Source organism: Pagrus major, chromosome 15 (genome assembly GCF_040436345.1).
Source record: "Pagrus major chromosome 15, Pma_NU_1.0".
Lineage (NCBI taxonomy): Eukaryota > Metazoa > Chordata > Actinopteri > Spariformes > Sparidae > Pagrus > Pagrus major.
The window spans coordinates 17,683,005-17,736,609 of NC_133229.1; the positions used below are offsets into that span (position 1 = coordinate 17,683,005).

The 53,605-nt window shown below is 41.1% G+C and overlaps 1 protein-coding gene across 5 annotated transcripts; it reads right to left on the bottom strand.

Moving 5' to 3' along the window:
• Positions 1-3,941: 3,941 nt before the first annotated feature.
• Positions 3,942-46,399, bottom strand: xpo1b (exportin 1 (CRM1 homolog, yeast) b). Of its 5 annotated transcripts, none has more exons than XM_073481799.1 (25): positions 45,071-45,161; positions 43,950-44,081; positions 42,476-42,577; positions 38,070-38,142; positions 23,742-23,803; positions 21,225-21,269; positions 18,046-18,227; positions 16,353-16,401; positions 16,119-16,238; positions 15,800-15,928; positions 15,564-15,722; positions 15,219-15,416; positions 14,069-14,207; positions 13,083-13,264; positions 12,750-12,906; positions 12,460-12,623; positions 12,216-12,350; positions 11,916-12,099; positions 10,325-10,431; positions 9,609-9,803; positions 7,537-7,705; positions 7,087-7,221; positions 6,779-6,938; positions 6,592-6,688; positions 3,942-5,403 (listed from the first exon to the last, which is right to left on the bottom strand). In XM_073481799.1, exons 1-25 carry the CDS (start codon positions 45,074-45,076, stop codon positions 5,257-5,259), a joined length of 3,228 nt encoding a protein of 1,075 aa, XP_073337900.1. In that variant the 5' UTR covers positions 45,077-45,161; the 3' UTR covers positions 3,942-5,256. The 5 variants fall into 5 exon arrangements, with proteins under 5 accessions (XP_073337900.1, XP_073337899.1, XP_073337901.1 ...); XM_073481798.1 differs by lacking the exon at positions 45,071-45,161 and adding an exon at positions 46,349-46,399 and having other exon boundaries at positions 5,163-5,403; positions 11,907-12,099; XM_073481800.1 differs by lacking the exon at positions 45,071-45,161 and adding an exon at positions 45,668-45,758 and having other exon boundaries at positions 5,163-5,403; positions 11,907-12,099.
• Positions 46,400-53,605: the final 7,206 nt, after the last annotated feature.

The window sequence follows — 53,605 nt, forward strand, 5'->3', positions numbered from 1 at the left end:
AATCCAGTTTACTTCAGTTAATCTGCTGGTCACATCAAAGGGACAGTTCACCCCAAAATGAATACATATTTCTCCTCTACTACTGTTTATCCATCTAGATTGATTGGTGTGAGCTGCTGAGTTTTGGAGATATCAGCTGTTGAGATGTCTGCCCTCATTCAAATATAATGGAACCAGATGGCACTCGGCTTTTTGTGGTCAAAGCGCCAAAAGAATACATTTGGAAACCTCAACAGCTATGTCTGTTTCGTGAAATCATGACCCAGTTACTCTTGTTTTGAGCACTATATCTTTTCTGTATCACTGAGCAGGAGGAAGTATCAATCTACTCATGGGCAAGAGGTTAACTAACTAAGATAATTAAGCTAGCTAACGTCACAGCTCAGCTGAGGACATTAATATTCACATTATTGCTTTCATGAGCACGAACGTCTCGTCCATGAGTAGATGCACACTTCCTTTTGCACTGCAGTTCAGTTTGCAGATGTAGTTTGGTGGAAGGAAAATAGTTCTAGTTCATGAAACCTCTCACAACGAGGTCTGTGGATTGTCTTTAGTAACGGGTCACAGTTTCTGGAAGGACACATTGCTGTCAAGTTTTTCAAATTGAGAAGTCAGACATCTCTACGACTGTTAAACCCCAAAACTCTGCAACTCGCACCTAAACAATCTAGATGGATAAATAGGTACTACAGGTAAGAGGAAAAATATGTACTTTAGATTTTGGGGTGAACTGTCCCTGTCCCTTAGTGGTGAAGTCCAGCCAACTGGGCGAGACAGATGCTGCACTTATTTACAAATGTTTCCCCCAGTTCTAGTAGAGATATAGTTCTAGTCATTCCTATCTGTATTGGAACTGACTCTGTATAACACTGGGACCAATAAAACATGAATGACACTGAACTCCAGTCAGTTGGACCCTTATTTGACAAGATTGTTTCCAGTTACTGTCCACTTGGTGGCAGTACATAACCTCAGGGGAGTTAATGGGGTCTCAGCAATCAACTTTGCCCCAGTTTGAACACAACCTGTCACCTCTGCTCCGACTTACTACCAGGTGATATGGAAGGAAGACTTTAAGTTAAAACATTGATTCTGCTCCTCTCCACTGTTAAATGTTTTTTTTCTCACCTGCCAGACTAGAAGAAACTGGTTCATTTTGTCGAAACAGTGTGACAGTCCTGGGCAGAGGTCTGGTATGTGCCGCTGGGCAGAGGGGTCAGCTGCCCTCTCTGTCAGAGAGGCACCGACCAGTGGGTGTGCTAACCTGGCTCTTCCTGTCCAACTTACTCACAGGGGTATTAATAACCCTTCCTGCCCACAGCGGAGACACAGAGCAGGGCATGAGGGGGCCGCAGAGTAGAGTGGGCATTTTTTTCTTTCTGGGTAGGCTGGTGAGTGGGCGGGGGCTACCCCAGCTGTTCCCTCTTCTCCTCGACAGCGGATGCCGAGAGTGGCTGAGGATCTCTGGATCTGGGTCAGTGAGGGAGGGAGGGGGGTCCAGTTACAGCCGGACTGAATTATAGTCCCAGAGAGATGGTCAGATATGAAAGCATCATAGCAGACATATGAAGTAGTATTACACCAGAGGGAAGAGGTGCTGACTTTCATAAGGCTGCAACCCATGCAAAGTTTTATCGCTACTATCAGCAAAAGCCTTCCTTCATAGGGGTGTCAGGATGTTACAAATAAGGATCCGCAGCCATAGAAAGAAGGCCACTGTCCAGGTTTTGACGTAAAACACTAAGAGCCTCAGCTGAAAAACTGGACCCCCAACAAATGGATTAAAGTGCGGTGAAGTCAAGCATTCAGTGCAGAATTGTAAGTCTCATAATGAGTATCTGCCAGCAGCTTCCTCTCTGGTTGCATCAGAGCTGACAGGTTGTTGGGATTGCGTCAGATGAGTGTTTCAACTTTCAGTGGCGGGGCGTCATCATAACCTTTAATGTAATACCAGTATGTTAACAGGGATTAGTGGCCAGCTCACCTTACACAGCACCAACCTTGGCCAAAGATGTTTGAGCGGAAATGGCCGGATGCCACAGTGTGTATGACAGATGACATCCATCATCATCATCACCATCCACCTTTCCTTTTAGGATTTATGTGCAAGGGATTAAGGAGAACTGAGCCCAGGAGATAAATTTAACACGGTTTGATGAAGTTATATTTTACACTCGGGAGCAGACGCTGCTAAAGCAGCAGCCTATTGTTTTAAAGGAGACATATTATGCTCATTTTTAGGTTCATAATCTTATTTTGGGTTACTACTAGAATAGGTTTACATGCTCTAATGCTTAAATAACACAGAAAATGGGAAAATATAATCTTTAAATGAACGTTTCTCATTAGTAAGAAGTTGTATTCAATGCATTTAATACATTCAAAATCTCCAATGAAATGTACCTGACAACTAGTAATTTTACTGATGTCTGACGGAGGAGGCTGCAAACCAAACTACAGATATACACTGACTTCACCTATTCACTCTCAGTTAAAGTGGAACAGCCAAAATATATTCTGCTTTAAAGTTTGGGGTCACTTAAAAATGTCCTAATTTTTAGAGGTAAAGCACTTTTTTCACTTAACATAAAATCATATTGAGCAGAAATACAGTCTAGACATTAAAATGACCATTTAAGCTGGAAAAAGCTGGCTGCAAAGATGTACAGTGGACCCATTTCAGCGTTCATCGCTTCCTGTGGTCCAATGGCACGATGTGTTAGCTAATCCAAGTTTGTCGTATTAAAAGGCTAATTGATCATTAGAAAGCCCTTGTGCAATGATGTCACCACAGCTGAAAACTGATTAAAGAGGCCAATAAAATTGGCCTTCCTTAGGATGGTTTAGTATCTGGAGCATCAGCATTTGTCGGTTTGATTATAATCTCAAAATAGGCAGAAAGAAATAACTTTCTTCTGTAACTTGTCCGTCTATTCTTGTTCTCAGAATTGAAGGCTATTCTATGTGAGAGATTGCCAAGAAACTAAAGATCTCATACAGCGGTGTGTACTACTCCTCTCAAGGAACAGCATACACTTGCTCTTACCAGAATAGAAAGAGAAGTGGGAGGCCTCGGTGCAAAACTGAGCACAAGACGACAAGTACATCCGAGTCTCTTCTCTGAGAAACAGACGCATCACAACTCCTCAACTGGCTTCATTACATGTCTTAACATCACTGCAATCAGTTTGTAGGATCTGGAAAATTATTAGCATTGAGTAGTTGTAAAGCGGACTAAAAAGGCTTTTGAAGCAGGTACTTAAAAAAACAACAACATTCTTTTTTATGTAAATATCATCTTAAAGGTCGTTTCATAAATTTGCATGACTGAATTTGTGCTGTTTCAAAGATAAAGTAATGAAGGGCTGGATGACTATAAAAGTTTAGTTTTTTTTATAATGAACAATAAAACAACATCAGTACTGGCCAAATTGTTGTTTTTTTTAACCTTGGCATCAGCCCAGAACTTCACACAGTTTGTAATTTGTCGGATAGGTTTTCCACAAAAAAGTTCAATTATGTGGTTTAAAATCCCTCAAATTCCATCTCCTTGTTCTTCCATCTTAAAAAATCCCAAATATGTAAATGTGCTAATATTTTGTGTTTTAAGATGTAGAACTAGTCGTGTTTTACTTGCTGCCAAAAGTCCTTTGTGTCCTTTGAAGTTTCCACATCAAACTTGTGTGAGCTGCATATTGAACCAGGACCGACTTCCAAACTAGTTGTGATGTCTGAAGATCATGTTTGGACAAACGTGTGTTTAATTCAGGTTTCAGAGAAACTTTTGCCCTTCAGCAGATGGATGTGAAAACAAACTGTACGTACATCATTCTGCACAGTGAAGTAACAATAGGTCAACGTTTAAAGGGCAAAGGGACTCAAAAATTCTGTAAAATGTCTCTCTGCTGTGAAATTAAGACATCTGAGCAAAGGCAGGGTTATAAAATTCTCAACTTTAATCAGTTCAAAAAGTTCACAACAAATGTAACACCTTGAGAAGGGAAATTTGCCATTAGAGATTGGGTACTTATTTGGATTTATACATTCTTTTCCTAATTAAACTCGTTGGCATTTCATTTGCTCTCAGGACAAAAAGCCTTTTGTTTATTTGGACAGAACTCAAACAGGTACAAATGAAAAATGCAAAAATACAAAATTAAATGTAAACCCAGTTTTATTTTTCATTTTGCTCTAAAGGTAGTGTCTTGAAGCACTACTGCATGGTAAACAATCTAAATTAGTACAATTCAAAATCTTCAAAGCCTTCTGAGTTAAACAGGAGTTGTTATAAAGATGCAACCAACTAAGAACCCATAAATACCTCCGCCACTTCCTTAAAACATCCCATAATGAAGGCTCACAAATGAGCAACAATCCTCTTAGAGGAAAACAAAACGCTGATGTCGACTAGGCGACAGCACACACGCGCACACACCCACAACAAAAAGAAACAATAGAATAAAAGGAAAAAAATGTTCCCATGGTATTAAAGATGCTATACAATTGGGATGATATGCACATATTCAGTTCTGCTCTCCATGTAAAACCTCCTGCCGGCAGCAGCCAAACACTTGGTTTTTCAGGTGAAGCATAACTCATGAGCAACAGATGCTGATACATGAAGCAGCATCACTCGACCTTCATTCATTATCCGTTAGATTCACATTCTCCCACAATGCCGTGGGGCACCAAACAAGCGGTGCGTGCGCCTCTAAAAGACCACTTCCTGTCTGTCACACCACAGGTCTAGAAGCCTCTATGCCGACTTGACAGATATGCTGTTTTTCACAAAAACCCTGCTTGGACTGTATATATAATATATTTATATATAAACAAATATATGGGAGAAGGGAAGAACTGGGAAAAAGAACATGGGAGGCGGAGGGAACCGAACAAAAACAAGATGGTTAAGTTGTCCTAATCGTTACAACCTCATCATGCAGGTGTTGAGATGGGCCAACAAAACAGAAGCTCAGATTAACAGTTCTGGAAAGATATTACACAAAAAATCTCCATAAAAAACGCAGATTATGTAAAAAGGGCCACAGGGTGACGCGGTAATCATTTACACATTGTTGGCATTGTTTTGGTCAACAAACATCCAATGGGATGGGCCGCTCTGCAGAGGGTGAGCGGCCTCCCATCTCACTCAAGTGCCTCTCTCTTGGGTTTTGTTGTGGTTGCTGTGGTTAGGGTTTATTTGTTTGTTTGTTTGTTTGTTTGGAGTACTGTACAGTTTGGTTGAGCTGCTGCTCAGTCACACATCTCCTCAGGGATCTCGTGAGGGTTGAGGATGCCCGGGACTGACATCTGGATCTTGTGTTTCTCCTCCTGGGCCTGACGAAGCGATGCCTCCCTCTCCTCCAGGAACAGGTCTGAGGTGTCCTCGCCTGCAAACTCCTGGAACAGCAGCAGAGAACGAGGAAACACTGTGGTCAGCTGCAGTCAGGCTACATCTCCATCCATCCAGTATCTACTTATATTCCTGCAGGATCCTGACTAATGATTAATTTCATTATCAATTCATATTACATTTATTTGATTAGGCTCTTTTAGTCGAAACAATGTGAGAACTGTAAATGTCCCAAAGCTCCGGGTGACATCAAACTGTCTTTAACAGCCTGATAGCTGAAAACTGAACCTATCAGACCAGAAAACACCGAACACATCCTGTGTCTATCACCCACAGTTTGACAATAACAATAAGCTGGCACAGCGGCCACAAACCTCTCCTGTACTTAGAAAGACCTGGTCATGCAGGAAAATGTTATTTCTGGAAACAGCAGCTAAGCGGCTAACTATGTAGTCCCTGATAACCTCACACAGACAACAAACAAGTCGGAGCTATGCAGGACATTGCTGATAAGCTAAAGTTAACTGAGCAAACAAATACACACGGATAGACAACTTTAATGCATTTCATTAAATGAAACATTGGGGATGAAGCAAGACATACGCAATACTCAGAGAGGAGCTCCTAGGCTGTATGAATGCCTCAGAATAGAGCTGGGCAATATTTGGATACTATATCGTCATTGTGATACAAGACTATACTGTCTTTTACAGGATATCGTTATATGGTGATATGACTCTTGGTTTTAAAGGCTGCATTACAGTGAAGTAATGCAATTTTCTGAACTGACCAGACTGATCTGCTTGTTTTAATACTTGCTTTTACCCACTTAGTCCTTATATCCACATTACTGATGATTATGGCTGCAAAGTAACTAGTAACCGATGTAATCAAATAAATGTAGTGGAGTGGAAGTATAAAGTATCAGAAAATGTAAGTAGTCAAGTTAAGTTCCTCAAAATGATACTGAGCTTGCAAATGTTTATCGGTTCCAAATAACGGTTATCAGTCTCCTTAAGTACAAATTATCAGCATCTGTGCTTAAAAAACAAACAAACACTATATTGGTCGATCCCTAATCACGTTATAGAATAAATAAAACCTCACATAGGTTAGGAGATAAAAAAAATAAATAATCTGGTTCCTCTATTCCAGTTCATTATCCTACAGTGGCTGATTGTATTAAAGGGACATATGAATGAGAAAACATGACTTGACCACTCTGACAGCCTCACCTTTATCTGGACGAGGAAGTCCCTTAGGTGCTCCTTGAAGGCAGGAATGTCCTGGTTTAAGCTGAACAGCCCGGTCACAAACACCTTCACCTGAGCACTGATACAAACAACAACAAAGCCATGATAAACAAATGTGGATTTTACTACGACGCAGATTGTGTTTGTGTTGATGTGTGTTGATACTCACTCTTGTAGGTGAGGGAAGGCAGTCTTGAGCAGGTTGGCCACGTATTCCTGGATGAACACCTGGTTGTTGGTGGGGCTGGCAGGGTTTAGCACTGTAGTGATCTTCCCCTCCTCCACCAGGTTGAACATGTAGGCCAGGATGGACGCGTGCATCGTCAGACCTGCAGGATACACAGCAACGTACACACCCTTTTACTACAGCACCTTTACTTATCTTAAATCACGTCATCTTTCCAAGACGTTCTTATCTGCGTGTTCAGTAGATCTGGACGGCTCGGTGTCCCCGCAGCTCACAGTGTGTGGACTCACCAGCAGTATGTGATGTGTCGGTGACCACGGAGAAGATGTGTTGTAGGATATCACAGAAGTACGTCTGGTAGAAACTCTGAGCGGCTGCTTCCTCCTGGGCGACATTCTGCAGCAACGTGTACAGAATCTGCAGACCTGGATGAGCAGAAGCAGAAACATTTTGCCTCTACGTGACTGGAGGGCAAGAAGCAGGATCTGACATGTAAAATTTCAGCGAGAGCTTCTCAGTATTGTTGAGGTTAAGTATCACAGTACACCTTGTAAACAAACGTGTTTTTTCTGTTTGAAGTTGATCCCCACCTGTGACTCACTCTGTCCTCATGACAAGATAAAACACAACACCCAGACTGTTTTACACCATTTAGTATTTATGCTCGAGGCGTTGTTGCTCAAAGTGAACATTAATAGATGTAGCAAAATGTGTGTGTGCGTGTTTATCAGCAGCCTTACCAGTGTCAGCCACATTCCTCATGGTGTGTTTGAAGGCCCAGATGATAGAATCCAGCACCAGTTTGAACTGGGCAGGGGGGATGGCGAGGAACGCGGGGAAGCAGTGAGAGTTTACAGCTTGCAGCAAGTAGAAGAAGTGTGTCCTGTGCTCTGGATACTCCTCAAAGTTCTAGTAGAACAAACATAATAGACAGTGTGTTTACTACTACTTCATACTGTAATTCAAGAGTTTGTCCAGGTCTGGTTGATACTCTCATCTCACTTATTACGATGCGCTCAAAGCAATTAAACAAACAACTTTAACAAGCAGAAGTGAGTTGTGTGGCAAGTGCTTGGCAGACTTTTTAAGCCCTGGGTTTTGTCTCTCCAGCTGAAACAACCTGCCAGTTAATCTGGTCCTAAAAAGACACTACAATTGCACAACAGTCTAAAATAAGATAGTGAGGCACAGTTAATGCTCATAGTGAAGATGATTTCTATCAGAAAGTATCAGGTATCTATGAAAGAAACCAAGGCTCAATCCCAATGCACCCTTTGAGTCTACCTCTGAGCCTTACTCCTCCGTTTTGTGCATTAATGTCCCATTCTTTTTGGGATAGAGAGGTAGTGTGAAGTGAAGTCCAAACTGAAGTTTATCAGAGGCACACTTCCAACTTGGTACCGCTCCTTTAATGTCAGTGCAGACTGGCAGGGTAGGAGCACTGGTTGTTAATGTTAGCCTCCATTATAAAGCACCCCTAGTGGACAGGTAATGAAGCAGTGTTCTTTTTTATTTAATGACTTGAATGATAGCATGAAGTTGTGAATGAACTGCGAGCGTCCGGTGATAATACCAGGAAATCCACAGTAACATAAGAGAAATCGCCACAGCTGAAGACGGCATATTGGAAATGTCCTGTCTTGTCTGTACATAACCGCCATCAACTGATGACGTATGATGGTCGTGAGGGGTTGTCCCATTTAGTAGGGGGAGATTTCAACTCTACCCCACTACCCCTTGTTACTCTGTTCTCAGGGGCAAGGATGCACTCAAAAACAAATGGTAGGGCCAAAAATTGGAAACGGCATTGAGCCTAAAAATCATTTTAGGTTGGGGTACAATACAAAGGCTCTGCACCACTAGTCTAAGTCAGATATGGCCATCAAGTCTGACTGAACTGAGCATCATTCGATAAGTCGATGGGCAAAGCAGGTAACCTACCCCGGGGTCCGCAGCACATTATTTTACCCAGAGTCCCTTTATGGGTTAATCAGGCCCTGAATGGGTCATGTTTTTATTTTTAGTGTTGCTGTTCATTTCTTCAAACATGAAAAATGGAGCATGGGAAACTTTCTCTAAAGGCTTTCTGCAGGCTCAAACTAGTTTGCCTCCTGTTTTCCTGAACAAGCTGTTGAGAAACTTGACAGACTGCCATGTTTCAGCTGTAACCCATTTTTTCTGCAGTAGTTTTCCTTTGACCATTCATACAAATACAACAGATCCAATGAAATAAACTGTAAGGAGAAAATGACCTATCCTTGGAGACTACAATATAAATATACATGAACCACAGCATATGAAAATACTGGGAAAATACATTTACAGGATACATCTTCCTCTAAGATGTAACTTGTTACATGTCATTAAAGATTCTGTATGGTGTTGCACATGCTAATATATATTTTAAATACATTTTATCTTGGCTTTCTACCAACAATTGCCCATCAGGTCAAAGTGCACAATCCAGCGCTGAGTGCAGTGAAAGCCACATGATATAGATTGCTTATCTACGTGCAAATGAAACCTGCTAACTCAAATGTTTGTGTTGTTGATTCAGCACCTGAGTCATCAACTTCTGTACTCAAAGTGTTTAGATTGTCACTGCAGCAGTCAAAGATCTGCCTTATGTCCATTATATTAGACAAATGCTAATGAATTTATTGCGATCGCTATCTGTATCACATGTTTAGAAAAAATGATCAAATAGCAATCCCCACAGATAAAACAGTCAACCAAACTGTGTGCAGCTGTTATTTATTGGATAATCAGTCCACTTAGAATGTAAGTGTGGTTGATCATAACTGTGCCTCACCTTGTTGATCATGTTCAGGGTGCACTCGAAGACGGCGTCAAAGATTTGGGGTATCTCACTGGTGATGTGTCCCCCCAGCTTGTTGACAATGGTTGCCATGGTGCTGAGGACCTCGGGCTCACGGGCAGCGGGGACATTGCGCTGGTAGTCGATGAGGACGGCGTCCAGCAGTGGTGGAACAAAGTTCTCCCCTACCTGGAAAAGCAATGGGAGGGATCAGCAGGGATCAACACCCAACAACAGAGGGGGCAAAAAAAACACAGCCAGCTGCTACAGAGACGGCACTTCTTGGAGGCGAAGTCTGACAGGTATATTACAAAAAGGTGTGCACATCTACGAGAAAAATGACTGGTACTTGCTGGCAGACACACTATGAATAATAATTGTTATGCAGATAAAAACACAGCTGAGGGCACAAACAGTAAAGTCTGCTACGATGAAATTAAATCTTTGTGTTTGATCTAAAAATACCAACTGGATGAGTTCTACTTTTCTACAGTCTACCATTGATTGCTACAGAGTGTGAGTATCTCCTGAGGACAGAAAAGAGTAAAAATATATCAAGTTTTTTTGTTCAAGACCACGTTAACCTTTTCTTTAGTAAAGGTAAGTATAAAATGTAATTTTCTTTGCACTACAGTGGAATGTTCATCATCCCAAACAAGGGCCATTGTTCCTTCCGACAACTTCCAGAGGACTTCAGAGCGATTTCTCACCATCTGTGGGTCGTTTGATCGGCTGACCCAGCCGGAGATCAGTTTCAATGTCTCTCGTTTCACCGTTCTCATACTTCGGATCAAGGGCTGTTTTGTCACCATCTCACCTGCAACAGAAAGAGGAGACACACATTGAAGTTACAACGTGAAGAAAACGTTCTCACAGTCCGTCTAATAATGTATCGTCTTCTTGTGAAGAGCTAAACTCAAAGGCCTGAACGTTTGCAGACATGTTTGTGCGTCACGATTCCTCTCGTTTGCTGCACATCTGAGCTAAATTGCTGACCATAACACTTTAAGATGATGTTCGAATAGTGAGAGGAGATACTAAGCTACTGTTACTCTCCCTTTAAGACCATATCTCAGGTTGTACTAAGCCACTACAACATTTAGGCCATTGTGGGCAATGCTACACGTCACTGAGAAGGACTGCTTTATGCATTATCAGATTTACAGACTTTTTCTATCAAGGAAATTAATTTTCTTGATTTCTTATCAGATATTTAATTCACTGGGTTATCCCTAAATACCCATCCCTTCATGATCCACCACAGAAACACCATCATAACTGATATCGCATAGAACTTAATAGAACTGCCCATTCTTACAGATAAGTATGCATTATCAGGCATGGTGAGTCTGGCTTCAATCACAATCAAATGTCTTGTTTCTGTTCTTTTGAAAAACCATCTGCTTTGCCCTGTACTCTGTATTATCCATTTTATTCTATAAAAAGAAAGATCATAGTCAGGCTGAACAACACATCATCCTCAAAAAGGTTGGTTTAGCTGAACAGGACTGCTCCCTGCATGGATCACCATGTCTTTCTCGACCAATGAATGTACAAAAATATCTGATACTTGATGATTACTGACAGACTTCATGGAGTACCTCTCGTACTGTTTAAGCACAGAAAGACTCAGAGATGAGTCACCAAAACAGGCGCGTGCAAGAAAAAAATTGAAAGAAAAAAAAAAAGACCTGGCTTACAAACAAAATGCCCTTACTGAATGACAAAATACTAAAAAAGCACAACATGATAGTTTTTGTTTGTAGCTTCATCTTTCCTTTTTCAAACACTTTCAACATGAAGTATTAACACATGATACTGAAAGCAGTGGGGTATTTTTCAAACCTGGCAACACACTGAGGCCATGCTGGATTTACACAAAGGACTGCATGCCTAAACAACAATGAAGCGACACGTCTCTGCAGTGTACAGATCTGTACACAGGTTTTAACAACACAAACAGGTCCGCCACAAAAGAGCCTCAGCAGTGTTCAACTACAGTATAAACACGTTCATGTCCTACAGACACAGCGGATCATTTGTATGAGATGCTAAAGACATCAGACTCTCCTCATCTTTTAAGTGATGCTCCTCCAGAGTCTTCACCTGCCTGCTGCCTGTTCTTTGACATCAACTTCATTTCATTAATGTCACAGGTTATCGGCTAGCTCGCTATTATCACCATCATCAAGTGTGTGTAACAAGTGTCATGTATGTGACATCAGGTGTAAAAAACAATGAGATAGCTCAACAGACATGTTATTGAGTCAGCTGTATGATTTAAACACACACCTCCCTTACCATTTGTCTGAATGGCAGCAGAGATGTTCTCGCTGAGGCACTTGTAGACGTTGAGCATGTCAAGGTAGATCCGTCCCAGCTGGATGACAAACGGGTGTCCCACAGCCTTACAGGCTCTGACGTTGGTCTTCAGGATGCTGCCCAGTTGTTTCACAGTCTCTGGGTCCTTCAAGATGTCCACGTTCTGAGGGAGCAGCAGAATAGAGATTAACTCACTAATCTTGTTTATCTGTCACAGACATGTAGAATCTTATATTGGTTGACATTTTTCAGTATTTGGTCATATATTTAATCTCTTACCTTGGTGGCCTGCTGGATGATGCTGTCCCACACTTGATTGGGCAGCAGCATGTATTTTTCTATCAGGTGCTCTTGTACAGCCTGATCTGTCTGGGCCCCGATCATATAACCTACTGCCTCATAGAACGTGTGCACCTGGACACAACAAGAGAAACCGATTTCAAGAAGAGTTCTGATAATACTGTGACTGTGATAAATCTCGAAAAGAATCGATGGCAATGCCCATTAGAGTTCATGTACTGACCTGTTGAGGTTGAAGGTCACAGATGATGGTGTTGATGTTGTTGAGAATCTCGTCGATGAAGGGCATCACCTCTCCCACCTGCACCTGGATAAAATGGCGCCGGCACTTCTGGGCAATCTTGATGAAGGTGTCACAGGCCATGTCCTGAACACCATCGTGGGTCTCTGATGAAGAAGAGACATAGAGGGGATAAGTTCCATCAAAATTTACAAAATATTTTCAAACCACTGAATAACACTTTCCAAAACACAACCAATGCATCAAGTTAAAAAACGACCCTCAGCTCTCACCATGCATGAACTCAAAGAGTTTGTTGACCACAGTTTTGAGGAACTTCCAGTGAGCTCTGAGAAAGCGTGGATACTGGCCAACAATATACATAATGTTGGAGGCTATGATGGCCTTGTTGTCCTTCCCTCTCTTCTGCTCGCACAGACCCAGCAGATCCTGAGACAAAAAAGACACATAACCTGGAGTCAGTGTTTTGTCGTCTATACAGTGGCTTGTAAATTCTTAAGCATCACAGTGGTATCAAAAACCGTTTGAATCAATAATTTTACTTTTTACAGAAGTACGGTATATTCTGTATAACTTCAGACTTATGAAATTCTGAAAAGACATACCTTGATGACAGTGACCAGGAACCTCTTCTCGTCCTCCTCGTGCATAGCCCCGCTGATGGATCCGATGGCCCAGCACAGTGTGTTGAGGTTCTTCCAGGACCACTCGGTACCGTTCACCTGGTTGTGAAGCTTTTCTGTCATTATGCGCTCTGTGTCTGCATAGTCCAGATGAGTGAGGTACACTGCAGGATGACAGAGCAAAAAGTACATTAGTATTATCAGCATGTGTACAATATTTTTTAAACTTAAAGCCATAAGCAAAATAGTGGCAACATCTGAGGACCACAGCCATCCTTTGTAACACCAATTGAATCTGCAGCTATCAGGGCAAAGGGTTCAGATTTCCCTGTGCTAAAAAGAACATCTATAGAAAGGACTTGTCCCTGTTGCCATACAATACCTTAATCAGTAAGGGAAGCGAGCCTGCTACTTCAGCACACAACACTTATTATCTTCTGACTCAGTCCTAAACACAGTCCAAGTCGCTCTTTTTAATGTAGCCCCATTGTGTTTCTATGTTAATGTCTTTTATTGTGTCTTGTTTATGACTGTGCTATATTGTGATTTTAATGCATCTTTTTTTTGCAAGTGCAAGCAAAGATACATCTCTGTTTTTTGTATGCAAAAGATAGACAATAAAGTGTCTTCTTTTCTGTCTCTCTGCAGTTGTAAACAAGGACACGGTATTTTACCACTAGCTGGTGATTTACAGCTATTATAAGAGTCAGTATAATCTATAGCTGGAATAAACAATTACTTCTATTTTTGATTGATCTATAAAATCAAAGCTTTCCCTACATCCATCCATAACACTGCTTATCTTGTTTAGAGAGTATGAAGGAAACTGAAAAAAATGTTATGAATGAAAAAGATATTGGACAGTATAAATTAGAAGCTGTATAAAAACCATATCACTCCCATTTTTAAGACAATTCACAGAGTCGCTAGTAGATGTGGACATTGATGCTCTTATTACTAAATCATACCCAGGGTTTCCCTCATGTTCTTGTAGAGGTTGATAGAATCGGTGTCCTTCATGAACTCTCTGACCACCTCTCCCTGGTCATTCTCCACCACCAACACCTCCTCTGGCTTCGCCATCCGACTTACCATCAGCAGACGCACCTGTCACGAGAGATAAACACCTGTCAACATGTACACACACATCCCAGAGCAGCAAGACTGCGCTGACACTTGCGCGCGCACACACACACACACACACACACTGCTGTGCATCCTGTATGGGCATAAATGTTAGAGGATAATATACCAGGCTATACACACGCACACACAGACTCCACACACTGTGATATAGAACTAAAAATATCACCACTGAGAAAAAAATTCAGATGTTACTTTGCTTTACTAGCTGCTGCTTTCCAGTAACGTTGTACCTAGTAACTAATTTGTCAGCAGTTTAGCAGCCACCTGTTGCTCCACCAGTGCCAGCTGATTCTAGTATGACTGTAAGATAAGACCATATAGGTTCCATAAACTGAAACACATCTGCATCCTTTAACATTTCGCTGCTGTGCCATCTTTAATTTGTCAATAAGAAATGCTTCAATCGGTTTACTACAGGCAAAAAGAGCTGTTTCAGAAAGTGTGGGGACGCTACATACAGTACATGAAGAAAAATAATTTATCTCATTTATTGAATGAGCCTTGAGAAGGGCAGCAACACCCCACGCATGACTATGGGCGTATAACATACAACTTGGGGGATTAGCTTACAGTATTTGGATGGGCTCTCATGATCTCATGTGTCTTTACTAAAAAGTAACCCTCTAACCATCATGTTTTGTTTTGTTTTATTTTATTTTTCGGTATCTGAGCTATTTAAGTGTGTATATAGTGGAGCAAATATGTACAGGGGTTTATAAATGTAATGTAATGTAAATATAATCCTCTCACAGACAAGGTTTGATTAAATATGTATGTATGCATGTGTAAAGTTGTACTTGGACTTTTATATTTTTTGTTCCAAAATCCAAAACAATGCAATAATTAATCATATTGCATCATATTGAAACCAATCTGTGTGCAAATGCCAGGAAAAAAGAGGCTAGGGGTGCTTTAATTCTTATCAATTCTTCAATAAAGCAGTTGAGTTCAGAGTGATTGGCGTGTGTGTACCTTGGAGAGAACAGGAAGATAGAGCTGTCTGCGTGGTGGTACGTCAAAGTGCTGGTTGCCAGAGAGCAGTGGGGACGTGGACGTAGAGAAGGGACTCTCTCTGTAGAGCTCAGCAGCCAAATGGTTCCAATACTCCAGACAAATTTTAAAGATCTCTGTCTCTTCAACCTCTGACACCAGCAGCATGTAGTGGAGAGCCTGAAACAGGACCAACGGACCAGTTAGACCATGGCCGATCAACACAAGACACCTTTTAGAACCATTTATTTATTTATTCTGCAATATTTTCTCATGTGCCTCAAACAACTGTATTGTGTCCCTGGAACTGACTTCACTCTCACTTACCTCCATTAACGTTTCTCTGAGGTTGAGCCGCTTCTCAATGAGCTGCCCGTGCTCTTTAAGGAACGTACAGAGGAACAGACTGAGGTTCTGAATGAAGTTCTGCTCGTCATCTTTCCCGTTGGCGTAGGCCAGCCGAATGTTGGTATTCAGAGGCAGCATCTAAACAGATATGGATCATTAGTATCTCTACAATAAGAAATGTGAATCGTATCATCAGAGCCTAGTGTTTAACCAACCTGTTTGAGTTGACACATGGTCAGGGTGAAGAGTGTGACAAACTGCTCCTCATACTGGCTAACACTCACACCGGCAATCTCTGTGAGGCACTTCAGTGTCACGTTGCGAAACATGGGTACGTTCAAGAACTGAAAACAATTGAAACAGATGTTTAGTTCAGTGTGTGTAACGGAGCAATTACATTTGGTATTTTTAAGCTTGCTTGCCACTGCTTACAAATCCATGTTGGAGGATTTCTTTAGCAAACAATTCAGTCTGGCTCAGTCGTACAACTCAACTTAACTTGTTAGGTAACATCATATGCATATGTGTACATACCTTATACACCAATGTGCTGATCAGTTTGGTTTCAAAGATATATCCCAAAGGAATCCAGTTGAGAAAACGTAGGAGCGTCTCCAGAGTTGCGTGGACCAGGGGTGCATTCTGGGAATTTTCCTAAGGCGCAACGAATGAGACGACAATCAGATGAAGGTCAAACTAAAGTGTCAAACAGATGATGAAAATTGTACAAAATGACGTCAAAAAGGAAGAGATGAGGATTATGCATACCATAACAAACTGGCAGAGCTGGAATATCTGGGAGAATTCATTGCACATGCTGAAAGAAAAGAAGAAACATTATGGAACAAACTGTAAGCATCAAATACATTTAGACTCATCCTGCATTTGAGAGAGATTCAGATAATAATTTATCTTTCAAGAAATCATGCTGAAATTAACCTGTAAAGGTCCAAATTTACTTCATCTCAATGCTTTATGTAAAAAAACGTCTCAACACAATGTGATAGATTGATCACGGTCATCTGCTGAGCTAAACCTGACACATCCTGAGGCGGTTCCTGTGATCAAGTTGTTTTATAGTTGACGGTTGAAAGAAATCAGATTAATTATGACATTTCCTGTCTAGGCTTCTCATATTTTGCCCTGAAGGTCAGTTTTTCTCCTCTGAAGTGTATTAATGTTTTTCATTGTTAGTGGAGGTTGTCATTATTTCAGTGAAGGTAGTTGCCTCTAAAATAAAACACAGCAGGAAAAATCCTAAACTTATGTATCAAAGCATGGAAGATTGTCTTTTTGACTGATGAATCTAATATTCAAAGTGAAACAGTTGCCTTTACGAAGCCTCTGTGACTCAACAAAGGTTGACACAACAGTGTGTAAAACGGCTGTGTTAGCCTAGTCAAATTTAGTGGTGTGGTGGATGCATGAGTTATGAGAATGTTTCTGCTATACAGATCTGCTACTGCACACAATCCACAGACGAATTATGGAGACATTTGCAATTGCAAGTAGATTCAGACTGTACAGAAGAGGATATCTGATGTGCAGTTGTGTTTTTACATGTGCTAGCTCGGCCTGACTTGGCACATCAGCCCAGACCTTCTCAGGTATCCTGCACAGACTTGAGTAGAGTATCTCAACAAAAACTTGTTTTAAGGGGGAGAAGGGGGGCCGTCATGGGTTGGACATCACCGCAGCCCACTTGGAGGCTGGGCGCGTGCACCATGGCCCCACTCTGCATCAAAGCCGGTAATTGTAAAGCAAATCAGTGCAGCATGGTTTGACTCGGAATGGCCGAAAGAAGAACACATACAAAATATTAACTTTTACAGCTTTACCCTTAGTCGAAAGACTACAAACCCACAAAGCATCTGAATAAGGAGAGGGCAAAAGGAAGTTTTGCTTAACCTGAAAAATACAAATACAGTCAACCGTGGCTGACAAGCGACAATAGACAAAGTTTTCAGACTGACTGGACAGCTTATTTATATTGTTTGTGCAAGCTGTGCACAATGGACTGCACAACTGCCTGTAATTAAGGCAGCATTTAAATGTTGTTTTGTGGTAATGAAAGTGTTAACAACAAAAGGTAAACATCCAGTGCACAGAAAAAGAAGTTTGTAAATCTGTTCACATCACTTGATCAATGCAGCAATTTTGAAAATGCCACCACACTGACATCATATTTTATGATGCTCTTAAAAGTTATGGGATAATGTGGACTCTTACATGTTTACAAAGTTACATGTTTGAAAGTACTGACTGTAATGTGAAATTCTACACAAAGTCTGTCTTTTTGAAACACTCACTCTGCAAGCTTGTAGGTCAATTCTACTATATAATTTACATACACCAAAATGTCAGGTTTTTTTAGCAAAACCTTAAAAACAAGTTCCTGGAGCCTTGTTACAGTTAACATGATAGTGCTTCCAGAGGTTTATGAACATGCAGCATTGCTGACCTGTCTTTTAAGTGCTTGGCCTTGACCTGGGTCATCTGACCACTGGAGAAGTCGAAGACCTCCTCGCTGAGCAGCTTGAGAATGACCATGTTGTTCTGACAAAGGCTCTCGCTGGTACGACTCGCCCCCACGATGTCGCTGATGAAGGTGGGCCAGTGTTTGGGCCACTCCTGCTTCAGAATCTACACACACATACAGACACATTTTGGTGTTAGATGGTTCAGAATTGACATTTCCACTGAGGAAGACATGTGATCTGAAAATGAAAAATTGAGAGGATGAATCTGTGACTCTTGCTAAAAATAACAACTCCTCCTTTAAATCTCAATTCAAGCCTGTGCTCCTGTTTCTGCTTTCTAGCAGAATAGGTTACTGTGATCGTATTGTAGTAAAACAGCTGAAATGTAAAATCTGTTAATGGAGGCACATGATACAAGCAAAAGCCCACACTACCACAAATACAACATATATGTGGACAAACATTTGAAACACAGCCTCGTAAGGACGAGTGGGGAATCTGGAGCTCTATAGTCCCCGAAGGCCAAAACGATGTTAGCTCAGCTGACGCAGGCAGTGACTCATTCTCACTGGCATTAATGCAAAGTCACTCATGTAGCCAGTGAGCCTGTCCCTGATGCTCTCACACACATATATATCAAATGCACACACATCAAGAAGGTGACAGAAATTCTTTTACATTCAGGAGCAAGATTCAGAATATGGACACCAATAAGTCACTATATTCTAATTTGTCAGGTTCAAGGTCCTTCTGATATCCATCTCAATGACTCAACAGTGTCCTGAAGTGGTCGGCTCTAGTTTGTTGATTAGACAGCACAGGGCAGTGAACAGCTCATTTCTACAGCCCAGTGTTTACAGGATTCATCGCTCTCCTGTAGTAAGGGTACAATTATCAGTGACACCATTTGTTATATAATATGTTGTTCTGTGCTTGCATTGTGTCTAGGGATGTTACATCCTAATGTTTCCATACAAACAAATACACACCGCTTCTCCTCCTCTTTCTTTCAGACGATCCTCTTTCCAATCATGAGGGCACAGTGACATTTTATAAACACTGGCTGCCTTGCCAGAGACATTCAAGGAGAATTCATATGCAATTTTAAAATGCGAGTCCTGAACGTAACTGACACAGACAGTTTTAGAGTCAGATAGACCATTTAAGAGTGACATCTTCAGGTTAGAAAGTATCACTACAAAAGCTGAGGGAAGCTTTGAACGCTCAAACTGACCCTGATGATCCTGAAATTCTATTTAAAAAGAAGACTGTCAGCATATCCATCTCTTTTTTTATATGCATGTGCTGTCTTTCACATTCAGGTGTGCTAAACTACCTAACATAGAGAAAATGTCAACATTAGAGTCATGAATGTAGTGAAAAGACTATTATTTTTCACCTGTTAATCACTACATTGCTCTGTACAGACCCCTTCACTGTAGCTACAGAGAGGCTATTAATCCTTAATCCATAATCCACAGCATTAACATTAAATCATTTTTTGAGGGAAGGACAGGATTCCCACAACTTCTTAAAAATCAAATTGAAGGACTTTTAAAGTACTTTACAGGCCCAATACAGCAAGGTTTGAGACATGGGTCAAACCTTGCCAAGGTTTTTCAGCCGATTCCAATAAAAAAACTGATACTTTCACATCTTATCTTAAGAAGTAGTTAATAACCTGTAGTTTATGCACACCTGGATCTAAGAAAGGCTAAGATGTAGTGAGCCAAGATGGACGATTTAATATTCCGCAGCTCTAATAAGATTTGTTGTGTCCTCTCTGAACCCTTGTGGAACATGCGTTGCAAATTGCAATCGTGATTCTGTGTCTTCCACTGAGACTGTAAAAACATCTCTCTGTTTGTTTATTACTGGTGGATTGCAAACCAACTTTTAAGGTGTAAATGGCCATCTGCTGTATCGGAGTTTGTAAATGCTGCACTTGTTGAGTCAATGAAAGCAATTAGGCTTCATATTATTGACTCTTTATCTGCTAGAATTTCACCAATACTGATAAAGAGCCAATAATATAAAGAAAAATCAAGTCCTGGTTTATTTTAAGTATCTCAAGACAGAAGCCTTCATCCATTTACTATAATTCACTATTGATAGGCGTCTAACTCGTCTCCATTTTAATCATCTGCGTAAACCCTCAGTAACCACACACAACTAACCAACCACCATGACAGCCATATTGTTGCGTTTTGTTTAATACACTTTGTAATACAAGCTAAGACCATTTCAATCTTCAGAGGGACCAGATATTGTACTATATAGTGCACTCTGTTTCAGTAAGTGCCTTAGTACTCGTTGGTGGCTTTCAATTGTCCTCAGCAATGAGTCAGATATGAGTAGCTGGCTAGAACTGAGTTTCTGCTCCGGTGTGCTCTCTTGCTGTCAATGTGGATAACTTCAATGAAACTGTTTGCTGCCACTTCTTTGTGCCTCTCCACAATTCACTCACATGCAACACTGTGGAGTTGTGGAAAACGTCCCAGTATTTCAACAGAAGACAATGACAGCAGGGGTACCAACAATGATTGGTTACAATAACGATTAGGCTTCAAATAGATCAATTTAAAACACTTGCAGACTGGCTTGAGGAGACGCCAACAGAAATACAAAAACATTTATAATTCTAAACTTCACATTGAAACTGACAGTGTAATCACAATCAACTTGGCCAAGTATGTGTACACACACAAGGATTTCAATATACTTACACAGGAATAGACATTACAGCTAAAATGGGGTTCATAATGTGGGTAGGAACATCTAAAACCTAGGTCTTAGGCTTTATTAAGGCAGAAAGCCTCTGCTTAATGCCGTATTGACAAAGATCAAGTGCTTTTACTTTGTATCCTGTTTGCATTTAAAGTTTCTCATGCTTCAGTTGTCAGTGTGTCTGAAGATAGTAAAAAGAAACGCACCACATCCAACACTTTCAGGCTTTTAAGCACACTCAATGCAACAATGTAAAAGCACATTGTTAAAAACGATGTTTGAAGTTTGAAGAAGAGAGAAACGTTTTGACTCTTCGGTAGTCTTAAGGTTTTGCAGCAACATTGGATTTGAGCTTTGAAAACAGCGGAGATAAGGTTCCAAAAGGAGGTAAAATAGTTAATTCATTGACTTGTCGTTAGCACTGTCGGCTTACCTGAACAAGGATCATGTTCAGCTTTCCAATGTAGACCTTTTCTTTCTATTAAGAAAACAAAAGAGAACAAAAACAGACAGAGAAATGAGTGCCAGTCACACAGTCTCTGTTTCATCACATCATTAAACTTGGAAGATGGAAAAACATTTTGAAATCTAATACAATAAAACTATCAAAATGAAAGGTTAGTGGTCACAAATCAAACGGCGAGACAATTAAGGATGGTATGACAAAAAAACAATGACAACAATATAATTAAGAGTTAAACAATCACTTCTGAAGAATCAGAGGATGTCAATGATGTTACGTTTTGTTATAAAGATGTGTGCGTTTCTGAAAGGAGGCTTTAGGACTGGTTAATTAAATAAATAAAATGTGTCATAAATCTAATGTTTCATTAAATCAAAGCCTATTAAGCTACACAAGTATGATAGTTTATATCACACTGCAACAAATTATGGTTTTCATTTATAGAATCCTTGCACCTGAACGTGAAACCTCACTTTAAATCCAATTACTGTTCAGACAAGACAGTATGGTCAACTTGTTTCAATTAATCCAAATAACTTCAGAAAAGTCTGTCCAATTGGGTTTAATGTGCAGACTTGTAAACACCTGAAACATGTCTGGAGCGCTGCTTTCTCAGCATGAAGTTGGTTATCAGTTACTAATGTTCAAGTGGTAGTGTATCAGTTAGAGACAGACAGAGGTTTGATTTTAACCAAAACCCTTTTTAAGGTTACCTTTGCCGGCTAAACTTTAGTCAAAAGCAAACATGTTTGCCTAATAATATTTAACTGGTAATGAGCAGTGTCCACTGTTTAGTTTTTAAAAAGGTACATTTTAAGTTTAATTCTCTTTCAGTTTCACTTTTGTATTTATCAGCAGAGACAGTGGGGCTGGTATCGTTTTTACCATGGGTGTGTATGTGTGTGAGTAATAATGGAAAAATGTGGTTCTTGCATCACCTATACTACTTTAACACCAAAAATGGCATGTGTGTGCAGATTTTTTTAAAGCATGAGTAAACACGCTAAAAATAAGCAATTGACAAATGTTGTCTGTTGTTTTTTTTGTGCGTTTCACATTTGTCATCATGAATAACGGGGACAAGTAGACAGCAGCATATTATATACCGCAGATCATACTACATCCAGACGATAATAAACTTAGACGCATAATTTTTTCTAGAGCTGGTAACAGAAGTTGCGAAAAAGTGAGACATCTTGCTTCTTTCTCATCTCTGTTAACAGTTGCACATGTGCAGTATCGATCAGGCAGCTGGTAGCAAGGCTCAGTTATTATTGACATGAAAGCCCCATAACAGTTGTCACTTTTTAAGTATCTTTCAAACTCAGCACAGACTGAACGAGCGCTGCCTGAACGGAGACATATGTGAAAGTATTAACAAGCCAAGGCCCTTAAGAAAATTAGCTTGTCCACCCCGGTGCTGTGTTTTCATTACAGCCAATTGAAGCTTGTGCCATCTGACACCTGTGACTACTTGGAGTTACTACTCAATTAACTTGGGAGTTAATGCCGATTGTACCCATTCACATTGAAGACATAAGCCAGATGTTAGCAGGTGTAAGGGGTACTATTGTAGCGAGTACTACCAAAGAAGAAGGCTTGCATAATTTGACATGTGTCGATGGGTGTCACAGCTGGCGTGATGCCATTGCATGACGGTCTCTAGTTTTACACTAGTGTGAGTACTTTAGCTAATATTTTAAGCCTTCTGTGCTGTTATTCGTTACCTGTAAAAGTACTGCTATTTAATAGGTAATAAGATTCAATTGTAACTTGTCACTTGAGTTAGGCTGCGCAGCTCCATACACACATAAACAACAAGGCTTACTCCTTCCCAAACTTGGGTTATACAGCAGAGAGACAGCCTACCAAAGTGACTTTCTGAAAGCTACTGTAACCAGTAATGGATTTGAATTTCAATATATTTCAATTTATTTTGAAGCTATATCACGTTAGACAGAAAATCAGAGACATCAATCAGAAAGAAGCGAAAGATTTAAAAACCCAGTCCCAGTTTGAGTTGAATCCCTACAGTTTAGCATGTTAGTTTAGTACAGGAGAATCAAATGCTGTGCTCTCTGGAGAAAAGGCACAAAAAGATGCCGCAAGTGTAGCTTAAACACAATCTTAACAACTCAACCCTCTGGTTGTTGGTGTGATCAAGTTCGTTAAAAACACTTACAGCTGAAGTCACCATCTTTGGTCTGGACAACACAGCACTATGGTTACCAGCATTACTCATGGCTGTCCTACGATTGGCTAGGAAAACTGACTGCTAACATGCTGCTCTGATGCACCATACACATAAAAACACAAAGGAGATTCACTTCCATTTTTAAAAATAGCCGTCAGTGTCAAAAGCCAGCAGAAAGTAAAATTTTAGACCACATCAGTGCACAAGTTAGAATTGTTTTGCCAACTTTCTCTGTTAAAGTTGAAGTCCTTATCTAATGCCCCCCATGTAAATTACAGTCAAATTTTACTCACCTCCACATTTGATGCATCTGATGAAGTCTTGATAATGAGACCAACAACATATTTTTTAATACCTGGCAAACACACAAATATCAGAAGAACACTGTTAGCATGCACCAATACAATATGTTAATGTAAATACATCCTAAAATTAAAGCTGCAAGCAGCGATGAACGGGCCCTCGCAGGCCACGCGGGTCGGGGCGTGCTGCTGGCGGGGCGTGCTCCTTACCCGGACCCATTGCCCCGTTATTGTGCGCGCATGTCTTAACTGATAGCCAAAAAGCGGTTATGTGTTGATAATAGCGCCACCTGCTGGTGATTTTTGGTGTGTGAGTTACAGATGGCAGTCTATACCACCCCAATCAGTTTCATATCCATAAGTGTTATGGTGTGGGCACAGTGCCAATTATAAAATGAAACTGCCACCAGAGCGCCACCTAGTGTCAGATCGGTAACACCTTCGTCAGCTGTCCTCAGGAGGCCATTGGCAATGAGTGTACCAAGTTTCGTGTTAAGTCGACCAACTGACGTCGAGATATAAAATACTTCAATTTAAATAGCGCCACCTAGTGATCATGGGCCAAGATTTTACACAGAGCCTTAGGGGCTCATGGGGAAGTAGTGTCCTCAGTTTCATGTCATTTGGACACACCAATGTGGAGATATGCAACACTTCCTGTTTTGACCCGAATCCACAGGAAGTTGTTATTTAATAACTAGAGTATTCTTTGGCGTATCAAAATTCTTTTAATAACTTTTTGTCAGAAGGGTCCACTGATGCTGTGTGCAAAGTTTGGTGAAAATCGGTGAAATTGCCTGGGAGGAGTTCGAAAAAGTAGGTTTGTGACATTTCGCGAGCTAGCGAAAAAAAACGCTAGGCGCAAATGGGCGTGGCCTATATCAGGAGATTCAGCAAGATTCACTGAACGTGTGGATATAAGGTTTTTGAATGTGCGACAAAGTATGTGGGAGTTATTAGGCAAAAATGGTTTGTGTTGATGATAGCGCCACCTGCTGGTCATTTTTGGTGTGTGAGTTACAGGGGCCAGTCTATACCACCCCTATGAATTTCATATCCATAAGTGTTATGGTGTGGGCACAGTGCCAAATATAAAATGAAACTGCCACCAGAGCGCCACCTAGTGTCAGATCACTAACCCCTTTGTCAGCTGTCATCAGGAGGGCAGTGGCAATGAGTGTAACAAGTTTTGTGTTCATCCGACCAACCGATGTCGAGATATAAAATTCTTCAATTTAAATAGCGCCACCTACTTGTCATCACCCAAAATTTCGCACAGAGCCTTTGGGCCTCATGAGCAAGTAGTATCCTGAGTTTCACGTCATTTGGACAAACCAATGTGAAGATATGCAACACTTCCTGTTTGGAAAGAAATCTGCAGGAACTTGTTATTTAATAACTTGAGTATTTCTTGGAATATCACAATTCTTTTAATAACTTTTTGTCAGGAGGGTCCACAGATGCTGTGTGTAAAGTTTGGTGCAAATTGGTGACATTGCCTGGGAGGAGTTCGAAAAAGTAGGTTTGCGACATTTCGCGAGCTACTGAAAAAAACGCAAAGCAGAAATGGGCGTGGCCTATATCAGGAGATTCAGCACAATTCACTGAACGCGTGGATATAAGGTTTTTGAAGGTGCGACAAAGTATGTGGGAGTTATTAGCCAAAACGTACTTACATTGATAATAGCGCCACCTAGTGGTGCACGTTCACAACAACAACAGATTATAAAATTTTTCGCCAAGCCCACTGACTTTGCCAAATAAAATCGACTTTTCATTCACATTCAGGCAGTGAAAAATGCCATCATTTTGGACGAAGGAATAAAATAATAATAATAATAATAATTAAAGCTGCAAGCAGCGATGAACGGGCCCTCGCAGTCCACGCGCGTCGGGGCGTGCTGCTGTTGCGGCATGCTGCCGTCGTTACATGCTGCTGTTGTTACATGCTGCTGTCGGGGCTTGTTCATGCAACAACTTCCGTTGAGGAATCAAAAGTGAAGGCAGTCAAGCTGTTATTTAGTCATTTAGCAATAAAAGCGCCCCCTATTGGCCGATTTGCACCAAATTTGTCAGAAATCGTCATGTGGCCATGGAACACAACTGGGAAAAGTTTTGTGTTAATCGGACTGTATTTCATCAAGATACACAAGAATGTCTGTTTGACCACAATGTGCAGGAAATTGTTGTTTTATATTTTGGGCGTTCTGTGGACTAGCACATTTCTTTTAATAACTTTTTGTCAGGAGGGTCCAGAGATGCTGCGTGCAAAGTTTGGTGCAAATCGTAGAAATTGCCCGGGAGGAGTTCGAAAAAGTAGGTTTGCGACATTTGGCGAATTTGCGAATGGAAATTCAGTGCGAACGTGGGCGTGGCCCACATCATACAGTTCAGCTGAATTCAGGGAAGAGGTAGATATAATGTTTAACAATGTGTGACAAATTATGTGGGAGTTATTGGCCAAGAACTGCTTTATGTTGATAATAGCGCCACCTGCTGGTCATTTTTGGTGTGTGAGTTACAGGGGCCAGTCTATACCACCCCTATGAATTTCATATCCATAAGTGTTATGGTGTGGGCACAGTGGCAAATATAAAATGAAACTGCCACCAGAGCGCCACCTAGTGTCAGATCGGTAACCCCTTTGTCAGCTATCCTCAGGAGGGCAGTGGCAATGAGTGTACCAAGTTTTGTGTTAATCCCACCAACCGATGTGGAGATATAAAATACTTCATTTTAAATAGCGCCACCTAGTGGTCATGGGCCAAGATTTTGCACACAGCCTTAGGGGCTCATGGGGAAGTAGTATCCTGAGTTTCACGTCATTTGGACACACCAATGTGGAGATATGCAACACTTCCTGTTGTGACCCGAATCCACAGGAAGTTGTTATTTAATAACTTGAGTATTCTTTGGCATATTAAAATTCTTTTAATAACTTTTTGTCAGGAGCATCCACAGATGCTGTGTGCAAAGTTTGGTGAAAATCGGTGAAATTGCCTGGGAGGAGTTCGAAAAAGTAGGTTTTTGACATTTCGCGAGCTAGCGAAAAAAAACGGTAGGCGGAAATGGGCGTGGCCTATATCAGGAGATTCAGCACAATTCACTGAACGCGTGGATATAAGGTTTTTGAATGTGCGACAAAGTATGTGGGAGTTATTAGCCAAAACGCACTTTCCTTGATTGTAGCGCCACCTAGTGGTGAAAATTCACAACGACAACAGATTATAAAATTTTTCGCCAGGTCTGATCTATATTCCAAGTTTGGTGAGTTTTGGGGTATGTTCAGGCAGTGAAAAATGCGATCATTTTGGCCTAAAAATAATAATAATAATAATAATAATAATTAAAGCTGCAAGCAGCGATGAACGGGCCCTCGCAGTCCACGCGCGTCGGGGCGTGCTGCCGTCGTTACATGCTGCTGTCGGGGCAAGCTGCTGTCGTTACATGCTGCTGTGTGGGCATGCTGCTGTCGGGGCTTGTTCATGCAACAACTTCCGTAGAGGAAACAAAACTGAAGGCAGTGAAGCTGCTGTTTGGTCATTTAGCAATAAAAGCGCCACCTATTGGTCGATTTGCAAGAAATTTTGTAGAAATGCTCATCGTGCCATGGAACACAATTGCCAAAAGTTTTGTGTTCATCGGACTGTATTTCATCAAGATACACAAGAATGTCTGTTTGAGCACAATGCGCAGGAAATTGTTGTTTTATATTTTGGGCGTTCTGTGGACTAGCACATTTCTTTTAATAACTTTTTGTCAGGAGGGTCCAGAGATGCTGCGTGCAAAGTTTGGTGCAAATTGGAAAAATTGCCTGGGAGGAGTTCGAAAAAGAAGGTTTGCGACATTTGGCGAATTTGCAAATGGAAATTCAGTGTGAACGTGGGCGTGGCCTACATCACACTGTTCGGCTGTATTCAGGGAACACGTAGATATAATGTTTAACAATGTGCACCATATTATGTGGGAGTAATTAGCAAAAAACGTTTTTTCTTGATAATAGCGCCACCTGCTGGTCATTTTTGGTGTGTGAGTTACAGGGGCCAGTCTATACCACCCCTATGAATTTCATATCCATAAGTGTTATGGTGTGGGCACAGTGGCAAATCTAAAATGAAACTGCCACCAGAGCGCCACCTAGTGTCATATCGGTAACCCCTTTGTCAGCTGTCCTCAGGAGGCCATTGGCAATCAGTGTACCAAGTTTTGTGTTAATCCGACCAACCGATGTTGAGATATAAAATACTTCAATTAAAAGAGCGCCACCTAGTGTTCATCGGCCAAAATTTAGCACAGAGCCTTAGGGCCTCATTAGGAAGTAGGATCCTGAGGTTGACGTCATTTGGACAAACCAATGTGGAGATATGCAACACTTCCTGTTTGGAACGAAATCTACAGGAAGTTGTTCTTTAATAACTTGAGTATTCTTTGGAATAGCAAAATTCTTTTAATAACTTTTTGTCAGGAGGGTCCACAGATGCTGTGTGCAAAGTTTGGTGCAAATTGGTGAAATTGCCTGGGAGGAGTTCGAAAAAGTAGGTTTGCGACATTTCGCGCGCTAGCAAAAAAAAACGCTAGGCGGAAATGGGCGTGGCCTATATCAGGAGATTCAGCAAGATTCACTGAACGCGTGGATATAAGGTTTTTGAATGTGCGACAAAGTATGTGGGAGTTATTAGCCAAAACGCACTTTCCTTGATTATAGCGCCACCTAGTGCTGAAAATTCACAACGACAACAGATTATAAAATTTTTCGCCAGGTCTGATCTATATTCCAAGTTTGATGAGTTTTGGGGTATGTTCAGGCAGTGAAAAATGCGATCATTTGGGAACAAGAAAAATAATAATAAGAATCACGAGAAAAACAATAGGGACCTCGCAGTTTCACTGCTCGGGCCCTAATAAGAATCACGAGAAAAACAATAGGGACCTCGCAGGTTCCCTGCTCGGGCCCTAATTAAAGCTGCAAGCAGCGATGAACGGGCCCTCGCAGTCCACGCGCGTCGGGGCATGCTGCTGTCGGGACATGCTGCTGTCGGGGCATGCTGCTGTCGTTACATGCTGCTGTGTGGGCTTGCTGCTGTCGAGGCTTGTTCATGCAACAACTTGCGTAGAGGAAACAAAACTGAAGGCAGTGAAGCTGCTGTTTTGTCATTTAGCAATAAAAGCGCCACCTATTGTTTGATTTGCACGAAATTTTGTAGAAATGCTCATCGTGTCATGGAACACAACTGGGAAAAGTTTTGTGTTAATCGGACTGTATTTCATCAAGATACACAAGAATGTCTGTTTGACCACAATGTGCAGGAAATTGTTGTTTTATAATTTGGGCATTCTGTGGACTAGCACATTTCTTTTAATAACTTTTTGTCAGGAGGGTCCAGAGATGCTGCGTGCAAAGTTTGGTGCAAATCGGAGAAATTGCCTGGGAGGAGTTCGAAAAAGTAGGTTTGCGACATTTGGCGAATTTGCGAATGGAAATTCAGTGCGAACGTGGGCGTGGCCTACATCACACGGTTTGGCTGTATTCAGGGAACATATAGATATAATGTTTAACAATGTGCACCATATTATGTGGGAGTAATTAGCAAAAAACATTTTTTCTTGACAATAGCGCCACCTGCTGGTCATTTTTGGTGTGTGAGTTACAGGGGCCGGTCTATACCACCCCTATGAATTTCATATCCATAAGTGTTATGGTGTGGGCACAGTGCCAAATATAAAATGAAACTGCCACCAGAGCGCCACCTAGTGTCAGATCGGTAACCCCTTTGTCAGCTATCCTCAGGAGGACATTGACAATGACTGTACCAAGTTTCGTGTTAATCTGACCAACCGATGTCCAGATATAAAATACTTCAATTAAAAGAGCGCCACCTAGTTGTCATGGGCCAAGATTTTGCACAGAGCCTTAGGGCCTCATGTGGAAGTAGGATCCTGAGTTTGACGTCATTCGGACACACCAATGTGGAGATATGCAACACTTCCTGTTTGGAACGAAATCTGCAGGAAGTTTTTATATAATAACTTGAGTATTCTTTGGCGTATCAAAATTCTTTTAATAACTTTTTGTCAGGAGCGTCCACAGATGCTGTGTGCAAAGTTTGGTGCAAATCGGTGAAATTGCCTGGGAGGAGTTCGAAAAAGTAGGTTTTCGACATTTCGCGCGCTAGCGAAAAAAAACGTTAGGCGGAAATGGGCGTGGCCTATATCAGGAGATTCAGCAAGATTCACTGAATGCGTGGATAAAAGGTTTTTGAATGTGCGACAAAGTATGTGGGAGTTATTAGCCAAAACACCCTTTCCTTGATTATAGCGCCACCTAGTGCTGAAAATTCACAATGACAACAGATTATAAAATTTTTCGCCAGGTATGACATATATTCCAAGTTTGATGACTTTTGGGGTATGTTCAGGCAGTGAAAAATGCGATCATTTTGGCAGAAAAATAATAATAATTAAAGCTGCAAGCAGCGATGAACGGGCCCTCGCAGGCCACGCGGGTCGGGCCGTGCTGCTGTCGGGGCGTGCTCCTTACCCGGACCCATTGCCCCGTTATTGTGCGCGCATGTCTTAACTGATAGCCAAAAAGCGGTTTTGTGTTGATAATAGCGCCACCTGCTGGTGATTTTTGGTGTGTGAGTTACAGATGCCAGTCTATACCGGCCCAATCAGTTTCATATCCATAAGTGTTATGGTGTGGGCACAGTGGCAATTATAAAATGAAACTGCCACCAGAGCGCCACCTAGTGTCAGATCGGTAACACCTTCGTCAGCTGTCCTCAGGAGGCCATTGGCAATCAGTGTACCAAGTTTTGTGTTAATCCGACCAACTGACGTCGAGATATAAAATACTTCAATTTAAATAGCGCCACCTAGTGGTCATGGGCCAAGATTTTGCACAGAGCCTTAGGGGCTCATGGGGAAGTAGTGTCCTTAGTTTCATGTCATTTGGACACACCAATGTGGAGATATGCAACACTTCCTGTTTTGACCCGAATCCACAGGAAGTTGTTATTTAATAACTTGAGTATTGTTTGGAATATCAAAATTCTTTTAATAACTTTTTGTCAGAAGGGTCCACTGATGCTGTGTGCAAAGTTTGGTGCAAATCGGTGAAATTGCCTGGGAGGAGTTCGGAAAAGTAGGTTTGCGACATTTCGCGAGCTAGCGAAAAAAAACGCTAGGGGCAAATGGGCGTGGCCTATATCAGGAGATTCAGCAAGATTCACTGAACGCGTGGATATAAGGTTTTTGAATGTGCGACAAAGTATGTGGGAGTTATTAGGCAAAAACGGTTTGTGTTGATGATAGCGCCACCTGCTGGTCATTTTTGGTGTGTGAGTTACAGGGGCCAGTCTGTACCACCCCTATAAATTTCATATCCATAAGTGTTATGGTGTGGGCACAGTGCCAAATATAAAATGAAACTGCCACCAGAGCGCCACCTAGTGTCAGATCACTAACCCCTTTGTCAGCTGTCATCAGGAGTGCAGTGGCAATGAGTGTAACAAGTTTTGTGTTCATCCGACCAACCGATGTCGAGATATAAAATACTTCAATTTAAATAGCGCCACCTAGTTGTCATTGGCCACATTTTCGCACAGAGCCTTTGGGCCTCATGAGCAAGTAGTATCCTGAGTTTCACGTCATTTGGACAAACCAATGTGGAGATATGCAACACTTCCTGGTTGGAACGAAATCTGCAGGAAGTTGTTATTTAATAACTTGAGTATTTTTTGGAATATCAAAATTATTTTAATAACTTTTTGTCAGAAGGGTCCACAGATGCTGTGTGCAAAGTTTCGTGCAAATTGGTGAAATTGCCTGGGAGGAGTTCGAAAAAGTAGGTTTGCGACATTGCGCGAGCTAGTGAAAAAAACGCAAAGCACAAATGGGCGTGGCCTATATCAAGAGATTCAGCACAATTCACTGAACGCGTGGATATAAGGTTTTCGAAGGTGCGACAAAGTATGTGGGAGTTATTAGCCAAAACGCACTTTCCTTGATAATAGCGCCACCTAGTGGTGCACATTCACAACAACAACAGATTATAAAATTTTTCGCCAAGCCTAATGACTTTGCCAAATAAAATCGACTTTTCATTCACATTCAGGCAGTGAAAAATGCGATCATTTTGGACGAAGGAATAAAATAATAATAATAATTAAAGCTGCAAGCAGCGATGAACGGGCCCTCGCAGTCCACGCGCGTCTTGGCGTGCTGCTGTCGCGGCATGCTGCCGTCGTCACGTGCTGCTGTCGGGACATGCTGCTGTCATTACGTGCTGCTGTCGAGGCATCCTGCTATCGGGCTTTGTTCATGCAACAACTTCTGTTGAGGAATCAAAACTGAAGGCAGTGAAGCTGTCATTTCGTCATTTAGCAATAAAAGCGCCACCTATTGGTCGATTTGCACGAAATTTTGTAGAAATGCTTATCGTGCCATGGAACACAATTGCCAAAAGTTTTGTGTTAATCGGACTCTATTTCATCAAGATACACAAGAATGTCTGTTTGACCACAATGTGCAGGAAATTGTTGTTTTATATTTTGGGCGTTCTGTGGACTAGCACATTTCTTTTAATAACTTTTTGTCAGGAGGGTCCACAGATGCTGTGTGCAAAGTTTGGTGCAAATCGGAGAAATTGCCTGGGAGGAGTTCGAAAAAGTAGGTTTGCAACATTTGGCGAATTTGCGAATGGAAATTCAGTGCGAACGTGGGCGTGGCCTACATCACACGGTTCGGCTGTATTCAGGGAACATATAGATATAATGTTTAACTATGTGCCCCATATTATGTGGGAGTAATTAGCAAAAAACGTTTTTTCTTGATAATAGCGCCACCTGCTGGTGATTTTTGGTGTGTGAGTAACAGGGGCCAGTGTATACCACCCCAATCAGTTTCATATCCATAAGTGTTATGGTGTGGGCACAGTGCCAATTATAAAATGAAACTGCCACCAGAGCGCCACCTAGTGTCAGATCGGTAACACCTTCATCAGTTGTCCTCAGGAGGGCATTGGCAAAGACTGTAACAAGTTTCGTGTTAATCCGACCAACCGATGTTGAGATATAAAATACTTCAATTAAAAGAGCGCCACCTAGTGGTCATGGGCCAACATTTTGCACAGAGCCTTAGGGGCTCATGAGGAAGTAGTATCCTGAGTTTCATGTCATTTGGAAACACCAATGTGGAGATATGCAACACTTCCTGTTTTGACCCGAATCCACAGGAAGTTGTTATTTAATAACTTGAGTGTGCTTTGGTGTATCAAAATTCTTTTAATAACTTTTTGTCAGGAGGGTCCACAGATGCTGTGTGCAAAGTTTGGTGCAAATCGGTGACATTGCCCGGGAGGAGTTCGAAAAAGTAGGTTTTCGACATTTCGTGAGCTAGCGAAAAAAAATGGTAGGCGGAAATGGGCGTGGCCTATATCAGGAGATTCAGCACAAATCACTGAACGCGTGGATATAAGGTTTTTGAATGTGTGACAAAGTATGTGGGAGTTATTAGCCAAAACGCACTTTCCTTAATAATAGCGCCGCCTAGTGGTGGAAATTCACAACGACAACAGATTATAAAATTTTTCGCCAGGTGTGACATATATTCCAAGTTTGGTGAGTTTTGGGGTATGTTCAGGCAGTGAAAAATGCGATCATTTTGGACAAAGAAAAATAAAAAAAAAAATAATAAGAATCACTACAAAAACAATAGGGTCCTTGCAGTTTCACTGCTCGGGCCCTAATTAAAGCTGCAAGCAGCGATGAACGGGCCCTCGCAGTCCACGCGGGTCGGGGCGTGCTGCTGTTGCGGGATGCTGCCGTCGTTACATGCTGCTGTCGGGGCAAGCTGCTGTCGTTACATGCTGCTGTCGAGGCTTGTTCATGCAACAACTTCCGTAGAGGAAACAAAACTGAAGGCAGTGAAGCTGCTGTTTGGTTATTTAGCAATAAAAGCGCCACCTATTGGTCGATTTGCACGAAATTTAGTAGAAATGGTCATCGTGTCATGGAACACAATTGCCAAAAGTTTTGTGTTAATCGGACTGTATTTCATCAAGATACACAAGAATGTCTGTTTGACCACAATGTGCAGGAAATTGTTGTTTTATATTTTGGGAGTTCTGTGGACTAGCACATTTCTTTTAATAACTTTTTGTCAGGAGGGTCCACAGATGCTGCGTGCAAAGTTTGGTGCAAATCGGAGAAATTGCCTGGGAGGAGTTCGAAAAAGTAGGTTTGCGACATTTGGCGAATTTGCAAATGGAAATTCAGTGCGAACGTGGGCGTGGCCTACATCACACGGTTCGGCTGTATTCAGGGAACATATAGATATAATGTTTAACAATGTGCACCATATTATGTGGGAGTAATTAGCAAAAAACGTTTTTTCTTGATAATAGCGCCACCTGCTGGTCATTTTTGGTGTGTGAGTTACAGATGCCAGTCTGTACCACCCCAATCAGTTTCATATCCATAAGTGTTATGGTGTGGGCACAGTGCCAATTATAAAATGAAACTGCCACCAGAGCACCACCTAGTGTCAGATCGGTAACACCTTCGTCAGCTGTCCTCAGGAGGCCATTGGCAATCAGTGTACCAAGTTTTGTGTTAATCCGACCAACCAATGTGGAGATATAAAATACTTCAATTTAAATAGCGCCACCTAGTGGTCATGGGCCAAGATTTTGCACAGAGCCTTAGGGGCTCATGGGGAAGTAGTATCCTGAGTTTCATGTCATTTGGACACACCAATGTGGAGATATGCAACACTTCCTGTTGTGACCCGAATCCACAGGAAGTTGTTATTTAATAACTTGAGTATTCTTTGGCATATCAAAATTCTTTTAATAACTTTTTGTCACGAGGGTACACAGATGCTGTGTGCAAAGTTTGGTGCAAATTGGTGAAATTGCCTGGGAGGAGTTCGAAAAAGTAGGTTTGCGACATTTCGCGAGCTAGCGAAAAAAAACGGTAGGCGGAAATGGGCGTGGCCTATATCAGGAGATTCAGCACAGTTCACTGAACGCGTGGATGTAAGGTTTTTGAATGTGCGACAAAGTATGTGGGAGTTATTAGCCAAAACGCACTTTCTTTGATTGTAGCGCCACCTAGTGGTGAAAATTCAGAATGACAACAGATTATAAAATTTTTCGCCAGGTGTGACATATATTCCAAGTTTGATGAGTTTTGGGGTATGTTCAGGCAGTGAAAAATGCGATCATTTTGGCAGAAGAAAAAAAATAACAAAAAAAAATAATAATAATTAAAGCTGCAAGCAGCGATGAACGGGCCCTCGCAGTCCACGCGGGTTGGGGCGTGCTGCCGTCGGGGCGTGCTGCTGTCGGGGCATGCTGCTGTCGTGACATGCTGCTGTCCGGGCATGCTGCTGTCGAGGCTTGTTCATGCAACAACTTCTGTAGAGGAAACAAAACTGAAGGCAGTGAAGCTGCTGTTTCGTCATTTAGCAATAAAAGCGCCACCTATTGGTCGATTTGCACGAAATTTAGTAGAAATGCTCATCGTGCCATGGAACACAATTGCCAAAAGTTTTGTGTTCATCCGATTGTATTTCATCAAGATACACAAGAATGTCTGTTTGACCACAATGCGCAGGAAATTGTTGTTTTATATTTTGGCCGTTCTGTGGACTAGCACATTTCTTTTAATAACTTTTTGTCAGGAGGGTCCAGAGATGCTGCGTGCAAAGTTTGGTGCAAATTGGATAAATTGCCTGGGAGGAGTTCGAAAAAGTAGGTTTGCGACATTTGGCAAATTTGCGAATGGAAATTCAGTGCGAACGTGGGCGTGGCCTACATCACACGGTTCGGCTGTATTCAGGGAACATATAGATATAATGTTTAACAATGTGCACCATATTATGTGGGAGTAATTAGCAAAAAACATTTTTTCTTGATAATAGCGCCACCTGCTGGTGATTTTTGGTGTGTGAGTTACAGATGCCAGTCTATACCACCCCAATGAGTTTCATATCCATAGGTGTTATGGTGTGGGCACAGTGCCAATTATAAAATGAAACTGCCACCAGAGCGCCACCTACTGTCAGATCGGTAACACCTTCGTCAGTTGTCCTCAGGAGGCTATTGGCAATCAGTGTACTAAGTTTTGTGTTAATCTGACCAACCGATGTTGAGATATAAAATACTTCAATTTAAATAGCGCCACCTAGTGGTCATGGGCCAAGATTTTGGACAGAGCCTTAGGGGCTCATGGGGAAGTATTGTCCTGAGTTTCACGTCATTCAGACACACCAATGTGGAGATATGCAACACTTCCTGTTGTGACCAGAATCCACAGGAAGTTGTTATTTAATAACTTGAGTGTTCTTTGGCGTATCAAAATTCTTTTAATAACTTTTTGTCAGAAGGGTCCACAGATGCTGTGTGCAAAGTTTCGTGCAAATTGGTGAAATTGCCTGGGAGGAGTTCGAAAAAGTAGGTTTTCGACATTTTGCGAGCTAGCGAAAAAAAACGGTAGGCGGAAATGGGCGTGGCCTATATCAGGAGATTCAGCAAGATTCACTGAACGCGTGGATGTAAGGTTTTTGAATGTGCGACAAAGTATGTGGGAGTTATTAGGCAAAACGCACTTTCCTTAATTATTGCGCCACCTAGTGGTGGAAGTTCACAACGACAACAGATTATCAAATTTTTCGCCAAGCCTAATGATCTTGCCAAATAAAATCGCGTTTTCATACATGTTCAGGCAGTGAAAAATGCGATCATTTTGGCAGAAGAAAAAAAAAAAAAAAAACAAATAATGAAGAATCACTACAAAAACAATAGGGACCTCGCAGGTTCCCTGCTCGGGCCCTAATAATAATCATTACAATTACAATAGGGACCTCGCAGGTTTCCTGCTCGGGCCCTAATAAGAATCGCTACGATTACAATAGGGACCTCGCAGGTTTCCCTGCTCGGGCCCTAATAATAATCATTGCAATTACAATAGGGACCTCGCAGGTTCCCTGCTCGGGCCCTAATGAGTAAGCTGCCTGGAGCAGGTTACTCAGTAACCCTAACACGGTCTGTTGGCTCATAACTAGCTGAATCTGACTATCTTATCCCAGTACATTTATACTTCCATTTACATACACTTGCAAAGCCTGCCGATAAACACATGGATGTGGGCTGCAGCTGCCGCTGAACTTCTACAGGGCAAAAGTTTTGGTCAGTTCAGTGGAAGCTACATTTCCCCACGTGTTTTTATAGACAGACAATATTGTCAACGTGAGCAGAGCATCTTCAAAAATGTGTTTTCAGCTCCCTCGCATTTGTTTCTATACTGTATACTCAATTCTGAGAGTCGTGTGCTGCGGTGTAGTGAGTGGAGCCGAAAACAAGGAAATACTCTGACACAAGGGGGAAAAGACATACTTGCCGGTTGCCCTGCACTGGGTTTGCCACTTGAACAAAATTCAGGCATCTACGGTCAGAAGCAGGGAAGTCTTAGTTCAATGAAAAAAATTAATTTTTGAGCAAAATTATAGAAGAATGGAGGGAGGCAGAATCAGCTGATTTGCACTTAGACCATTATTAATTGTATCATTAAAATAAAAAAAATATTGGGTGGTAATAAAGGACAATAAATTTTATTTTAAAAAGATAACAAGATGTTGTGTTGAGATAAGGTGGAATTGGCAATTAGGCAATAGTGTAAAAATGTAAAACCTTACATTTTAGTCATAACCATATGAAATCAATTAAATAAATGGTAGCATTTGATACTTCATGTCCATAGTAATTATTAATGAAAATCTAATGTGTAAGATTTGAAAATTAGTGATCTTGGCAACTCGTGGCAGTATTTTGAGAAAAGACACTGTGGCAGGGATTAATCCATGCCAGTAACTTGCCTCTCTTACCCCTATGGGTACAATAAGATGAATGGGCTGAAACAATAAAACACTATGATTGTCTTATTTTCCTTCAAACATAAAATATATACCATGCGAGTCATTTGAAAGATACTGTCACACAAAAACAAATCACATACAGCTTTAAAGCAATGTAAACAAGTGCTGTGACAAGTTTAACTAAAGCTCCTCTACTTCTTCACAAAGCTTTAAAATCAGTGCTGGGGTGTTTTGTTTGTTTCTTCTAGAAAACAGCTGCTTCAGTTCAGAATCCAACCTGGCTTGCAGCGACCAGTGCAAGCCAGTCAAGCAGAAAACAAACCAGCATGCTTAGAGGAGGAACAGTCCTCAACTTGGCAACGGCACGTCACAACATTTAAAAAGGCAGTAACACTGAGAGAAAAAAAATGTTGTGAATTATGCCACAAAATCAAGTGTTACCTTCACACTGGTTCCTGGGAAGAATCTTCCATCTTGTTTTGATAACCGTTTCCAGAATCTGAAGAGCATAGTACTGTAACATGCAAGGAGGGAGAAGCATTAGGATGAAGCTATTATGAGAACACTCAACAACAAGCATTGTGTAATTATAATACGAACCAAAAACAGTATGAAGTGGACCAGCCTGTGATAACTTGCATTTCTAAATTGGATTGGACTGAACCACATCTTTCATGCAGATTTTGTAGTATGCAGAAGTAGTTTTGTTTTTTAAATCTCTATAAGCAGCAATAAGCTGGAACACTGCAGAAGTCCTGCTGTTTCTCCCAGCATCACACCAGACAGCAATCCATTAACCAGCTTTGGCTCTGATTGCTCCAAGGGTGAGTCTAATACACAACAAGGTCTACGATAAATGTTCTTTTGCCGATGCTACAAACAGTGTGTAGGGTTGGGCATCGAGAACGTCTTTCTTTTAAATTGGAGCTGGTTGTCAATTTGAAAAATCTGAATTGGATTTAAGTCTCTTGCAAGCAAATTTTGAACTTTGCTTCCGTCTACCTTACAAGTTGCGTATGTGTCAACATGCACACACACGCACACACACGCGCGCACACACACGTACGCACACACACACACACACGCTTAGAGTGGTGCTGACCAATAAATTGTATTTGCATCGTCATCGCAATATGAACATGCGCAATAAACATGTCACAAAAGACTGCCTGAAACGCAATGAATTAAAAATAATAATAATCATTTTATCAACACACACCATGCACACACAGCATGAGAACATTTGACCTATCAGATGGAGCCCTTGATACATGGGCCATGCATTCACACCACTTTGGCTAATCAGATGAAGCCCCCACCAGCCATCAGCTGCCCTCAAATTAATTGGTGTCAATTTGGTGGCGAGTCTGAGGTTAGCTAGCATGATGGCTGAGGAAGGAGAGAAGAGCATCGCAGATTATCCTCATATCGTGCAGGCCTAGATTATAGTAAGACAGACTGGAGTTTGAGCTCAAGAGTGTTGCTAGCTTTAAAAAAAGACAGTAGAGATACAATGAAATGTAATCACAGCTCTAAATAAGTTCATGCAAGGCAAACCGTGTGAGTATCATGACGAAGCATATACTTCCGCATTGGTGTAAGAACTCAATTGCCCCAACTTTAGCCCTTCATAAGAAAAATGACATCCCCCTCATTGATTTGAATGGAAAAACTTTGTTAATGCGGCAGGGGTGCCAATGCAGAGGACTTCAGAAAAAAAACTCTGGGTCACCCCACAATAACATTAAACCTGGCTCAACTTCTGCTGCGACATCATCCAGTAAAGGTGCTGCAGTCAGTCACATATGTGCAAAGGCATGTTCCTTGTAGATTAGTTTGTAATATCAATTCCTTGTTTCTAAAGAACATTGCTGCAAAGATTTAATGATTGCAGTGGTGCTACCTTTCCTCCCTCATCCTGTAGACCCATGTGCAGTCTGATAGGCTTTCTATTACTCAAACTAGACCCCCAGGGTTGTATTTTATGGTCTCACCAGTACCTGAAGCAACTGCATTTTTTTTTTTTAAATGCACGGCTGTTACTTGTCTAAACACCAACTAAGAATGCAGCAATTTCAGCGCCTTCAGTTGTAGTTATGATGCCCCAGAATCAACTAACACGACCCTATCTACCGATCCTTTACGTTTATCAAGTAGTTTTTTATGGCAGTCTAAAATCTGTTGAAAATAAAGGTTTCTTTGGTTAGTTGGCTTCTTTTATTACTCAAACAACATGCCAAGTACTGAACGAGCACTTAATAAGTACCAGAGTCGATTAGCAGAATCCAAACCAATAAAATCTCATCGATACCCAACCCTAAACCATGTGAGTCAATTTTCCCAACAATAATATATAGATTGTGGCTCAAGTCTAAAGCAAGCCAAAATAAGATCCCGTTAACTGGTGTGTCATAAGGAACAGCAAGACCAACCACAGGTTATGCCTTGAATTAATTTCTGATTGCTGAATAGTGAAGCATGAAGAAAAAAACAAAACAAAAAACATTTTATTCATTCGTTTCTGATCTAGTGTTACTTCAACTGACTGTTTCAGCTGTAGGGATCATCAATTCAGGAGCACAACGATTCCCAAAAAAATGAATGACATGTAGTATAGGATGTTATTAAAGCAGGATTAACAATGAGCTACAGACAATGGGTGCTGGAAGATTAAAGGTGAAATCTCTTTACAGGCACACTGACTGTGCACCATTGCCAGGTGTCACTTGGAGTGCTGCACACATTTCTGGCATGTTTTGTTTCACCTTTAACTGCCACACTTCGCACAAATCACCACAGGAGGTAAGAAGAGAGAAATTATCAGCAGTTAACCTGCCAGATGAATCTGTTTAGCGGGCAAAAGCACATTATTAAAGGGTCTGGGCTGAAGAACTGAGGGGAACAGAGGGAAGAAGAGGAGGAGGATGCACTGTAAAAGGAGAGAAAGGTGGGGCGGGAACAGAGCCATGATCCCTACAGGTGAAATTAAGCCATCAACAGATTGTCTGTCTACAATGGATCCTACTGACTGCAGCCTGCACCCTCCCTCTGTCCAATGAAACAGATGCAATAGAAACGCATGAACAGAATTCAGTCAAAGGGAATTTAAAAAGGGTAGACCTTGTGGAGGCCTGCCGTCAAAGCCTAGCTGTGTCATGAGGCACAGGATGACACACCCCTTTTCTTCCTATTACAAGCCATAAACATAATGGAACATTGTGATTAATATCAAATAGTCACAGCTTGAATTCATTACATTTTTTTCAAATATAACAGTAGTTACTAAGAAAAAGCCAAATGCTCAAAGTGCTCCAAAATTATGCACTTTTTAAAACTAATGAAACAAGATAAATGTAGAATTCAAGAGGTGTTTACCTTTTGTTCCCTCTTTTCCTCTAATGACCCTATTTTTTTGTCAAATTACAAATTTAAAACTAGAAAAAAGTACTGTTGATACATAAACTTAGACATTAGTAATGAATGTCAGTGTTAAAAGCAATCTTACAGGCAAGCAAAAAAGAAAAAGGCAAATTTCATATTGTGTACTTTGAGGAAGTTTTGGGTGCATTGCACTTACTACTCAGTGCATAGAATCATTTTCCATTATGAATGTTAGATTTATGGGTTAGGCTTGATTATTTTAAGTTTCATAGTCAATTTTGTGTTGTTAGGATTGTGAATCCTTGAAATTGTCTGAAGACTGAATCACTGGTTTCACTATTCATGGGCAGTTTGCTTTATCAGCTGCACAGGAGGGGCACAATGTAAACTTAACTGTACACATACTGTAAGGCACAACCCCGACTGAGGACATGATAAAACAGATGAACGGAGGTATGGATGTTAATGATTTATCGATAATTGATTTATACCTGTTATCAATTTGATAAATAAAGAAGATATTAACTGATAATCAATATAACTGCAATAACTGATCAGAGGGCATGCTGTGGGCACAGCACCAGTTTTATTTATGACAGGAAACAGTAGGGTGACATAAATTGCTGACCTTGACGACGTGCTGCAAGAGTTCCCTCAGACAAAATGCTATTGCCTGCAGCTCAATTTACTGCAATTTTTTATTATCATTTTACTTTAACTCACTGAATCTTGCAACACTGATGCGCCAAATCCAAGTTACAGTTACAGTAACAGTAACGGTTATGTCCATGTTTCTAACTAATAAGGGGATGGAGGCAGCCCACTCTACTTTTCTACTTGACGCAGATCCAAAAATGTTTGGACTTGTCCTGCATTTTTAGTCCTGTGTAATTCATTTGCAGTGAAGCCTGCAGGTTGTACAAAAATATGTTTAAACTTTTAAGATTTTGCATGGCAATTTGCTGAAAACAGGAGCAACAATTTTATAATTTATGATACGACTACCTTATTTACTAGATTGTGCCCATTGCAAATATTTAAATAATTAACGTTTTCTTGATGACTGATCAAAATGTACATTTGTAGAGGGAGCAGTGAAACACAGAGCAGCGTTGCTGCTGACACTATATTTATCTGGTATGTTCTGATCCAACAGAATTCATTTTATCAGGAGGTCCTGCATAGCTCTAGAGTTAGGGCATAGTACAAATACCACCGGGACTGTGTATTCAACTTCTGTTGGGTCCACTTGCACCGACAATATGCACTCACAGTACATAAAGCTGCTTTCAATGAAAATATCCATTAAATAGCACATTTTATATAATTTAAAGCATGTTGTCAGTAACCCATTGTGGCCCGCTTTTGTTTTTTATATTGCAAATTGTATTTGTGATAGAATACACTTCCTCAAAGCACAAGTCAGTGTCTTTCCATCAATGCTTTTTGGACTAGAGTTGGCTTACTTTGGTGTTCATGTTCTGGGAGAACTCGAGGATGGTGTCCACTCTCGTCCATGCATCTGGGTGCTCTTTTAAGTGTGTTAACACTTCTTGTGCCATTCTTTGCTGTAATAAAAATACGAATGACACTTTAGATTTAACACTGAGGTAACATAAAGACACTTGCAAATGCATTTCAAAACAGAGCAACAGTAATTTGTAGGTTTGTCTGTGCTGTAACTACCAGGTTGTTACTCCTAGAGGCTGTTCACATTTGGTATCAAGATCCATCCTGAGTGATCTGATCACAAGTGGACAGCTTCACGCCTGTCAGTTCACCCCCGGCATTAACATGCGTCTCGACACTAGTCTTGAGTAACTAGTTGTGACCGGATCTCACTTTCCTGCTCTACATGCAAATATACACATACAACGATGGAACAAGCAGATGTAGTGTTTTTTACACAAGGAAAGAAATATCTTCATGTTTAGCGTTTGTCGAATTAAGAAGAAAGCCCAAACAGTGTGTTGTTGACAGCATTTCACAACGTTTATAATGTTCCTCCTAACTCAGCAACTCACAAAATTGAGTGATTTTTTTAAGGGAGTCCGAGGATTTTCTCCACAGGCATCAAAGAAGTTGCCTAAATTGGTTACTGTTGACTGTATTTGTAAAAATTTGACGTATTTACGGTCTATAAAATGTTGTGTTTTTTATAAATTTTGTGTGAATGATGAAATCGGTTGAAACAGTGTGTTCGGATAGCTGTTGGGAAGAAAGACGCACTATAGACATGGAAACAGACAAGCTGGTACAGCGACGCCACTGCAAACTGACACGTTTACAAGGGAAGAAACAACTTAATGTTCTGCATTTAACGCCCAGTTTATAAGAAACAAAGCAATGTTTTACAGAGTTTGTTAAGTTTCTCCTCACTTAACAACTCTTAGGGGGGTATTGCGGTTACAAATTCAACGGTTAGTTAAACAGTGTTTTCACAAACATCTGCTGCCAACTCTTGCAGGCTAAGACAGCCCAAACATGTAGCTTGCATTACAGTGAATCACATGAAAATCGGACAGCGCGTAATCCATTCTGCCTATCCTTGTGGCTTCTTGTTGTTGCGCGGAGGACATCAGTTGAGTAGGTGGTCCTTCAATGTGGCCCAGGACACTTGTGAGTACATACACTGCTTAAAGAATGCGGTCACATGTGGCCCAGGCCGCCTCTGAATGTGGTCTGAGTGATCGAATCTCAAATGAGTCCTCAATGCGTCTTAGGGGCATTCACACCTGTACTTAGAGCTGTCCACTTGTGATCAGATCACTCGGGGCACATACTGATACAAGGACTGAACAGCCTACTTGACAGATTTAGATAAAGAGGACTTATGGCATAAAATAACACAACTTGTTAGTCAAAAAGTATAAATATGGTAGACACAACAACATACTTTCAGATGGCCTATAAAGCATTTGTACATGTTTCACAACGTACCTGTGGTCCCACCCCATGATATAGACAGTTCACCACATTATCCAGCAGGTTGATATCCAGTTTCTGGTTGAAGTCCAGCAGCTGCTGTGCTGCATGGTCTGCTAACATTGTCATAATTGCTGGCATAGAGCTCTGCAACAAGGACAGCAGAGGGAGGGGTTGTGAGCGCACAAAACACATTCAACAGGCAAAGTCATGTGAACTGTGTGTTTAGAAACAATTCCCAACAGCTGACCACTAAAACAAAAAATCCCCCTAGATCCACCAGTGAGCTGTCATTTTAAGAAGTAAAGCACATGGTGTCACAAGCCTGTCACTGTTCAAAAAGGTATACAAAGGAAAGGAAAGCTTTGTCAGTTCAGCTGAATACTTTGGACACAGTGCTCTGGCCTACCCCAGGAGTCGAGACTTGCAAAGACAAATTAACGTAATTATCACAACCAGTGGCTGGTAACACCAGACTGTGACAGTACAAATGTGCAAAACATCACGTTTCCTTAATTCATTGGTAGCAGGAGGGCTTTTACCAGACTGGCACCACACTATCTTGCAGAAATAGGTTAATATTGATTTGAAAACAGCTGAGTACACCATTTATATTACCTAAGTCAATGACATTCCCCGTTGGCTTAAACAAACAATAGATTCAACTTAGAAATAAGCGGGTTGGGGAGCTCAGTCCGTCCATATTGCCTACTCTGATCTACTAATCAAGCACTTCTTTCTGCGCCCATATTAAGAAGGTTATCCGACCCACGTGCCGGATATACTAGGCGACGTCACGTTGTTTACATCTGCAAGTGACGGAGCTCACTCCTCCAAACACCGACCGCAACACAAGTAGCGAGCAGCCGTCGTTTAAAAGAAAAAAAACATGAATAATGAATGCAGCTTACAACCATGTTGACAGCTGACCCGCGTTACCTAAAACGTCGCTAACGTAAACAGCATGCACGCGGAGCTAGCGCACCTCATAAACATGCTAAGACTCGCTAGCCGTTACGCTGTAGTCCTAGCTAGCTGTTAGCAGTGTGTCGCACAAACAGTTCACATGTGGTCCTTCAGCGCCGATTACAACCACTCCCACCGAGGATACCAGCCCATACATGCATTTTACTCACTGTCATTTAGCAACGCTGTTTGGGGAAGTTGACGCTTCGCGTTGCGGCTACGCTCAAGAAAGACTGGCAGCGGTTTGCCCCCAAACGGTGGCATTCACAGACGCTTTACATCGCGCAGAGATAAAGTTAACAGTGGCCACTGCTAAGTACCTAGCAACATCAACTTGACATCCGCTCACATCACGCACACGAGTGATGCTGCTGTGGTGGGAGAGGCACGGATTTAGTCACACAGCGTTTGGCTACTTATTCATCTGCAGTGTCGCACGTAACCTTACTAGATGCAGCTTCGGTTAGTTATACATTTAGTTCCGTTAAGTTAAAGCACTTTCTCTTGACAGCCGTCGTTAGCTAATCCTTGTAAAGTGGCCAGAGCTAGCTAGCGGACAGTCGAAGGCTATTTCGTGATCCCCACTGATGCTATTACATTCTGAATTAGCGTGCCTTTCTCAGGAGCACTGTGGCAGGCTATGCAAACCACGAGATAGCGCAACTTAATACCCACATAGAAAAAATGCATTTTATTTCCGTCACAGGTAAAGCCAAGAAACATTCATCACAGCATGGCAGGTTTTGCACTTCACTCCAGTTACCTACCTAAAGTCCAAGGCTCTGACTGAAAAGAGTGGCGTTTGCCAAGGAAGCTACAAGATATAGTGAGTACTTCAGTATCACTGTTGATTAGAAAGGATTTCCTATTTCTGCAGCGTTGACTATCTCCAGCTCCAGCAGTGAGTGAGTGATGTCTGGCTGGTAAGAACCACTGATGTGGATTCCAAAACTACTATCACGGCAAACCCAGCAATATGTCACTCCGATACATTTTACGAAACAAAGTAAACCTTGATTCACTAATTAATTCGTTACTCTAATAATTTTCCAGCGGGGCGGTGTAGAGGTTGTGTGCCTGCGCCTCCTCTCCTCTCTCAAGCAACTAACTCGCAACCGGTTGAAACCGGTTCAGACTGGGAGATTCCATCTCGGTTTAGTTTTCAGCCGATGGCGCCGCGTAAAGTTTGGACTGGGTTCACGCCCACAGCGCGCTGTGATTGGCCGCGGATTCGCCGGAGACTTCCTCGTTGACGCCCCATTGGACGAGCGGCCTGTCTGTTTATTTCAATTCGCTCAAGCGCCCACGCGACTACTCCGCCCGGAGAGAAAAAGAGGGCAGACTCCCATGCAGAGTGGACTTGTACATGACTCCGCTTATCAGAATAGCGAATAAGTAAGCGACCCGCTGTTTTATTGCTATTCCTCGCGGGTCAAGTTATACATTACCTCCATTAATGTAAACGCTGAGTGGCACTCGTGCACGTGCGTACGTTACGAGGTATAAAACTAATGCTTTTGTATCCACTTAAGACTCTCTGTAAAGCTTCACCTACTTTTAACTGTGCTACACCCCGAAAACAAATCGGCCGTGGGCATGCAGGTACACTTTTGAGCTGAATGATGTGATGAACCGCAAGTACCATTCATTTGCCTGTTGCTTGTAAGCTGGTAATTTTCCACCAGCCACGAGTGGGAGTGGTTACATGATCATGAACGCACGGGGTTAGAAAAACGACCTGGAGGAGAATCTGTTTCCCGAATGGGCGACAGTAACAAAGTGAGCGCCGGACTTTCATAAATGTGGTGTCAAGTGACAGAGGAGGCACACAAATGTGGGAGAATTGTGTTTATTGTGCTAATTGAGAGCAGTGTACAGTGTGCACCGCTGTCAATTGAGGATGCAAACATGACAGCGTTTTTTTTTTTTTTCTCTCGCTCCTTTGTGGTCACGTGGTCCAGCGCGCTACTTGATGGAAAAATACTGGATTTGGTGTGTAGTGGAGACAGTACACAACCCAGTAAAGTCATTCAGGAAGGATTTTTCGAAGGGCGTTTGAGTCTTTACCCAGCAACACTGTCTGCCACTCATTTCTTTATGTCTCGATCGGCGACCCCCATAGAAACACGTACGAATCGTTTATGATATTTTGAAGTGGTGTGCTGCTGAAATGCTGTTTGTGCTAAGTCTCTTAAGCTCTGTTTTCTGTTCTGTTGCATTGAAAAGCAAATGACATTTTGTCCTTTTCATGTTTTGCATATCAGTGTGATTGCAACAACACCTTGTTTGTAGTTGTCGCACATTTTAGTCATTAAAACTAGTGCATTATAATAAATCAACTCAAAGCACATGCTCTAATGCCTACAATGCATTACAAGTTGATTTCTGATTGCCAATGTAGGAATCAGGTGCAGAGTAATCATACCTTTTCTTATGGAATAAAAGTTCCCTATGCATACATGTTTCATCTCAGTGCACTGTTGGTGTGACAGTGTCCTTGGATCAGCCTCTCACCTCAAGACAGTCGGCCTGTATCCGAGCCTTTGTTATTAACAAACAAGATTTCAAAGCCTATTATCTGTGTGTTGATTCATGAATGCCATTTGCTTTGCCCTCCGTGCCGTCACGTTCCTAGAATCCACAACTCTTGCAAGAAAACACACACTTCAAGACACAAACAGGTCAGCCAACTTTTCAGGAATAGAGAAGTGAGTGTTTTGAAGTTCAGCTTAAGACATACAGCATGTGGGATGAGGCATTAAAGGTGCACTGTGTAGTTTTGGGGAAGAAAGAGAAAGATCTTCATTGACTGATTTTTATGTCTAAACAAACTCTCTTCATGTTCATGACTGAATAAACAAACTGACCCTGACAGACAAATCAATTACATACTGTTTTACTTTGTTTATATTTGGCGGACCCTGCCACCTTTCGAGCTTCGAACAGTGTTCTGTGGACCTTATTTTCCTCTGAGAACATCTTGTCTATTCAGTTATGGAAAATATTTCTAAATATTCAAATTCTGAGTTTGAATTTCTTTTTTTAAAACTACATAGTGACCCTTTAATATAGGTCTTTATCACACACTCTGTCCTGTGTCCGCTAGATGATTTAAATATTGTGGTTTACATTTACATTTTCTGAATGCTCACAGTTGTCCATGCTTGTGATTTTGTCGGTGATATTAGATTTTGCAATACAAATAAACATGTTTTTATCTAATCTACTGTATAAAGAATGTTTTCTCAATGCCCATCCATTTAATCCTAAATGTCCAAACTATATATTATGAATGCAAATAAACATACATCTGCATCCAGTCTAGAGAATGTTTGGTTCAGGTGTGGTCACTTGCAGTGAAGTCATAGTGAGTAAAATAATCTCACAACTCATGTCATTCATAAAAATTGATCTTTATAAAGCCTGAACATCAGCTCTATTTTCAGAGGAGTGATCTGCCTTTCAATCAAAGTAGGCCACACTCTATAAAGTTTACATCAATCAGATATAATTAAAAATAAATGACCATAAAAATCTGTGTCATTTCATTCAGAGAGATTTTGTTCAACAGGACTCGACTGCCTCCAGGCCCTCACTGTCGACAGCACTGAGCTGTTAGTGCAGTGCTGGAATTTATTGTTACACATGTGTGAAGTTTGGAGGTAAGCAGCACTCTGTCAGGCGTAGGCTGGTTAAATCTTGTTCTGTCTGGTTAGGGCATGGTAGTGCATTTACATATATTATCGTTGCACCACACTAGGGTGCTGACCTCCATGAGGCAATCAGCTAAAAAAACTTGTAATTTGTTGTTCTGGCTCATACTGCTGTTGACCCAGTGCCTGAATGTTCAGTATACGAGACTTCAGCAGTGAAAGGGAAATGAAGAGTGGTGCACGGTTTCATTTGTATCGCATAATAACACCACTTCGACACACAACAAAAGTCAACAAGTCAGCTATATTTCAAGGTCTCCCGGACTGTTTAAACGAGTGGAATAATTTAAAGTGCTTATAGTTGGTGATAGTTGGTGCAGGAAATAACTTCTGTGAAATAAGGCAAGAATTCTCAGCTGCCCTCTGATGAGCCTGCCACTCCAGTCCATGCTTTAGTCAGGACATTATATCAACAAATAACAGCGCCATCTTCTGCAACTGGAGGTGTATAAAAGCACGGCATTTGTCCTGTGATCATGGAGCTCCCTCTACTGGGGATTTATAAAGGAAACAAATCAACTTAAAGTGAGGCTGCACAATATGAGCAATATCCAGTTTTACAAGAAGCTATGTAACAACACAGCCTTATAATGAAGCACTGTAGCGCTGCAGAGATGTCCTGGCCAAAATAAGCGTTGACTTACTTACATATGCTCTTCTTTTCACTCTGTCTCTTCATTTCTCTCCCATTAAAAAAAATAATTTGCTAGGGACTTACAGAAGGTGTTACTTCATGCCCCTGTAAACTTGTGACACTTGTATCAGGTTTAAATGAGTACTGAGGCACTTATTGCCAAAGGCTTCTCCTTGGCTTTTTTTTGGCTTAGACTGTCCCTTATTTGAAGTTAAGGATAAAAATAAAAAACGTCACGTTTTTGTTGGATGTTGCATGGTGGGGACCAGCATCACAGTTACAAATTAGGAAAAATTGTGAAGAACCGCGGGGAAATCCTGGGGAAACAACAGGCTGACCTTTACCACCAGTATATGACCGGGCTGGCTGAGAAGGTCTGCATGGATACATCTCATACACTTTCTTTGGAGCTCCAGCCACCCACTTCCCGTCGTAGGTATAAATATTCCAAGATCAGAACCAGCACAGCAAAAAGATATACAGGGAACGTGAAATACATTGATATACAGAGGATGTATAGTATACTAACGATTCATTTTTATGACAATTGTTGATATACATGTTATTTTTGTCTATCTGATATGCTTTTAATGTGTCTATATGTTCTGTGCTGTACCATTATTTTGCCTCTAAAAGGATATTAAAGTCTTTCCAAGCCTAAGAGTCATAATGTGTTTGGGTTTACACTCACAAAGAGGCTTGGGGTTTCTGGGTCCAGCAAATTATTTTGGTGGATTTGTCCAATCCAAAATTTAACCTTTCACCAAACAGAAGCTTAGATTAGTTTAAATTGGTGTGCAGACAGAGAGCCTTGCAGGAACCTGCTATCTATTCAAAATGTAATTCTATATAGTGTTCTGGTTTGCCAGTTTAACAAGCTGTAACTTGCCATACAACATTTTCTGTTCTCCCTTTTCACTCTCTGTGAACTCATACCAAGTATAGATGTCAGTTCAAGACACATTCTTAACATGTTCTTAGTATTATTTTTCACCCATGACCACATTTTTAGACGATCCTTGAAACTCTTCAGGGGTTAAAATTCACTGTGACCTCTTTTCCTGATCTTGAGATAATACCCTTAATGACTTGACCTATTAAAAAAGAAAGTAAATTTACTAGGCAGTCAAATTTCTACAGACAGATTACAGACAATTAACTGAACCAAGTGAGTCTAATTTATCTGTTACAGTCAAAGCTTTCAGTCAGAACAAAATGATAACAATCACAATATGTTGCTGAATCTTCCACATGTGAATACGTTTCTGTAAACCATGGAGCTCTTCCAACAACATTAATAATGTATTTTTAAAAAATAACAAAAAATTCCTGTCCAACTCTGTCTTTACTGATTTGAATACGTTAATTTAATTCTTGACTCGTCATCTTTCTCAGTTCAACACTGTGGTCGACATGAACTGCTACATGTCTTCAGATCTGTTTTAGTGGTCTATTTCATTCAGTTACAGAGAAAACATGAGTTTTATTTCATGAGCCTGAAACTATTTGCTATATGTCAAACTGCCTCAGTAGATCATACTGTAGGCTTTATACTGTACATAGAGGAAATACAAAGAGGATAGTGATTTTTAGACAGTCAGCATGGTTCTGGCTGAACAGATCAATTCAACCTAAAATGTGGGGTTATGACTGAGTACAGGTTCACTCCCACTGTGACTACAGCTCTACAGCCAGTGTTCGCTCTTGTGCAGTGATTACATTGATGCCAGTGCGAGCACCTCGTTGTACCTTCACAGGAGCATTCTTATAGAATAAGTCCCACAAGATGATTTTTGATTTGACAGCTCACAGTTTATGTTTGCACAAGCTTTATTCTTGCCATGTATGTATATGTTTGTTTGTGTTTTAGCACATAGTTTACTGTGTAGATATTGCTGATGGCATCTGTCTTTTTCACATCAGAGACATGTGTTGCTAATAACTTAATAATGGCTTTGTACCCTGAAATGAAAGCAGCTAAATGGAATTAAGCGATCATTTATTTTATTTTATTTCGGCCTATGCCTTTCCTACATGTCAGAACATCTCCTGTGTAAAAGTGCCTAATGGCAAACACTTTATTTCATTAGATATGCATCGCTTGTGTTACTCACACACACCAGCAGGCTGGCTCCTGTAACTTGTCTTTTACTTCACATCCTGTGCAGTAAGTATTAAATAATGACTGACCTCTACATCTCTACACAGCTTGTTTGAATCCTTGAGGCAGCTCAGAGCAACAGTAAGTGGGCAGCCTACAGGCAACACAAAAAGTGACCATTTGAAATGTACACAATATGTTTTTTTAACAATATTTGTCTTAAAGTTAGACTCAAACAACAATCAACAAATAATTAGAAGCACTGAACAGCTTTCAGAGTTCATTCAGTGCTGCTGTTTTTATATTTTGGTGACAAATTTTTAATTTTCCAGACACCGATGAGAAAAAATATTCTTTCTGGGAATCGTATTCAAAGTGTGTTTGTTTTTAAGTCAGTGGTAGTTGATAGTTTTACATGATGCATGATGCTTGATCTGTGAGGTTTATCAAAGCTAGATGAACCTGTTTTCGGAGCCTTCCAGGGTAGAGAAAAATGGCAATGGCCTACTGCAACCCACATACACACCCACATGCTTGCTGTTTTGGTGCATTGTGTGTGTAACCTGTCACTTCCAAGGTCCCATCAAGCACATTGCAGACAGATCAATATGAATAGAAGCTTCTTTATAATCCCAGATACCGTGAAACCAAACGGTACTCCTACGCTGGACCCTTCTTAGAATTACACCTAAGAATACTGTCAAGACCCAATTCAGGGGTAAGAACAAAAGTTATTCACTTGAAAGAGACATGTTATGCTCATTTTCAGGTTCATTATTTTATTTTGAGAGAATAGGTTTATATGCTTTAATGTTCAAAATGCATCAGTTTTCTCATACTGTCAATTTCTCCAGCACTGTTTTCCCCCTCTGTCTGAACAGTCAGTTTCAGCTCCACAAAGTCCACAGGAGTCCACAGGAGGAATCACAGACAAGATGACTTTCTATTATCAATTGAAAGGTCACTAAATGTCCCCTCCACCTTGTTGACATTTTGCAACTGAGTTTGAACTACACAGGTCATTTGTCCACTAGATGACACTGTCAGATCATAAAACGACATTTGCACTGCATTGATGATGAATGTGCAGCTACTATTATACTGGGATTGAATGGTAGGAAACAGCTTCAGTGGAATTAACCTGAACCTGTTAAAATAAACACTTTTGAAACTGTAAAGTCGTCCATTTTTTATGCCCCTGGGCCGGTGAAAGCCATGGCCATCACATGGTGCAATCACCAGCAGCTCGATATCAGCAAAACCAATGAGCTCATGGTGGAAAGTCAGCCTGTCATATTCTTGTGAACATGGTATCTCAGAAAGGCCTTGAGGGAATTTCTTAAAATTTAACACGAATGTCAATTTGGACTCCAGGATGAACTGATTAGAATTTGGTGCCTGTGACCTCACAAAACATGTCGTTGGCCATAATTCAAGAATTTATACATATTATTATGCTTCTCATTGCAACATTTCATGTCTCACAGGATAAAATAATGAAGTGATGACATTTTTTATCCAAAGGGTCAAAGGTCAACTTCACTGTGACATCATAATGTTCTGCAAAAACAACAATTATTCAACACCGTAACTCAGGAACAGAAATTTGGTCAGACTCTGACTCTTGATGTCTGCACTCCCAGACATCAAGAGAACTCTATCGTGAAATATACGGACGACACCACCATCATCGGCCGCATTACAAATAACGATGCGAGTTCATATTGGGAGGAAATGAATAATCTTGCAGAGTGGTGCACAGAAAACAATCTACTATCTCTAATCTACTGCTCAGTGTCAGCAAAACCAAGGAGCTGATTGTTGATTTTAGAAAGAAGGAGGCAAAGACACCCCTGTCTACATCAGTGGAGCTGAGGGGGAGCAGGTGAACACTTGGTTCTACTTCTTATGGAAACTCATCAGTTTTACAGAGAAGCAATAAAAAGCATCCTGACTGGAAACATCATAAACTGGCATGGTTCATGCACGGCCCAGGACAGGAGCCTCACTGATATCACCAAACAACAGAGCAGCTGTGAGACTTAACTCATCCTCAACACTCCGCTATAAAAAAAATGTTTTTCTCCCTTGTAGCAGAAAGGGACAACAACTTACATTTCATTGTACAACACTGTGTTGTAAAATGACAATTAAATAAACCTTCAAACCTTTTGTTATGGTCTGGTTTTTGAAGTATCCTGGTAATGTGTTGTGCATGTAAACAGGTTAAAACATATCCTGATTTCGGAACCTTGGA

Bases quoted from the DNA above. Each gene is read 5' to 3' on its own strand.
- xpo1b (XM_073481798.1), bottom strand. The intron at 16,239-16,352 runs GTATGCATAATC...GTTGCGCCTTAG, and splicing joins AGCTCTGCCAGTTTGTTATG to GAAAATTCCCAGAATGCACC. The intron at 15,417-15,563 runs GTAAGTGAGAGT...GTCCTGTTTCAG, and splicing joins TCAGAGAAACGTTAATGGAG to GCTCTCCACTACATGCTGCT.